The sequence below is a fragment of the Pituophis catenifer genome, unplaced genomic scaffold (assembly GCF_029215685.1).
Source record: "Pituophis catenifer annectens isolate HBS135680 unplaced genomic scaffold, rPitCat1.0.hap2 SCAF_2, whole genome shotgun sequence".
NCBI classification, from domain to species: Eukaryota; Metazoa; Chordata; class Lepidosauria; order Squamata; family Colubridae; genus Pituophis; species Pituophis catenifer.
The window spans coordinates 240,357,213-240,429,301 of NW_027256882.1; the positions used below are offsets into that span (position 1 = coordinate 240,357,213).

Genomic DNA, 72,089 nt, shown 5'->3' on the forward strand with positions numbered 1-72,089 from the left:
ATATACAGTATATCAAAAATAAAAGGAAGAACAAAGTAAAAAGCTCCAAAACCTTGGCTTTTAACTTAAAGTATGTCAAAGTTACAAGCTTATCAATTGGTTTGGTTGGAATAATATAGATTCCTATAATGAAGTCTACATTAGTATCTGAACTTTAGTTTTATAGATGACTATGCTGTTTTATTTAAAAACATTATATCAATTGCATAATTGGATAAGAATGCATGATTTCAAGCACCTAAATTGACCCATTTATTGGGCTAAATATTGCAGACATATTTAAACTCCATTAGGGCTATAACTTATAAATGGGGCTATAACTTATAAATAGGGCTATAAATGACTGCATTAATGACCCACTAAGACCAATGTAATTTTAAAATAATGTCTAACTAAGGTCTAAAGATAGGCAGTTTGGTATAGTTGTTAAGGCACTGGGCTAAAAGCCAGGAGACCATGAGTTCTAGTCCCACCTTAGGTACAAAGCCAGCTGGAAGACCATGGGACAATCTCTCCTAGGAAGTGGGCAAAGCCAAACCACTTCAGAAACTTTGCCAAGAAAACTGCAGGGACAGTCCAGGCAGTTGACAGAAGTCAACAATCACTGAAACACACACACACACACACACACACACACACACACACACACACACACTGATTAATTTCACCTCACTCAACGTGTTACTAACTTGGTTTGAGCCAACTCTATGGAATTAAGATTGTTAAACTTTGATTGTAAAAGTCCTCTGATGTGCTTTATTTGTACCTGGACATGACAGAAAACTTTACCAATGAGGGCTTTGGTGGGAAGAGGTGTACATGCATGCGTGCATACATGATTCTGTGTAAAACAGGAACATATACTTAATTGCAGCTGAGCATGCAGCACAGATTCTATTTGGCAACTCTGGAGGAACATGCCAGAAAGAACTTGATCAAATCAGAATGCTAATTTATTCGCAAAATTAAGTTTATAGAGTCCAAGTTAATGCCACTCTGGATATGTTCAGAGTTTCCTTGTCTGGGTAGGGGGAAAAAAGAAAGAAACTAGAATGTTTCAAATATAAGCATATACAGGCTATAAAGTTTTCCAGACATAGTTGCACAGCAAATTGTATATCCTCATATTGGTTCCCTAAAATACAGTAGAACAGAATGGATTTATGGTAAGTTTAAGCAATATAATAGCAATAGCAATAGCACTTATTGAATAGAATAGAATAACAGAGTTGGAAGGGACCTTGGAGGTCCTCTAATCTAACCCCTTGCCCAGGCAGGAAACCCTACACCACATCAGACAAAAGGTTATCAACATCTTCTTAAAAACTTCCAGTGTTGGAGCATTCACTACTTCTGGATGCAAGTTGTTCCACTGATTAATTGTTCTAACTGTCAGGAAATTTCTTCTTAGTTCTCAGTTGCTTCTCTCCTTGATTAGTTTCCACCCATTGCTTCTTGTCCTATCCTCAGGTGCTTTGGAGAATAGTTTGAATCCCTCTTCTTTATGGCAGCCCCTGAGATATTGGAACACTGCTATCATGTCTCCCCTAGTCCTTCTTTTCCTTAAACTAGACATATCTAGTTCCTGCAACCATTCTTCATATGTTTTAGCCTCCAGTCCCCTAATCATCTTTGTTGCTCTTCTCTGCACTCTTTCTAGAGTCTCGACATCTTTTTTACATCGTGGCAACCAAAACTGAATGTAGTATTCTAAGTGTGGCCTTACCAAGTGGTAAAGTGGTATTAACACTTCATGTGATCTTGATTCTATCCCTCTGTTTATGCAGCCCAGAACTGTGTTGGCTTTTCTGGCACTGCTGCACAATGCTGGCTCATATTTAATGGTTGTCCACTAGGACTCAAAGATTCATTTCACAGTTACTACTATTGAGCCACATATACTTTACCTGTGCATTTTGTTTTTCTTGCATAAATGTAGAACTTAGACCTATATACCGCTTCACAGTACAGCTCTCCCTAAGCGGTTTACAGTGTCAGCATATTGCCCCCAACAATCTGGGTCCTCATTTTACCGACCTCACAAGGATAGAAGGTTGAGTCAAACTTGAGCCAGTCAGGATCATAATAATAAGGCCTGAGATGGATCCTCTCAGTTATTCATCATATACAGTGTAGACAAAGAAATGGATTGTCCTCTGAGAAAACAGGTGCTATTGCACAAGAGTTGTGAATTTGAACTGAACTCAAGTACACATAACTTGATTGGCTAAGCTTGATATTATCTTCAGAGTTGCTTTTCTAGAGAAAAAGTGAGGTGCGAATGAAGTAATCGAAAGGCAACAGGCAGTTCACTTATTGTCTTCAAGTAGCTTCTGTAAATTGCTTTGTATCTTGGAGAAAAAAAAATACAGAACACATTATATAGATAAAACTAGCTGCTACATAAACAAGAGATGAATTGTTCAATAGGCATCATACCTAAAGTGGAATACTTTCTTTCATTCTGGCTCAATCTGGGTAAATTTATAACATCAAGGATTACATTTTTAAAACTATTATGTCTAGCCTATTAATTCTACAGCAGTGATTTAGACCAACAGCCCTTACTCCTTCCTGTCTTGTCTTAGTACAATGTGTGTTTAGAGCAGGGGTCCCCAACCACTGGTCCATGAACTGGCACCGGTCCACATGCCAGAAACTGGGCCATACAAACAAGTGAAGCTCCATTCGCGGGATGCAAGCAGCACATGAAACCATGCCCCCTCTGATCCGCGGAAAAATGTCTCTCCATGGAACCAGTCCCTGGTGCCCAAAAGGTTAGGGGCCGCTGGTCTAAAGAACAAGGTGACTTATTGCAACAATTGGAGAAAAGTGGCTTTCATCATTACAAAAAATGCTATGAATTGAATGATTGGCTTTTCAGGTTGCCCTGTAGGTACTCATATAAGTCTATAGCATAGGAAGAGATATACAAGTAAGACTATATATGAGCTGACCTGAAAAGTATATTAAATGAAGAGGCCTAAATGCTTTAAGTGGATATTTTCAAGTCTGTGAAGAAGAATTACTGTTTCTAGGATCAGAATGTTATTGGTGTTCAGCAGTGATGGCACAACCTTTGGGATTGGCATGTCAAAAAAATCAGAAAATATCTAATTTGATTCTGTTGAAATGTCATCCCCCAAAAAACAAAAGAGAAAAAACAAGGAGGGCATATGCCATTCTTACATGGCTTCATAGCCTCCGAAAACTGAATGAGAACAGGGTTGCTTTCAAGAACAGTTGTTGTTGGATGTTGGGGAATGCTGGAGTGGAGTGTCACCTTTGACCAACATGACATTAGTTCACCATCACTGGTATACAATATGGGAACAGACAAAATTTCAAAGAATTATATTTTGGGGGGTAGATTTTTGCCTAATTGAGACAATGGGGTGGGGGGGAAGAACGTTCTAGGAAATTTTCTTAAATTTTATAGAATTTATCTTAGAAAGTTTTATTAGCATTCTTCATTATGTGGCTTTTTAGGCAAGCTACTCCTATCAAAATATCTTCGACACAGCTATGAAAGTTTTCAACCCTCTGACCTCTTTTGTTCTTATCCAGTTAAGAGACATTTAAGCGTCTTTTCACCCCAATAAATCTCAGTTTCATCTTTATGTTCATGAAGTCTCCCCACTGTTTTTGCTTTCTGTAGTTTAGCGATTCTTTCCAGTTACCTTTTCCAGTTTAATAAGATTAGCTGTTAGCTCTGCATACAGACCGTCAACATTAAATTTTTGGTGATATCCCAAACCACCTTGTATTGGATGTCTGAAATAGAGAATGTGGGTTGAGAAAGTGAGACAGCGTATAATTACAGATGGAATAAATTAAAAATCTAACTAAATAACATAACTGGAACATAGCAGAAAAGACAAGTTTATTCCTTTACATTAAGTATAGCAACTTCATGATACAAGACTCATATCAGCAATGTATGTTCATGTCATTTGGTAAAATAAAGATTATTTTCTCTAAAAAAATAAATAAAATACAGCTCATGCGCTCAGTTAATAAACAGCATTTGTAGAACAAGTGCTTTAAACAACTAGGTATGATTTTTCATTCAACAAATTAGCATAAAAAATAAGCATATTGCTTATGCTATTTGAAATGGCCAAAAATTTACTGCAGGTATCATGCCATTTTTCAATGCCAAAAGGGTCAGTTACATCCTTATTGAATTAATATGTCTATTGTTAAACCCATAACTCAGGTGTTATGTGATGCAGGTATTATTGACTATCTATGAGACTATCCGGTCCAAATTTGTTGCATCTTCAACTGTATCTTTGGTGTGGTCTTTCATACAGAAGTTGCTTTACTGAAGCTGATATAGGCCATAGATTAATGTCTTAGTTTTATGTCTGAAGTTGACTTTCTTTTCACAGGATCTCACTGCCTTGATACTCACTGACACTTTTATATTACCTTGGAAATGTAAAAATGTTCAAAGGACTGGTTATAAGTAAGCAAAGATTGTGCCACCAAAGAACAGTAGGTATTACAAATTGAACAGAGTTTGGTATCAGCCTTACAAAAATTGTTGATGGCAATCTTGACTCTAGTTCTAAGCTAACAAAATACTTTGAGCAGCAAACTCTCTCTTAATATCATAGAATGTTTACATTTACCAACTTAATACTCTTTCTTTACAAGCAGAGGAAGGCAGACTCACAAACATCTTCTATGACAACAGAACCTGCCCTTCTGGCTGAGATGCTGCTGAAATTCTAGCATATGCCCTATTTTATTGTAACTTTTAGAAACATAATTGTAAGAACGTATTATGTCTGGATACCCTGTAAATTCTATGCTTGTTATTTTTTGGATAAGCAAGCCCTAAACATCCAAGTCCACTGCCAAGTTTTTCTATTCTACTTATTACTCTAGGCACCAATTTAAAGAATAGAGTATTAGCGTGGATATTCAAGTTCTTATTAATAGTGGTTTTGTAGTAAATTATGGATCCTATAAAACAACTGTTCCATTGTATTTTGGTCTGTGATTACAATAAAGGTTTAAGGTTATCTTTTTTAGGAATACATTGGGGCTGTTGAGAGTGTAGCTTGAAAATAATTGCTTGAATGTGTCATTTATAAGAATGTCAATATTCATTTATAAGCACATTGAAGCTGTTGCATGGAAATGGCAGCCTGAAAAAATGGAAATTTAACACACATTTACTTTGATTATTATGAGTTGTGGATCTTTTTCTTTTTGCATAGGGTTTGTTAGCATTACCCTAAAGCACTAAAACCAGTGGTGGTATTCAGCCAGTTCTATCTGGTTTAGGCGAATCGGTAACTGCAGCTGCGGGAGGTTCCATCCACCTGCCTGGACATCATCACGTCCTGTTTTTGACATTCTGCACATGCGCAGAAGGTCCTGTGCACGTGCAGAGGTGTCATGCGTGCATGAAGCGAGCACGTGCACACTCACATTTGCGAACCGGTAGCGAAGGTAAGTGAATACCACCCCTGACTAAAACACTGTGTAAAGCATCACACAGTATAAGCATTTGTACAGCTGGGGTACAAGTAGATTCTTTACAGTGGCTAAGACGCTGAGCTTGTTGATCGAAAGGTCGGCAGTTCAGCGGTTCAAATCCCTAGTGTCGCGTAACTGGGTAGGGTCCCAGCTTCTGCCAACCTAGCAGTTCGAAAGCACGCAAAAAATGCAAGTAGAAAAATAGGGACCACCTTTGGTGGGAAGGTAACGGTGTTCTGTGCGCCTTTGGCATTTAGTCATGCCGGCCACATGACCACGGAGACGTCTTGGGACAGCGCTGGCTCTTTGGCTTTGAAACAGAGATAGCACTGCCCCCTAAAGTCGGGAACGACTAGCATATATGTGCGAGGGAAACCTTTACCTTTACTTTACACATATAAAATCTAACTCTGGTGCTATAATTTCAGTAGCAGATATTTTTGCAGAAATTCACTAAAGATTGTCTGTCTTCATGCTAGAAAAGTATCCACCTGCTAATTTTTTACAATACAGTAATCCAATTGCAACGTGGTCGGGCATGAGTCTGAAGGGCCTCCAATTTTAGAAAAGGGAGCAACTGACACATTAGATGTACATGTGCAAATTGCCTTACGGCCATCAGCTATGACCTGCTGTTTGCACAAAAGGACACCGAAGACTCCTCAAAGTCTTGAATGTGGAAGCACAACCCCACTGAGAGTCAACAATGGCATGACTATTAAAACCACTAATGGATGAGTTAAAATAGTTCATGTAAAGACAAAAAAGTCTATCTACAGTGCTGTGTTATATTATAATAGGCAAGATATAATCTGCCAGGCTAGGACATCATCATTTACCAAGGGTCCCACATTGTGTAAGGTCTGTGGGATGAGGGCTAGGGCTTTTCAGTGGTGGACCCTACTCCTTGAAAGACGTTACCCCAGAAATGAGGATGGTCCCATCCTTTTTCACATATTAAACTGTATCATTTCAGTTGGCATGAAGCTTCTAGTTCAAGGGTGTCAAACTCGTATCGTCATGGTGTTGTCATGTGACATATCGTGACTTTCCCCCCTTTCCCCCCTTCGCTAAACTGAACATGGGCATGGCCAGCGGGTGACACATCTGGCCCACGGGCTGCGAGTTTTACAGCCCTGCTCTAGTTAGTTCTGATGCCTCATTTGCATTTAATTTTAATTATGGCTCTAACTGTTGTCTACTGATTGTGAAGCAAACATAACAATCATGAAGTGAACATCAGAAAGTGAACCCATGGTTTATAATGGATGGGGTTTTTTGCCCCAAAATTGGAAGTAAACACTGGTTTCTGTCAAAAAATGTCATAAATTGGGACCAATTTGTCATAAATTAGGATGTTGCAAACGGTCATAAATGTAGGCTGATTGCAAGCACTCAAAATGTGATTGTGTGTGATCATGGGTTGTTGGAACTTCAAATCTGGGTCATAAGTACCTTTTGGGGGGGTCTCTTATAACTTGGAAAGGTCACTAAGCAATTGGTCGTAAGTCACAAACTACTAAATGAAATATGTATATGGAAAAAGACTTATTTAAAAAATGCTGGATAAACACAAAGTCAATTTCTTATTTATTTATTTATTTATTTATTTATTATTTATTTATTTATTTATTTATTTATTTATTTATTTATTTATTTATTTATTTATTTATTTATTTATTGGTTCGATTTATATGCCACCCTTTTCCAGAGACTCAGGGCGGCTTACAATGCATTAAGCAATAGCCGTCATACTTTTGTATATACCTGCTTAGTAGGGCTTTTGCCCTATAATACGTCAGCTTATTGCCCCCACAAACCGGGTCCTCATTTTACCTATCTCGAAAGGATGGAAGGTTGAGTCAACCTTGAGCCTGGTGAGATTTGAACTTGTAGTAATTGCAGGCAGCTGGTGTTACTTAATAATGCTTTAGTCTGCTACGCCACCAAGACTCTTATATAAAGCTCTTACATAAAAGAAGTGTGTATGGTGTAAAAATAGAGTGTATGGTATAAAAACGGACCGGGCAGCATACTTTAGTAGTTTTGCAATTAACAACAAAAATAATAAATGTGCAGAAATAGCAAAAGCAGGAAACTAGCTAGACAGGATATGGACCCCATGTGATATAGCTCAAGTCTTGAATTTGTTAATAATTACGTTTTGATCCTTGGCAGCTGTGTGTTTTTATATTATGTATTTTTAAAAATCTATTTTAGGGTTAGGGTTATAAATATAAATTTATAGAGTTTTAAATGTAAACAAACAAACAAACAAACAAATGTTTAAAAAGGGCAAGCCTGATTAAAGAAGAATAAATCCAAAAAACACCAGAAAAAGTCAGAATGACAGCAACAATGTCGATATGGTTGATCAGTTAGATGTTACATGCTTGGACTTTCAGACTTTTGATAAAGACTCTCCCCAAGGATTTCTCAGAAAACTTACTACTCGGATGACTTATCTCTAGAATCATAAGCAGTCTATTTCTCAAGTTTTCATGTCCTGCTTGTATTTGGCCATTGTGAGAAGTGATATTGGACTAGTCAGATTCTCACCTAGACCATGTCATCTTTCTTGTTTTTATTTGGGGGAAAAAAAAGTGTGGGTAGAATTTCTATAATATGATCACTGACTCCCTGCACCTGAGAAGAATGGTGAAGAATAATCAATAGAAAAGAATACAAAGGACACTGCATTTCAACAAAGAGTATCCTTACTCATTCATATGTGGATCCACAGTAGAAGCCATGGATACAAGTTGCTCTTCCAAATGATGAACTTTATATCGCATATAGAATGTGGAACAAATGAGGATAAAAACACTGCATGAGAGTTGTAGAAGAAAAAAAAAGAACATAAACAGGTGACTGCCCAGGTAAGATAAACTCATTTGTAGTATAGAAAACCTATTACAATATCAAAGCTCCTGTTACACTAAATTAGTAACATTAACCATGCTTTGTCAAATCCTGTGCCGATGTGCTTTAATTTTAGCTTAACTCATCCGTGTAAACAGTTATTCAGAAGGAGGTTGGAGATACTGCTCCTTAAGAGAGCCTGAATAGGGAAAAAGAAAGGTCCTTGTGAGACCAACAAGGAAAGCAAATGTTACTGGGTTGGGCTCTTGTCTGCTCCAGCAGTGAATAGCCTTGCCCTATTCAACAGGTTTCCTCAGAAATTTGCTCTGCTTTATCAATCCCCTTATCTGCTATTTGGATTGCATTGTTGCTACCTGCTCTACTTTGCCCGTAAACCTTGAAAATATCCATCAATCTTCTTTTCTGTTACCTCCAGGAGTCTAGCAAAACGCTTTTGGAAACGACACAAGCTTGTTATCCATATAACACAACTCAGAGTAATTTAGACAGATCACATTTTTCTCCTTCCATTTTCCCCAGTGGAAATGTTTACAGTGGCGCATATTCAGATCTTTATTTGTGTGTGGCAAGTATGAAAAAGAAATTCAGAAACCATTTATTTAGCCGCTGCACGTCCAGCTTTCAAAATATATTCCAGGGAAGATGCTCTCAGCCTTATGTTTAGCTTTGTAATTTGAGGAAATGGTTCTACATACTTACAGAATTGCATAAACAATGAGTATGTGAGTCACTGACAAAAATAATTGAAAATTCATTCTGTCGAAAGATCCGAGGATTCCTGAAGAAACTATGAGATAAAAAGAAAAATTAACCTAGTCTTTGAAAAGGCTATGACTAAACACATACAATACTGGCAGACTAGAAATGCAAAATAACAAGGAGCTTCAAATTGACTGTTCTTTTTCTTCTCACCTATGAAATATATTAAATAAGTATGTTAATGTAAGTTGTAGTTTAGTGTTGCTTAATTAAGGTGAACTAGCTTTGTCTAGTTAACATGAACATGGTAAATCGGGACACTTTTATATCTCAAAAAGCCTTGATTAAAATTTATAGCTTAAGTATATGATTACTGTATCAGCAGATTAGGTTCTCTCACCATATGGGAGTTGCATTCGAAGATGTAAACTGATCTGAATGGAAATATGTTCAGAATAACAAGGCAAAGAAAGGAATTCCAAAAATACTCAAAGCTACAATCTGTGGTTAAGAAATTGATCTGCAAGCATATGCAGACTCCCTGCTATAAATTAAAGGAAATTGGGAGACTACATGGGAAGTCACAGTCCTTTTATGTTGTTCTCACAGCTATAAATTAGGCCTCCTTCCCCCAATGTCTCTCATTCTTGCCTTTCTCCTACTTTTTCCATATAAATCCACATACCTTATCGTTTCATTTCAATCTAGAGAACTGTACTTCAAAACTGATTTAAATAACAACCTGACATAAAACCCCCACCAATAATAAATAAATATTAGGTTGGAAAATAAGATCAGCATGCTAAGATCAAATGCAAGCAGGATAGAACAGATGAAAGAAAGAAAAGAAAAGAAAATGAAGAATAAGACTGCCAAAGTATACCTAATCAAGAAATGTCACCTAGAAACAAGGAAGAGCAAGGAAGGACTGGAAACCATAAAGCAGTAAATAACAGCTACTGCCAAGAAAATAAGCAGATATGAAATTTGAATTGCAGCCTATAGGCAGAATCTCCAATTTCAGTCAAATCAGAAAGGTTTCTACTTATCCATCAATGAAGAGGCTGCAATGAACCAATCAACATCTGACAATGAGGAAACTATACAATTCTGGGCACAGTTATGGGTCAACCCAAAGAAATACAACCAGATTTACTTACTGTTTCCTGAAACATTCCTGATTTGATCATCACGCCTACATTTAGACTGTACATCTTTATAGATATCTTTCGTGTCTGTCTTGGAACTTTTGAAATGGGACTGCTTATCAGTCTCATGGTAATCTGTTGGAGAAGAAGAAACGTATACTAGAAGCAAATGTAGGGCATTTGAATAGTTTTGAGACCAATAAATGCCAACAAAGTACTTTGATAGATCTAAACAATGTTTGCACTACCCATTCTTTGTTGAAGTGTTCCAAATGTCTAGAGCACGGATGTCAAACTCACGGCGTCACATTGCCATTTGTGATGTATTTTCACGGAGTTGGGGTGGGCGTGGTTTGCACATGACGCATTCAACCTGCAGACCGCCAGTTTGACACCCCTGGTCTAGACTAAAAGATTGTGTTTTAAGATAGTCGAGAAACAATTTTTTAATAGCAAACCTTGAAAGTGTTCCAATTCTGGGCTTTGAGAACCGGTGCTGCTGGATTCTTCCATCTCCTGTCTACGTCTCTGTATGATGCCATCCAGTTCAGAGAAATCATGATTGAAATCCTGGAAAGGGTCAATGTATCAGAAATGCAAATTAAATATCAATTTGTTATTTTCCTTTGTACCCACAAAGTTGAAAACAATGACAATAAAAATGTTCTCAGTATAGACCTACTTCCACATATTCGATAAAACATAGTGAGGCTTGCTGATAGTTACATACAGTATATATAATAGGGATACAACAACTTTAGGCTTCAGGACACCATCCGTCCAAACCCCGCTAAAAATACCAACTTGTAATGTTTAATGTTATAAATAAAATGGACATTCGTTTAATTAATATACATTAAATGTAATACATTTAATTACTTGAATTTTAATTACATTTGCTTAGTTCCCACCCCCCATCCCATCTGCTGTTGTGTGTCCTCCAGCCTATCATTCAAAGTTGAAGGTGGTTTTCAGCCTGAAAAATATTCTACAATTGCAGCCAAAGTATATCTTAGCTTAATGGGTAGAACAGTAAGACTGTAGATGGCAGACTAAGCTTCCAGGTGCATAAATGTCACCAATTGATTTTCATCAAGCCATGCCATTTCAAATAATTTAGTTTGCAGATAATATCATTTCTTTTACATCTTTGAAATTGATGGAAAGGAATATTAGACCTTGAAGAGCTGTGCAGATGTTACTTAATCTTATTGTTTCTGTGATGAAATGTAATAGGCTGGATTCCCAGGTGGCAGAGGGTGCATTCCAGAGGAATAAGAGACAACTCAGTCCAGATATTTGGTTTGAGAGAAAGTAGGTGAAAGTAGTCTCTCTCAAATAGTTCTCTGAATGTCTGGTAGATGCTGATAGGAGAGTGCTTAGTCTGACAAGATTCTGTCTGTAGGTATGCAAACAATAAAGAACTCAGCGTGGAAGAATTATCAGGTGTCATTTTTTAATTTGGGGGCCTAACTATAAATTTATATGTGTGAATGTATGTATGCATACAGATGATATGGGGTAAAATTCATGCCTCTGGTAAAGTAGACTTTAGTTCTAGTATGTGTTAGAAGGATCTTTGCAGAATTATGTCACGTACATGAATTGTTCCCTTTTCTGTATGAGGAAGTATTGTACATTATAAGTAGAATCACCTTGGTGAGATGGGCGGCATAGAAATCTAATCAATAAAAAAGAAAAATAATTTATGCTTTCATCACTTCATGGCTGAATATTGTAATATGCCAAGGCTCAACACTTGGCTATCTTTGAAACCACCACCTTCTCAGGTTGAATGTGCCCATGCAATAATAGGCGGGAGAGAAATTTTATTATGGGTCCCTTCAAAGAGTTTTGAAGATATGGATATTCAGGAAATGTTTGGGGACAATGAAAATTAACCTACAAATAAGACATCGACTAGATATCTGTTGACATATTTTGATAGCAATTAAATTGCTATTGCTGATCATAAACCACTCAGAGTCATCAGAAACCATAAAAATTCTAGTACATAAATAAAATTAATAAAATATTTTTTTTTATTTTATAAAAAAGCTATTTCTAATGTAGTTCTCCACTATAAATGTTTTTCTCTTCAAAAATAAACTTACCAGAGGTAATGTTGTAGGACGATCAGCTCTGAAACTACTTTCTAGGGGAGAAGGATTAGGACTGTTGCCAACACTCGCATCCTGAAATGTGCAATTTTAAAAATTACACAGTTGGAGTAGGATTAACTAAGTAATACTAGGAATAGTCACAGGTATACAGGTAGAACTTGCTTAACCACTGCCCTGCTTAGCAACTATTCAGGGTTATGGCATGGTACTGAAAAAGTAATCATCTTTCCTATTACCTACTCCTATTGGTATCTTATGACTATGTAACTTTGTTGCTTGCATGTATACTGAGAGTTTATGCAAATTCCTTGTGTGTCCAATCACACTTGGCCAATAAAGAATGTTCTGTTCTGTTCTGTTCTGTTCTGTTCTGTTCTGTTCTGTTCTGTTCTGTTCTGTTCTGTTCTGTTCCGTTCCGTTCCGTTCCACTCCACCCCACCCCACCCTACCCCACCCCACCCCACTGACTTGTCCTCACATGTATGACTTACAAATCTGAAGAAAGTTTTACTTACCTCTAGATGACTGCAAACCAATTTTAGCAGTTTATAAACAGTGTCTCTGGACAGAAAAGAGACGAACATGTACTGTAAAGAAAATCACCAACAAATATCATTTAAAACCAGGGAATGGTAGAGCTTGCCTTTCCTATTATTCTCCTAAAGAATATCACATTAATTAAGGATCTGAGGCATCTATATACCACGTGCAATCCCATGTACTCAGCTGACTTTTAATCATCTGCCTTTCATAATTGAAATTTATGAGAGGCTCTCTGGATTGTTACTTTATGCCAAGACTTTCATCAAGTTAGCACATTTCTGCCTGAGCAAGATCAGCTTCAACATGATATATTAAGAATGCTTTATCTTTATTTATTATGTAATCACATTCAGCGCCACTTCCTATATTTGGAAATGATATTCGGAAAGAGCGCAGAACATAAGAGAATAACTGTAAAAGAAGAATATATGATTTCTAGTTCATATAGCCCTCAATTTTTATTCCCAATTATACTCCCAGAAACGGGTACAGAAATACAAACAACCAGCATAACAAAATTATGAGGTAAATAAAATGTAAACGTACCCTATCCGAGACTGTAGTAATAATTAGAGCATTTGGCACTAACAGGGCAGTTTTAGTCTTCTTTATTAGTGTTACAGATAACACTGGTATAGTAATCTAAAATGAAAGCATAATAATTGTTACAAGATGAAGATGTCAACTTAACCAGCAAAATGATGGTTATGCAGCAGAACCCATGCAAATAAGTGAATAGTGGTTTTTATAATGTAATTTTTGCTGTGCGGATACCTAGATACTTTCAGATAAAGCCAGGCAGCTATCTTTTTAGATTTAAGCTAATTTGAGTGCCAATTTGATGCCTATGTTACATTATGACAAAAATAATAAAACATGTAAAGTAGATGGATGTTATCTTAAAATTATTATGTTTCCATCTGTGATGAATGTAAGAGGCCTGCAAACTACTTTTGATATGCATTGTGTGTTTTGATATTTATCATTTAAAAATATACAAAAAAATGTTTTTAACACACACAGCTCCACTACATTATGTTCTGACCTCTATTTCACCCAAAAATACAGTTACAACAATGCTAATTATTAGGAAATGGAGGCGGATTGATTAAAAATGTCATAAAAAGGAATGGTTGGCAAAATTCTTTATAATTAAGCAGTTTTCTAATACTGCAAAATATTCAGCTAAATCTCATTTTGATTATATCCAGCTGGGAAGCACTCCATGTATTTGTTTTCTTTCTGACAATGTTAGAACCAAATAAATAGTTCCAAAACTTGCTGTGAAGGAAAGGATTTTTAAAAATGCAATTAGCTGAGCACTTCTCTGAGAATAAAATCATACTGGAGAAACCGTGATTTGCTTACAAGTAATGATACAAATTGCATCTTCACATAATGTTAAGGCAGAATCTAACTATAGTTTGTTATAAAGCAAGAAACACACATTATAGTTGGAAGTTCAGGCTGAACATCTTAAATTGCATCCTGTTCCAGGGTTAGTGAAATTCGATTTATGAATGAAGTTTTAAAGCCTGCTGCTTTCTTACGGTTTTGCCTCTACAAAGTAGGAATTTACCATTGAAATTATTGGTCAAATAGCCAATAGAAACAATTTCATGGTAATCCTTTGAATAGCTCATGTGCTATAAAGGTGTCTTATTTTCTACTTGTATAGTGCATATGACAGATAGCAGTGGTCCCCAACCTTTTCAGCTCAGCAGACCAGCGGAGGTAGCGGCTGGGAAAGAGAGGGGATGGTTTTGCACACGTGTGCACACTGCTTTCATTAATGCAGCTTTGTGTGCGCATGTGTGCACGCTTGTCCACCACTTCCACAGGCCTGGTTTCCAATGTGGCCTGGCACCGGGCCTCAGCCTGGGGTTGGAGACCCCTGCCACATAGCATTAGCATTTGCAACTATCATTTGTGTGCATATTAAATAAAAATTAGGCATGCATAATGGACCTTTAGCACACGATTAAGCTATATTTATTTACGAATAAAGGCAAATATATGTGTCCCAGGATAATGATGCGAGTTCGAATATGGGTTGGTCACCGAAACCAGAGATTAACTCTTCCAAGCTTTCGGACTCATGCTAGAACCCATCTTCAGAGAATTTCTCTCTACTGGAATGCATGCTTTGGGCTGTTCTGCAAGTCATGCTTATGTGATGCCTTCTTATTGGCTGAAAGGTGTGTTGATTGCTGGCGATTGGCTGGCGATTGGCTGTCATTTTTTTGTGCTGCTAAGCACTCGGCTCCTAAGTATTTGATAAACTGGTGGTAATTCAGCCCTCCTATTAACTGACAAGGGGCTAGTTTCCCAGGCTTCAATCAATTCCCTGGCTATCTTTGTACCAGCATGGCCAATATTTAGGTTTTATTTATTTAAATATATTATATTTATTATATTTATTTATATTCGTTTACCTTGATATCCTTGCCAAAGACTTTGGAATGGAAGCAAATCCAGTTTTCTGATACATATAGCTTCCCTTGGTACATAATTTCTTTCTGTAAGGCACAGGTAAAATCTACAAAGATCACATGAGTAATGTTATCTAACTGGGAATATGTACAACCTGGTCAGGCAATGTATCTAACACACACTATATACCTAAGACAATTTTCTTAAAACAAATATTGCAAATTCAAAGGTATTTCTGAGAGGGGAAAACCCTCTGCAAAGATTAAAAAGTTTTGAAAAACTTTCTAATATTTTGAATATTCTGAATATTCTGAAAAATATTCTAGTTGTCTCAGAATCTACATTTTGGATATGAATATTGAGTAGAAAGAGCTATTCAATACTAAATACCAGTAGTCTCATTTAGCAACTACAATTGGGACCAGCAATTTGGACGTTAAGCAAAGCTGTCATTGTGAAACCATGACTGTTTATGCTCTTACTATAATTTTCTTTTGCTTTACAGAGCTGTAAAAGTCATAGATGTGAGGATTTGTCACAATTTTTTTTTCATCACTGTTGTAACAGTGTTGCTAAATGAGGCAGTCACTAAATGAGGAGTACCTGTACTGGGATTTTACATGAGAAAGCAACTCACAATTAGAATGTGCTATGAACCAGAACTGTATTGTGTGTGTATATGTGTCAACAAAAGGAAGCCACTATACCGGGCATAAGCAAAACTCTCCATAACCCTAATATCAAAATGCTGCAAACATTACTGGTTGCTGCCTTCTTATTTAGATAAAGTTCTCTTATACTGTGTCCTGTGCATGATCCATCTTTGTTTTCCCTTTTTGCCATCTGGCAGAATTTGTTTAAACAAGCTATTCTTTATTGAGTTGCTTTTCTCTACAGAAGAGCATGTCCCTAAAAATGCTAAGGTAAGTTAATAAACTCAGATCTGTGACCTTAATTATTGTATTAGAAACCTCCTGCAGATTGGCAACTTCTGCCTGAAACTGACCAGACCTTAATCAGTTTCACACTGAAGGCTTTTTGTTTTCAGTTTCCAGATTGGAAAATGAATTTTTATTATTGTTTATTACTGTTGCATTTGTGAATGGTTGCTATCCAAAGCAATTACCAAACAAGGATTACCTGTAGAAAACATGACTGACAAAAATGCAACATAACAGATAAAAATGGTATTCTGCTTACTTTGTCTCAAGGGTTCATCAATTGGGACATCCAGAAACAGCTTGTGAAAATGAGCATTTGCCTTAAACTAAAGCAAAACAAATAAACAAACCAGATTTTGGTTACTGCTATTTTATTTTAACAGTCCTCACCCTTGATTGCCTAGTTTATTATTAAATCCTGGGAATAGTTTTTTCATCAGCAGATGGAAAGGACTGAAACTGTACTATATTGAGTACACATACTTCTCAAAAACAGAATGAAGAAATCCGTAGGAACATGAGACACATAAAAAAAAAAAAAAGTGAAGGGCTTAGGTGTATTTGCAGTTGCCGTCTTGACTTTTTTGACTTTCTGCCTCCACCAATCAGGATCAAAATCTGATACTCTGGAAAGGTCAGTTTGTTCCTGTTCCAGGCTGAAAACAGAGTTTATACACTCAAAAGAAATTCTCCTCTGTATGTACTAGGTAGAATTATTTTGATCACAATTATTTTCCAGGGTTGGCACAGTGTTTATACATAAAACTTAAAACACACAACAAACTGTGCCTAAGGGCATAAGATGTCTTAGTCTTTCTTATCTGCTAAGAGTACAATAAGGCATACTGCTGTAGTTCCTCAAGTGGTTCATTATTCCAACAGGATCAGAATCAATAAAATTATAATTATTTGATGATTCTGGGCTTACCGTATTTTTTTGAGTATAAGACGTACCCCCCCAAAAGAGGGTGAAAATTTGGATGCATCTTATACACCAAATGTAGCCACGCCCCCCCACCTCCCCCCACTCTTTGGCCTCTGCCTCTCAGCAATTTATCTCCTTGCAGCAAACAGCCTATTTCAGCTTCAGCACAGCCTGATTAGCACAAGCAGTTGATTGTCGGTTGGATCGGCCTCCTGACCCTCAGCTGTTTCAAGCTGCAGGGATTGCCATTGCATATTGCGTGTGGGCCTCCACTGTTTGCTGCAAGGAGGCAAATTGCTGTGAGGCAGAGGCAGATTTTTTTTCTCCTTGTTTTCCTCCCCAAAAAAGGTAGGTGTGTCTTATAGTCCGGAGCATTTTATACTCCGAAAAATATGGTAGTTATATGTGGATACAGTCAACATCAGATGAATTTATTTCAATTTTGGTTAGCATATTGGTAAACCAGTCATTGCGTTTTATCAGCCATGGTAAATCGCTTGCCATATTGAGTAAACCTAGTCAATTGAAGCTTATTCAATGAAGATAAATCCAGATATATCAAAATTAGGCATAATTTTGTTTTGTTTTGATAAATCATGAACAGAGCTTTTACTGTATGCATACTGACATTTTAAGAGTAGTGTAGGATTATTTGATATATGTTTGCATTCATTCCTTCAAGAGCTACGTATAGGTTGCTCCAAACCTCAGGCCCCATAGTTTTATGACATAAGCAGCTCTTTACATTGCAGGTAATACTTGGGGAAAGGTAAATGCTGAATACATTTGTGCCCAACCGTCTTCCTTTCTTGAATTCCTATCACCACCCTCTGACTTTTGCAAGCCATAGTTTAACCTAACAAACCACCCTTGCTTAGGATCACTTATTTAAACAAACAAAAAATGATGGAGTATGAGCTGTAATGGCTGGGTGGCTTCACACAATATGCTAATTCAAAAACATATTTTACTTTAACGATGGGACAGCAGCAGATCTCTTGGCCTGTTCTTGGTTGTAAGCACGTACAACCTGCCTATGGTTGTCTCTTAAACAATTCAGCCGTGTTGACCCAACTTATTCAGACTGCATTATAAGCCACTGTTTGTATTGTGCTCAATGTCCATGTCACAGGTAATTTAGACAGCACTTTAATTATGCAAAGCCATGTAGCACTAATGGCTACCAAAGCTCAAATGTTGATACTAATGCAGCTGTTAATAAGAAATAGAGCCCTGTTTCATCCTAACTTTAATAAGGAGTAAGAGTATGAAAACAGCCTCCATCCTTTGTCACCATTCTTCCAATAGCATCAACGCATAGAGCCAAATATATTGGGATATATTATAATTGCCAATATCGGGTGGCATGGAAAATCTGAACAAGATCCATGTTGGTCTCTATTAAACCAGTGCAAATCCTTGAAATAGCTCTTGTGGAATGCATAGGAACAGGATGAAGAGCCCAGTTGTTCTTCTCTTCCCTTATATAGCACAACCTTTTCCCACATCCAGCCTCTCTGCTCAATACCACCCCATCAAAAGCCAAGTGAGCAGCAGCAGCTGCTGCTGTCTTTCTTTCACCATGGGACAGCTGTCTTGATTTAGCATCACACTGTGTACTATTGCCTGGAATCAAGACAAGTTGGAGAATGCGGGACACAAAGGGAGAATGAGAGAAGAGGAAGGAAGGGTGGGTAAATTTGCATTTAAAAACTGGTCCATGTGAACCAGAGCAAGCAGGTTAGACTTAGCACCCCTGCATAAAACTATTGGTTTAATTGTTGAACTTTAGTTTAATATGTGAACCAATTCAGAGGATAAAGTGCATCTAAGGATCAACTCTTACAGATTCCAAATGTGATCCCTTGTTTATAAATCAGAATTACGGGGTAGATGGGAAAAAGTGGTATTTCAACACTGACGTGCTATCCCAGCCTGATGTTCTGTGCAGTACTTTTGTTGTTCTGCCACAACCAGGGTCTTCAACATTTCAGATATTAAACAGATGAGTATTTCTCAGTACCTGGTTTGAGGTATGCTTCTTCTTTTCAGCCTTTGAGTCATTCTTGCCATCTAACATCAAGAAGTTATTATCCACAATTGTCTTCGACCTAAAGGAAATCCCATTATAGTGCTGTTACATTATTCTCATTTTATAAAGATAGGTTTTTCACATTAACAAGTTTAGCCAAGTTGAATGAATTTCTCAGTAAAGCATGCCCTTAAAGATACTTATGAAACAATGTGAATTTCTTGCTTCTGATTGTGAAGAGAATGACTTTCATGGCTTTGCTACTTCAACGCTCTATAGCCTTCTCTGGCTATATAGGATCAGAAGCCTCTTTCAGCTCTTGCAAATACTGGAGAAAAGGAGGTAAACAAGAAGTAGGCTGCAAGGTGATGTAGTCTGCTTTATTGAGGAAAAATGTGTTGCCTTTTACCTCTAATGAAGAAAACTGCAATAGCTCTGTTGGTTAAGTCTTTCATCAAAACTTCTATTCTTAATTTATGACTGTTCATTTAACAGTAATCCAATGTTATGATGGCCTTGGAAAAAGTGACTTATGACCTGTACTTACATGTCCAACGTGTACCACCTTCTCAGTCAAATGGGGGCTTGGCAATCAGCTCATATTTATGACAGGTTGCAGTGTCACATGGTCACAATTTGTAACATTTTTGGGGGGCCAATTTCTCACAAAAAAACCCACCAAAAAAAAGGGGAAGCTGGATTCATGTAACTATCGCATGATTCTCTTAATGACTGTGGAGATTCGCTTAATGGCCACTGTAAAAATTATTATAAAATTGGGTCCAATTCAACTTACAACCATAACAACTTATGATGGAAATTCTGGTCCCAAATGTGGTTGTAATTGAGGACTATCTAAACCTTAAACTGGATGCTTAGTATTAACAGATCTATCTACTTAGTCATGTATCTCGCACATTATAAAGAATCTATATAATAGTATAATGATCCCTATATTAGCATTTCCCTACCTGAACTTCAGTTCCTTGCATTCCCCTCCAGTTTGGCCATTACTGACAATTCTGGGAGCTAAATATCACATTTCTGGAGGTTAAGAAAATTTGAGTGGTCAAATTTGTCACAATAAAGTACTATGCATTATAGACCAATGCAATTCAACTTGTAAATAGAAGTCATGACACAATTTCCTTTTTGAAGAGTTCTGCATCATCTTCTGGCTACTGGAAGAGCCACAAAAAGGTTGTCAAAGGGACTTTGCAGCAGCAGAAGTGAAGCAACTCCATCTCTTTGCTCTCACAAGTGAGGAGATCCCACTGCTTTGAACGGCTCTGCTTTGAATGAATCTTCAACACAGCAAAGCACTTCTTTGAAACTTTGCACAAACCTAATACTGTAAGTATCTTGAGTAGACTGAACATTTTGACACAGCCAAGAATGTGACCGAAGAGTCCACTCTTCTCACGGGCAACATTCTTCTCATTTCATTTGACTAAATCCTTTCCTGACCTCTAATTAATGAAAATACTCCCTTCTTTTCAAGTTTTTACAATGGCAAAAACTTCAATTCTGCCCCAAAGCACAGTTGGGTACTTCTGTCAAACAGAGAAGAAAAAAATACACACCCCTCTCAAAGGGATAACTATAAGGATATACAGAAACATAGGAAAAAGGAAGGAAATATAAACCGCACTGTGATATACAAGCAAACAAAATATAAGACAAATACTTAGTGGAATGAAACAAATAAAACGTTAAAAAGTTATGATATTTATATAATTACTTACCAAGTACATCTAAATTATATTAAAGTAACCAAAATATCTTTACAGTCCCCAAGGCATGTCACAACTTTTGAGCACCCCTAATGTTTGGAAATTGAAAGTTGAAAAATTTGACATGCCCTAAATTGCATAATATGTTCATATATGCAATAAGGAAAAATGTGGTATGGGTAAATGCTTGTTATTGGATTGGACCAGCATGGAATCTTGGATCAGTTTATGAGAGAACAAAGTGAAGAAATCACACATATCTACTGAAATCTAAATTATGAGTATAAGGGTGGCTATAGATGCCCCTCTTGGCTCTCAACAAGCTCCATATCTCATCTGAATTAAATTTTATGATTGTTTTAAGTTTGAAAAATGCTGCATCATCTTGATGTCCAAAAATGGTCTTGAGATCCATTGTGTACCCAGCGGCATTCTTAGAAAATAAAAAAGGACAGGGAGCTATTGGAGCTCCATTCAGCCATTTTGTGAGCGAGCCTATGTCAAGTTCTCAAAATGTGCTAGTTAGCCTCCAAAACTTGGGAATGGCTCTCTTAATGTAATTTTTCTGAAGAATTATTATTTGGAAAACCGGCAAAATCCCAACATTTGTTTCTAGTTTCAAATGGCATTATTTCATTTTCCAACAGTCATGTTAGTTTTGCTGCTCTAAGAAAGAGAAGAGGAATTCGTGCGCTTATATACAGGACTATTCACAATTCCAAATATATGCCATCCGAAGAATTAAAACCAGATGTTCTAGAAATAAGAAGAGCAAGAACCTGTAAACTATTAGGAGAAATGTGTAATTGCATCCAGATTAATTTACTTCCAGCCCTTCTATACTTTCAAATGCAGTGCTTGGCATCTGCAAATTAGTCAGGCACACACAGAGATGTGATGGTTGGATTTGCACAGATGTCCTTGCTCTCTCCCTATTGGGCTGGGAACTGGGAGAGACTAATATAAAAGGGAAAGCCAGATCTTACAGAAGAGGTTCAAAGTTTATCCTGATCAGAGATACTGTAGAAACTTAACTCAATGAATTCAAAGATCTCCAACATTCACAAAATACGTTGTCATTTTTCTTTAGTAGAGATTTAACCATTTATCTAATCTAAAAGTTTATCTAGTTGGTTCTAGATGAATCTAGTTCATTACCGTGCAAGTGCAACTTTTTTCTGGTCTTCAAAACAATCGGCCTCATTAAATGATATTTGTGGCACCCCAAAGCCTGGTTTTCCTGATTTCTTCTTTTCTTCTGTTCCATTTTCATTTTCTGAACTGTAAGAAAGTAATATAATTTGTTAGGGCTAAAAGATACAAAGCAATAGTTCAAAGCTTCAATTACAGTTGCCAATTCCAACCACATACCTGTATAGCTTATGTTTTGAACGGTGACATTTGAAGAACTAAATTTTTTTTAGATACTTCAATTCATTATGTTAGAGTGAAGAACCAGAAGATCTGACTTTCCTTACATGTATCTAAAAGATCCAAAATGGAGCTAGCGTCTTCCCCCCCCCCAAACTCTTGAGATAGGACCAAATTAACCATCATGAAGTGAAGTGGAAGCAAAGAGCAAATGCAGAAAATACCACTGTAAAGCAACATGGAGTCAGTTGTACTTGCATGCTTACTATATTTATTATCAAGCCAATTTTTTTTCTAGTTTCATTGGTGCCATTCATATTTTTTTTCTTTCATTATTCAAAAAGGGAAATCAAATTATATTCCTAGCTGCTTAGTTCTCATGGTTAAGTCATGGCTTCAACATCCTGGATTATTAGTGAAATGGTCTTAACATACTTCCCATGCATGCTAAAGACCCTGACCCTTTGACTTTTTGGAGTCATTATTTGAGCTATATTAACAACATACCTAAGAAAATCAAAGAAAATAATCTCAGTAAATACACTGCTCATTCAACTAGCTTGTATTGTGAATCTGGCTCCCAGTTTTAGAAAGCACATGGTGATGGGTAGGTTTTCTAAGATGCGTACAAGGATTGATGATCTCCCAGCTGCAAAAATTATGATGCAAAGAAATCCATTTCTGCCAGGTGGTGCATAGGAGAACAAGGTGTACACAATGAAGTAGAAATGAAATGGTTTTTTTTTTTTCAATAAATGTTGAAATGTGACAAAATGGACTTTTTTCACTACTAAATTAAAACTACCTCAAACCAAACTTGTCATCTGGGTGCTTCCAATAGTGTAGATATGTATAACATATCAGTTATGCAGGGGGAAACAAAAAACAATATACAATATACCCTATTCTGAAACTACTCTCTATATCTATCGGTGCTGGAATAGGACTAAAATAACCTAGATTCAAAACCTCACTCAGATAGCTCACTGACTTTGGGTCAGTCTTTGGATTGATGTAGCTCTCATGATTATTGTTCTTAAGGAAAAAAATAGGAAAAACAACCTTAGATTGCATGGACTTATTTAGGAGACAAATATATATTTAAAGGCAACCCCAGTTAGGAGAGAAGAGACAAACACTATATTGACTTATCAGACAACAAACAGAAGATAAATGCAATGCACAGAGGCAAACAAAGCAAGAACTATAAGAGAGAATTTTGAAATAAAATGATTTTGTTGTGCTTGTACTATATTTCTCATTCACAATCTGAGATGAGATGGTTGCCTAATGATCCTATATACTGAGTATATATATCCTATATACTCTGACAATTTGCGGGGAAAGAGAATAGAGATCAAGGATGATAGGGAATCAAGACTGTCAGTTTTTTAAATGAACATTCAAGTGTGAAAGACACTTGAATCCATTCACATGGAAGTTAGCCTTCACTGATTTGAAATAAGCACATTTACGGTGGCCTCTTTCATGGCCGCTGTAAGATGAAGTTTAAATCGTTGTTTAAAATAAGTTTTGCTTGCTTGTACATCTCTGCTGTTCCCAGGGCTTTCACCAGTTAATTGGAATTAATTTCCCTTTAACAGAAATAGCTGAAAATGGAGAATTCTTTCTTCTTATATTCCACACCATAAAAATGTCAAAATAATGCAACATGCCACTTGGATTTTTGACAGTCTGTTTACCTGTTGTTTCTTATATCGCCTGGAAATAAAGCTCAACAGTTTGGAATAAGATGTCTCATCGAAAAAAGTTTCTCCTTCCATGATTTTTCTTTCGGATCCCCTGAGATAGTAAGTCTTTAATACTGACACAGATAAACTGTCTTTTAGCCAAGGGATTCATAATCTAAGTTATGCATGACAGGGGAAAGGGAGGAAAATAGCTAATTATGAAATCTGCCTATTACTACTGCTATCTAAGAATATTATCATCATTGTTTCTGTTAAAATATTTTCTAGGTAGAAAGATTAGTTAATTTTGAATGATTTGACTTGTTTGGAAGAACTGGTCATATAAATGATAACAAAATCTTCAAGCATGGATATCTGCAGAGAGAAAATGACCTGATGGCTCCTGATGCTACAGAAATAAATTACACAATCTTTATTACTTGCATGATGATATTAGAATATGTATGATATAATTGTGGATCCATACCTCACTCTGCTAGTACAGAGCTGCTGCCCTAGCAATATTTTGATTTTTATCAGTTTGCAATAGCATAGGGAGAATTCAAAATCCCAAATCAGGGCTACAGTATATGCAAAATATATTTAAATTGGAATATAAAGATAGGTTGCCTTTGGGAACATATTGAGCTGATTAGTTGATTTCAGAAATGATTAATTTACATAAAATCTGGCTGCAGGGGTACTCCAAACTTTCTGTATTTTAGCAGTTTAAATTTCATAATTGGCAATTTTAGATCATTGGGAAATAAGTCCTTCCACACCTACTGAAAAATCTTTCTATGTGACTTCTTCCAGAATGCAGAATCTGGCATGTATGTATTATAATTGCATAATTACTGTATGTATTGTGGGAAACTCCCCCTGAGAATAAAATATTTTGGGGAATATTAAAAGAGGTAGAATATTATATTTTCCCAAAGGAGAAATGGAGAAAGATGTTCTTAGAGGCAGAAAGCTGCCCTCAGTCTTTCTAAATAGCCTACAGCAGATGCCAATTAAGAAATCCTGGGCCATGTCAGAATTATTAGAGGCGATCCAAAAACAAAAAAATAATAAGACACCAGGCCCTGATGGTCTATCAATAGAATTATATAAAGAAATGCAAGATAGCCTAGGACAAGTCTTACTTGAAGTATATAACACAGAGTTAGAAGAGGCGAAAATATCATCATCGTGGGTGGAGGCAAACATTGCACTGATACCAAAGGAGAACTCTGATAGGATGCTAATTAAAAACTATAGATCAATAATAGCTGGTCGTCTAAAAAAGTTTTTAAATGAGTTTATTCACATTGACCAGAATGGTTTCTTACCAGACAAATGAAAAATAATATAATAATAATACTAAATGTTTTAAAATATTATGAGATACATAGTGGCACACAGGTAGCGCTGCTATTTTTAGATGCTTAAAAAGCATTCGATAACGTCAACTGGGAATTTATGGCACAACAATTAAAGTATATGGAATTTGGCAACAAATTTTTAAATATGTTTTCGGCGATATATTCTAAGCAAGAAGCCAAAGTAATAGTGTAATAGCCTATTCACAATAGTAATAGCCTATTCAAACAAAATACTTTCACCTCCAGTGACGGGATTAAAATTTACAACCTTCTCCACCCAAATTCTAAGAACAGGACTTGACTTTTAAGACATAATAGGATTAACCCACCACCTTTAGAATAGCAAAAGACACAGAGCACAACCCCCAGCAACATTTCAGAAACTGTATAAAAATCCTTGCACTCATCAAGATAATTTGTCAGCTGTCCCAGACCTGCACGCTGTGGTTCTGTTCATCAATAAATGGACCTTCTTTCCTAAGCAGCAGTGTGCACACATTTGCGAACCGGTAGGGAAGGTAAGTGAATTTCACCCCTGGGTTAAACCACAATTTTACTCAAGCATCCTCAAAACAAGATGACATGAACAGAAAGATGTTTTCTTGGTTGAGTAAATTATGCTCAATTTATTGCTTAACAGGTGAAAACCATACTGCTCAATTTGACACATATCTATTCAGAATTAAGCGCCCTTAAGTATGTACAGACCGGATGCAATCATACTGATACTTACCTGGAAAAAAAATCCTATCAGTGAGATTTACTGTTGAATAAATATGTTTAGGTTTGTAGTGCCTGTTGTACGTCGTATTAATCCTAAAGCATGACATTTACTTTGTTTTTGGATTCAGACTTCTCCTACTAAAGACCCCTGAAAATACACATTCAAATGTTTAATAATTATGCCTCCACACCCAATTTGTACACTTTACTATCGGGAAGACTGCCTATTAATTTCCCCTGTACTCATATAGTACAAATACATTATGTTTATTTTGGCCAGCAGAAATAATAGCTTAAGACTTAAGTAATCCTCTCCTTTGCTTCTTCTTTGTTCTAAACTACAGTATACAAAAGAATGTTTTAAAGATGAAAAATACATACCTGAGCTTCAAAATATATATTCATAAGAATATCTGTTTGCCTATAATCATCCTATTGCAGGAGAAAAACTGACAGAAATGCAGGCTAGACCCTTACATGTAAATATGAAGATATAGTGTAAAATAAGCTGAAACCTGAACAATTTTCTGTTAAATACATGAACATAGAATCCAGTTAAATAGAACATTTCCCTCTATTTTATAGCTTCTTCTATTATGGACAGAAATACCATAGGTTTTTTTGTTAGGCTATCCCAGGGGTGAAATGCTCCTGGTTCGGACTGGTTTGGCCGAACTGGTAGTGATGGCAGCTGGTAGTTCAGAGAACCAGTAGCGATAGTGGCGCAAGGCTCCACCCACCCGCCCAGTCGTTGTTAAAACCAGGAAGTAACCTGTTTTTTACCCTCTGCGCATGCGCAGAGGGTCCACGCGGAGCATGCACTTCTGAACCAGTTGGGAAGGTAAGTAGATTTCACCCCTGGGCTATCCTTATTACTTTTGTACGCTGAAATCTTACCTGATACAAAATATGGACAGGCCTTTATTATAGGCCTGTCAAACTGGCGGCCTGCAGGCCAGATACATCACAAGCAGGCCACACCCACCCCGGTTCCACAAAGGCAAAAAACATAATGATACGTCATGATCCTGCCTGTGACACGATTGAGTTTGATACATGTGCCTTAGTATCTAGGTATCTAATAATCTGGTCAATCTTGGTTTAGCTGAAATATAATGAAGATTGTTGTTGTGGCTGCGTCTTGTCACAATCTTGCTTTAGTAATCTGGGAAACGTCAACTAAGTTTACTATTTCACCTTGAACTATTAAATTACAGATACCAGGCTTAGAACAAACTAGGACTTTAACTTTTTAAACCCACTTATTTTACGCTATCAAGGACAACTGAGATAAGGAGGTTGAGTACAAATTTGACAATTGTGATCTCTGTTTTGTATATTTGCCCTGAACAGTCTTTACTAGGCCCTGTATTCCTACATAGCACCTTTAGTGAACTTTAGACTAGTTATTAAATGATAATGATTAATTTTTATCATTTCATCTGTTGAAGGACAAATGTTGTAGGCCTTGGCTGTCCACTGATAATATTTACACTACTTATATTTATTAAGAGCGCAGTTTGGGCCAGAGGTACTTCCAGTTCCAGAAGCACTTGATTTTTTAGAAGTGGTTATCAAATTTCATGAGACTAAAAATCTAACAGTATTTATAAATGCTTGTAGTCCATAAATCAACTCAGTATGCAAACTTTAAAAATTGACTGGAATAAGGAATTCATTTTATCTAAAAACAGGAGATTGTTTTAATGCCTCTAGATCTTTCATCAGACTAAAATACTCCATTTATTTGTTAGAAAAAGAATGAGTACCACACCATGGTTCTGGATATGCAATGAAAATAATGTCTCCTGCAAACATTATGTTTTTTCTGATGACCTAAAATAATTTTTGGGAAAGTCATTACATTAATCTGACGTTGACACAGACTTTAATATTCTCAGATGTCATGTTCTTTTGAATTATATATGTGCTGGGTAAAACATGGATTTACCATATATTCCTAAAAGAGTTGTTCTTCAACATTAGAAAGATAATATGTGGCCTTAATCACTCAATAGACTGAACGCTAATGTTACTTGTGACCTATGAATGAGTTGCTTTCAGAAGCAGACTCTGTATGGTTAATTATAATGAAATATGGTCATCTTTTTGTGTAAGAACAAGAAGCAATAGATGGAAACTAATCAAGGAGAGAAGCAATCTAGAACTAAGGAGATATTTTCTCCTTAATGAACAGAAGTTACATTCTGCATATAGAATGATTTAGCATGATTGGATAATTTAATAATAAACTAAAATTATTATTTATTTTAACCTAGATACAATGTGACTGGTAATGATTTCAAAGTCAAACCAAGCTTCATATTTATAAATTAGGTTTCTTACATTAGGTCTACCAGATACAAAAATTGGGATGAAGCAAAGAGACACAGAAAACTTATCTCCTGGATTGCCATTTAGGGATCATTGCAATTTTTGCACCCCTGATCTGGACAATTATTGTTGTTACGGTAGTTTTTATTTAACCAAATACCGGTAGAAAAAACAAACAAATGGAATATGTCTATCAATGTGAATCAGAATAGAGCTGAAAGGGACCTTGGATCTCTTCTAGTCCAACCCCCTGCTCAAACAGGAGACCCTACACCTTTTCAGACCAGTAGCTGTCCAGTTTTTTCTTAAAAACCTTCAGTGATGAAGCATCTACATCTTCTGAAGACAAGCTTTTCCGCTGGGTTAATTGTCCTCAGGAAGTTTCTCCTTAATTCCAGGTTGCTTCTCTTCTTGATCAGTTTCCACCCATTGTTTCTTGTCCTGCCTTCTGGTGCTTTGGAAAATAAGCTGACCCCCTCTTCTTTGTGGCAGCTCTCAAATACTTGAATACAGCTATCATGTCACTCCTAATCCTTCTTTTCTCTAATTTAATTTAATAATTAATTTAATAGTTAAATCTTTAATCATGTCATATATACAGGCATCTCATATATTTAGATACATATAGGCAGAATAACAGAGTTGGAAGGGATCTTGAAGGTCTTCTAATACAACCCCCTGCTTAGGTAGGAAATTCTATACTAGGGCTGTCAAACTCGTGGCCCGCAGGCCAGATGTGTCATGTGCTGGTCACACCCATGCCCAGTTTAACAAAGGGGGAAAAAGTCCTGATATGTCACGTGGCGCTGCCACGACGACGCAAGTTTGACAGTCCTGCCCTATACCATTTCACACAAATGATTGTCTAGTCTCTTCTTTAAAACTTCCAGTGTTGGAACATTCACAACTCCTGGAGGCAAGTCATACCACTGATTAATTGTTCGAATTGTCAGGAAATCTATAACCTTAGAGAGACAAGATAAAATATAAATACATTTATAACTGCTATAAAGATCGGAAGCCCTTTCTTTATGTGTTTATTATTTTATTATTTCTTTCCTCATCTTTTTCTTTATCATTTTTGGTTTTTTTTTCTTTTTTTTTTTAAAAGTATTGTTTTGTTTTGGCTTTGTAAACCCTAATAAAAATTAATTTAATAAAAGGAGATGTTAGGAATAACTCAATGGCACATAATCAACCAGTCAATAAGGAGCATGTATGCTGAAGTGAAATCCCAGTTATGCTAAAACAGTGGTTCTCAACCTGTGGTCCATGGACCTCTGGGGGGCCAGAAATGTTATGATTTAAATCTTGAGTTAAGTCTTGGAGGGCTGTGGCCACAAAATATATTTAAACGGGGTCCGTGGTAAAGAAAAGATTGAGATCCACTGTCCTACAATATTCCCACTTTCCTTTCATTATCCCTGAATACATCTATGGAGATATTGGCTAAGTGAAAGCATTGTGTATTATTTATTAACCTGTCTGTAACTGCTCTTCAAAGAAAGAACTTTGGCCTTCCCTTATTCAGCAATGAAACAGCTTCACAGATTCTGAGGTAATGTTAACACTTTTGAGAGATGAGAATCTTTCTTTTCTTTTTTTTTTTTTTTGTGAAGCAAATGGAATAATCTGCTGTAGCAAAAAAGAAAGTGCAAGATGCAGCAGGATTGCTGTTGACCTCAGAGAACGTGTGTATGATACATTTTCCGATGTTGAAATCCAGCTATATTGGCTTTATATATTTGTATGCTTGTACTGCAAGGGTCTTCACTTAAACAAAATATATTTTTCATTTATCTAGATAAACATTAATAATGTTCTCAGATTTGATTTATGGGTCCTTGGGGACCAAAAGCCCCAATTGTACCTATTAGGATATAGGTAGAAACAATAATACATGGAATCCCCACTTTTAAAGTTGATGTTAAAGAGTAACATTCTTCTAATGAGCGACAATTAAATTAAGAGCTTTAGAGTATTTACTCTTAATTAAATTAAGAGCTTTAGAGTATTTACTTTAGAGTATTTACTTGTATACCTTACCTCTGAGGCCTGACCATTGATCTATTCCAATAAGTTGTTATTCTAGCAAGATAGCAAACAGAAGTGAAAGGAAGCAAGGTTTTTACATAAGAAAAAGTTAAAATATTTCCTTCAGCTGAGTTTCTTTTCTGGTAATTATGTAAAATTCTTGGCAATAATATAACATTGCCTTATTTTGTGCCCCCCTCTCTTAATTAAGTCCAAAAACTTATTGAAAAAGTCTTACTATTCCAATTTATTTGGAACCTTAATCTGTTTATAACTTTCTAAGATCCAAATCTTATTTTGTGTTTTGCTATTTATTTTCGATTTATATCAGAAGAGCCTCAGTGGCGCAGTGGTTAGAGTGCCTTGATAGTACAGTGGTCTACGCACCCTGTTATTAAGACCAGCTGCCTGCAATTTCTGCTGGTTCGAACCTCTCCAAGGCTCAAGGTTGACTCAGCCTTCCATCCTTTCTAAGGTAGGTGAAATGAGGACCCAGTTTGTGGGGGCAATAAGCTGACTTTGTATAAAATATACAAAAGTATGAAGGCTATTGCTTAACGCATTGTAAGCTGCCCTGAGTCTCTGGAGAAGGGCAGCATATAAATCAAATAAAAATAAAAATAAATAAAAATAAAATAAAAATAGAGTGCAGTACTGCAGGCTACATCTGCTGACTGCTGGCTGCCTGCAATTTGGAAGTTCAAATCTCACCAGGCTCAAGATTGACTCAGCCTTCCATCCTTCCAAGGTGGGTAAAATGAGAACCCAGATTGTTGGGGGCAATATGCTGACTCTGTAAACCGCTTAGAGAGGGCTGTAAAGCACTGTAAAGCGGTATATAAGTCTAAGTGCAATTAAAATATTTTTAAGGTTTCATTTATTCAGCATTTTCAAACTTGTCATTCCAAAGGACTTTAATAGCTTAGAAGTAAAGTTTTATGAACTTAAAAAAGAGCTGAGGTGGCGCAATGGTTAGAGTGCAGTACTGCAGGCTAGTTCAGCTGACTGCTAGCTGCAATTTGGCAGTTCAAATCTCACCGGCTCAAGGTTGACTCAGCCTTCCATCCTTCTGAGATAGGTAAAATGAGGACCCAGATTGTTGGGGGCAATATGCTGACTCTGTAAACCGCTTAGAGAGGGCTGTAAAAGCACTATGAAGTCTAAGTGCGATTGCTATTGCTAACTTAGTGCTTTTGAAAGTCTCTATTGCAGTTGTGAGCAAGATGATCCTATCATTTTCCAGTGGTCAAACTGAAACTGCTGTCCTGCATTCTTGTCACGAGGAACAGCTGTCCAGAATATATGTGGGTCTTGAGGAACAGCTGTCCAGAATATATGTGGGTCTTCTCTTCGTTTAAAGATGTTCCAAGAAATTGGTCTACTTCTTGGTTCCTTGATCTTTATTGCGGTCATTGGCTCTGCTTTTGTAGAGCTGTCTTCAGATCACTATATCTTCCCCAGAAGATTATCATTTTAAGACATCTCCGCTATGAAAAATGATCACAGAGGTGACTTGCTATGTTGACTTTTCAAATGGACTTTCTCCATTGTAGTTTGACACATTGATTTATTTATTTAGAACACTTATATGGCCACTTGAGCCAGTTTGGTGTAGTGGTTAAGGCATCTGGCTAGAAACTGGGAGTCTGAGTCCTAATCCCACCAAAGGCACAAAGCCAGCTGGGTTATCTTAGGTCAGTCAATTTCTCTCAGCTTTAGGAAGCAGGCAATGGCAAACCACTTCTGAAAAACCTTGCCAAGAAAACTGCAGGGCCTTGTCCAGGCAGTCTCTGAGGATCAGATATGATTAAATGAAAGGGGGAAAAAGCCATTTAAATGTTTAGTGTAAATAAGTTTTTAAAAACTATTACAAAGTATTTAAGGGAAGTAACAAAATGACCTTAGATTTTCTGGAATAACTTTGACTCATTTACCAGTAGTGAACTGAAGACACTACTCTTTCCCCATACATTTTTGTCCTACACAAGGATTTCCACAATATCAACTTAGTTCTGCTTTTTTAAAGGCAAATGGACATACCTGAAAACATAATGTTCTGCACTGCACCCGCCACTTCTAATTTGAACTTAATTTTAATTTAGTTTGTGAAAATACCTATGAAGGAAGCCATCATTTGAACATTTAACCAAAATAATACTTAAAAATGGACCATCAACCTCACATAGGACAAAGATACCATGTTACTAATCTTTTGCTGCAACTGAGAATTGGCTTTATACTGCAGAAACATTTTGGGGATTGCAATATTGAATCTGGCAGTTACAGGTTCTTACAAGGAAACAAATCAGTCCAACTGAATTTTATATAGTTTTTTCTTAGGTAAGTATAACATGCAGCCTCAGTATATAGGATTATATTGTTCATTTATTCATTCATTTTACCCATGTCCCACCACAATTTATTGACTCTTAACTGTTACGATTACAGTAGAAATGGCCTGTTGATGTTTTCTTTAAACAGTGTAGTTTCATCCTGAGTTATGTATCAAATGTGTTTCAAAGGACAGGTCTGAACCGAATTTCAGTAGAAACCTGTTGATCAAAATATATACTACTCTAAAAAAGAGCTTCAAAGTGTGCAGGTGTATGCATTTTTCCAAGGTGATATGAAAGCTTAACTGTCTGTTTAGTTCTTCATGCAACCTGTCAGGAAAAATATAAGAGGAAAAACGAAAGGGAGAAAGCACCTGCCACTTCAGATGACATCTGAAATTAAACTGGCAATCTTCAGAACAAAAAAGTATGATTTGCTCTGGAGTACAAAATGTTGCTTTGCTTACTTGAGATAGTAATTTCAACTGGACTAGGTGCAAAACTAGCAATCGAACATGATTGATTAAAATTTTCACAGCAGTGGAGCAAATAATTTAATTTAAAACAACAGGGCAACTAAATGCACAAGAACTGGTGCAGTCTTTTGATGTCCTCATAGATAATTTGACCTTCCTGTTATAGGATTTTACCCAACAAATTAATGCAAACTGACTCCATTAGGCATTCCTCCTCTTTCTCAAACAAGTGATGGCTTTCTGCATAATGAATTTTATCTTAACAAGGCTAAGACGAAATTGGAGAAGTCCACTATGAAAATCCTGACTTGCTGTTGCTGAACACAACAACATCACTACTGTTATCTGTGTGGGTTATTAAAAAAGAATAAAGTAAGAGAGAAAACTGGTAAAATGCCGGATAGAAACTGGTATTTGTGACCCTTTCCCCTTTTAAATTTCTTAAGTCAAAATAAAGAAGCCTTTGACTTCAAAAAGGATATTCAAATGGATAGATCAGCTTTCCTACCATAGGCATACATTCTTAAACACATGGATATCAAAATGATGAAATGTGTGTTTCCTCCTTTTGTACTTGCGTGCCACATCGCAACTATCTAAGAGAAGTTTGTTGCAACATCATATTAAGTATTTCATTTCCTGCCTCTTTAGCAGATGCCTATACCAGCTAATTTTTCTTGATAGCCCTTCTTCATTTTTAGAAAATAATTGACTTGCCCCTACCTCACTTTGGCCAATTTGTCTGTCTGGAAAGCCATTTACTAGACAGTAACAAATAGTATTTTAAAAAAATTACAAACAATTGATAAAGCCACACGACCCCCAAAGTAACTCTGCCCAATGTACAAGGTTTAAAAGCAACAACAATGTAATAATAAAGTCCTTTTTACTGGTCTGCCTTTTTATTTATTGCTTTGCCAGTGAAGTTGAAATGCATTACCACGTCAGTTACTGAAGTATAAAGGAGATAGAGCACTGCTTTTGAAATCTACCTATTGCAATTCATTGGGATTTAGCCTATGTCCTCCCACAAATGGAAATCCATGGTTTCAATTTGGGAATTTGAACTAGATGTTGATGATGTCTATGAGAACTAACAAGTTCTACTTACATAAACTTACTAAATGTAACTAGAGCTTGGTCATGCCAACTATAAAGATATTTATTACTTGACAGTGAGAAGAATTAATCAGTGGATTCACTTGCTTTCAGAAGTTGTGGGTGCTCCTGCAGATTTTAAAGAAGAGATTGGACAGCCATTTGTCCAGAATAGTATAGGGTCTCCTGCTTCAGCAGGAGGTTGGACTAGAAGACCTCCAAGTTCTCTTTCAACTCTGTTATTTATTCTGTCTATGCAAGACCAATGCAAAGAAATAACAGTGGAACACAATGCTGTATACCAAAATGAAAAATGCGAATCCCATCAAAAAAACAAAACAAAAAAACCCACCAAACACCTTCTTCCAGTCTCCTTCTCAAGCACAACAAAATCCAAATGTTTTTCTCAAAGCAGATCTTTTACTCTTGGCCTACCACAGGTTTCTTTTATGTCTTTCTAAAGCTGTGTGTCAGCTACAAGTCTGAGCCATGGAACTGTCCTAGAATGGAAGTGTACAGGCCCTCTAGGTTTTCCTTCACAAGAAAAACAGTAGGTACTGGTTTCTGTGAACAGGCATAAAGCTAGCCTACTTAAAACCAGAGCCCCAAACCAGATATTATTTTCATCATTGGCACCATGCCAAGAAAGGTGAAGTTATCAGATGCTTCCATGCTTTGAATGCTTTTTCTTTCATGGCTGAAAAGAGCTCAAAGAAGCTGATAAGAGGAGGAAGCTAACAAATTGAAAACACATTTTCCAGATGCATTCCTAAATCTTGTCATCCTTCAAATTAAGCCACCTTTCTGTCCTGCATAATTAAATAGAAATATAATCTCATATGAATCCTACAGATAACACAGTTGGCACATTAATTCTTGTGAATTAGAAAACTGTAATAATATCTGGCAGATTCATATAGGACTCTCTTTTCCTACCAGATGATATGAAATCTCAGGAGTGTGTAGAAGAAGTATTGTGAGCTAGCCAGTTTTATCAATCCAATGATAATATTGGGACTAAATCTATTAGAATAAATCAGTTTGGTTTGGGGCTTAAAGCACCTGGCTAGAATCCTGGAGACTGTGCATTCTAGTCCTACCTTAAGGACAAGGCAAGCTGGGTGGCCTTGGGCCAACCACTCTCTCTCACCCCTAAAAAGAAGGCAATGGCAAACCACTTCTGAAATCCTGTAAAACAACAACAAAAATCCTGCAGGCAGTGACCCAAAATCAACATTTACTAAACAAAACCCTCCATCAGAAGACCTGGACAGACTTGCCAACTATAACTTTATCATGCACTGCCATGGAGTCTGAAAAAAAACCTCTATAATGTGATAAACCCTATTAGACTTTTTTTGTGTCTGACTAGGTGGCTCAGTGCCTGACTAGGTGGCTCAGTGGCTAAGATGCTGACCTTGTCGATCAGAAAGGTCAGCGGTTCAAATTCCTACTGCAGGTCTCCTGCGTGAGCAGGGGGTAGGACTAGATGACTTCCAAGGTCCCTTCCAACTCTGTTACTGTTAAGACTCTAGAGTTGAATCCAAGCTTCCGCTCTACAAAGTGAGCAACAAAGCTGACCGTATAATTGGCTCATCATCATTACCTGTTAAGACCTGCCTGGCTCATCCTCACCACAGTTAAGATCTGCCCATAGAAAAGAGACATCCAAAATCAAGTGTATACTTCTCTCACCACCTGAGACTCAATACTTCTGATGCATTCAATGCAATCAAGAAACATCAAGGGAAAAGTTTCTGATTTACCCCTAACACTAGAAGCCAAGTCACACTGAACCCCAGTCAAAGCTTAATTCATCTTCCCAACAACCAAACCGGGGAAATCTGTAGCATTTTATTATGTTTAACGTAAACCATCAAACTATTGTGACCACCCCACCAGTGGTGGGATTCAAAATTTTTTACTGCCGGTTTTGTGGGCGTGGCTTGGTGGGCGTGACAGGGGAAGGATACTACAAAATCCCCATTTCCTCCCTATCAACTGGGACTCGGGAGGCAGAGAATAGATGGGGGTGGGCCAGTCAGAGGTGGTATTTACCGGTTCTCCAAACTACTCAAAATTTCCTCTACTGGTTCTCCAGAACTGGTCAGAACCTGCTGAAACCCATCTCTGGCCCCCACCCAACATAGACAGGCAAGACAGACAGAATATAAACTGACAGCAAACAGCACTCTTTTTACTAGCACTGATGATGTTACCTAGTTAGGGTAATGAAACGTCGGCAAGAAAACAAGCAAGCTCAGAGAGCACCGAGGACCTCTTATTGTGACTTTTTCCGATATTGTAACAGACGGAGAGTAAACACACCGCCCCTCGCTTGTAGCCATTTGAACCCCCACTCCCGAACCCGAGCAATGTTTGATGCGCCAAGAACTGATCCCTTACCCAAGACTCTTAAATTACTCCAGATCCAACAAAATCTCCTCAGTCGCTCTTGACAGGCGGGGCTTTCTTTTTAAAGTTTTAGGCAAAGAAGAAGGAACCTAAGGTTGGAGGAAAACTTCCCACCGTCTTCTGGCATAAAGCAGCGACTTTGTTGCTGGATCACAGGAGCCCCTAAAACTATTCCTTGCAATACACGTCTAGGCAGCTTACTTACTGGATTAAAGCCGCTTTTTCCTTTTTACTGGCCACTCTGACAGGCTTTAGTTCGTCCCCGTCAGGCTGAAGATCAGTCATGAGCACCATCGGGAAGCAAAAGTTCGCCTCTGATCTGTCGTCTCCTCTGGCTCTATTCCCTCCCTTCTCCCTGTTGATAATATTCAAATAGGACTCCCTCCGAGCATTTCCAGCGTTTCCTCCTTCCTATCACATTACACTACTCCGCAAGCTCAAAGCACAAAATGAGACCGAGCGCGGGTTTATTTTTCCCCCCTTTCTTTTTCTCCCTTAGTCCCTTAACTATCCTGAGCGAGCTTGAACTGGTATGGTTGCCCGCCCAGCCTTATAGGCTGATGCACAGAGGGAGGAGAGAAGGAAAGTCCGGGAGGGAGGCAGCCTCCTTCTTCTCGACCCACAAACTCTGGAAGGAAAGAGAAAAACCAGTCCCACCAGCTCGTCGGAGATTCAACCGATTACTCAAGCGCGGAAACGACAGCTCTTTTTACAGCTCAGCGGCTTTGAAAAAGTCGGATGAGAGGGTTTAAAAAAAAAAAAAAATCGAGAGAAGATGGAGATCACGGTGGGACTGAAGGGGCTGAAGCAATGAAATCTGTATTAAAAGTTTGCCCAGTCGAGTGGAGAAAAAAAAAAAGTTGGAAGGTCATTTGGCCTGATCCTAAACTCTTGATAGGACTCCCTTCAAGGCACCTTAGGTGACTCTAAGGCTTATTACAGAGCTTTAAATGATTCACAGCTGGATGTTTCCTGCTCAGCTATTGTCACTCGGTGGCTTATGAATACAAAAGGACCTCCTGAATGTTTCATGTGGGAATAGCAATGAGAGGAGAAGAGAAAAGGCCCTTTGGTCCCTGGTGCCTGATCTCACCTGAGGACTCACCTTGACCGCTTGGCTTGAAACAGTGGCAGTGAGCTGTATGGAGATTGGCAATGGGGACAGGAAATTGCAGATTGGCAAGTTTTCTGCTGATTTGAAGAATAGGCGGGGAGTGATTCAGTTTCCCAGTGTAGAAGGGCTTGAGGCAGGTAACCTACAGGTTCCAAGCATGGAGAACCAGTGGTGAAATCCAATTTTTTTACTACAGTTCTGTGGGTGGCTTGATGGGCATGGCAGGGGAAGGATATTGCAAAATCCCTATTCCCTCCCCACTCCCTGGGGGAAGGATATTGGAAAATCTCAATTCCCACCCTACTCTGGGACCAGCCAGAGGTGGTATTTGCTGGTTCTCCGAACTACTCAAAACTTCTGCTACTGGTTCTCCAGAACCTGCTGGATTTCACCCCTGTGGAGAACCCACTCAGTACTCCCATACTGGTAAGCTAGGAATCTGGCCTTGCTTGGCAGATAGGATGGTATTGGGTAATGGTAAATTGGGCATTCTGAGAGTTTTAGTCCAAACATTTTGAGAGTAGGGAAGGGTGAAAAAAAAAACCCTGGTTTTGAGCTACTATTGTCTTAAGAGTAGTAAGACAACAGATAGCTTGTTATATTAGTCAATGTCAGTGTTTCTCAGTTTTAACAACTTTTAAGATGTATGGACTTCAACTCCCAGAATCTCCTAGCCGCCTGGATGGGGAATTATGGGAATTGAAGTCCATATATCTTAAAGTCACCAAAGTTGAGGTTCTATGTCATCTTTTTCTAACTGCTTGGAGAGCATTTAAAAAAAAATGAGAGGATTTTCTTTGCATTTTTAACCAGAGAGTGCATCATTTGTCCTGCCTTATCGTCTTGAATCTGTTAAAAATGACAAGGCCTCCTAACAATGAAAACTTTGAGTAATCAACACAATTACTTTTTGTGTTTTTCTCTTTAGTGGAGTTACGTGCTCTTTCCCCAGGGGTCACTTAACCTGCAATGACTTTCAAAACATTCAGCCAGATTGCCTAACATAATGACCACATTGATGTTGCTGTACTGAGCTTCACTTCTTTCTTGTGTAACTGTTAGGTGATTTCAAATCTTTTGTATGCTTCCTGTAAGGATTATGTCATTTAGAGTAGCAGTCCCCTTTTCTTACCTCTAGGCCATTTTATGAAAGTATAGCTGAGAAATGCAGTTTAAAAATTGTTAAATGCTACAGGAATTCAGGTTAGCATTCTGATATGATCTGAATCTCCTGGACTTGAGTAGTTAGCCACAACATTTTGCAGTTGATTGTGCTCATGGTTCTCACCAGTGGTGAAATGTAAAATTTATTACTACCGATTCTGTGGGCGTGGCTTGATGGGGGGCAGGTAATGTGACTGGGTGGGCGTGGCCAACTTTTTTTTTAACTTTTAAAAGCATTTTTTCTACAACCTCTTCAGCGAGTAGAATGTAGAAAAAATGCTTTTAAAAGGCTCTGAAAAGGCTGACGATCCCAGCTGAGCTGCGCAATCATTAGAGGCTTTATTTTTTTTACTTTTAAAAGCATTTTTTCGGTGGAAGAAAAAATGCTTTTAAAAGTTAAAAAAAAAGCCTCTGATTATCACGCGGCTCAGCTGGGCATGGGGGGGGGGCAGGGATTTTTGCTACCAGTTCTCCAAACCACCCACCATCATCGCTACCGGATCAGGCGATCCGGTCCGAACCAGAAGCATTTCACCCCTGGTTCTCTCTCATCATACTAAGAAATCCCTGCAATTTTGAGATTCTGAGGGCAGTAGAGACCTCCCTGGGCACATCTCCCCTCTATTGCTAGTTATAACATGGGTTTTCATTTGAAACAGATGAGGAATCCAAACACACTAAATTCATACTGTATATCAGGGCTGTCAAACTTGTGACCTGCAGGCTGGATGTGTCATGTGCTGGCCACACCCCGCCCGATTTAGCGAAGGGGAAAAAAGTCCTGATACGTCACGTGATGCTGCTGTAATGACGCAAGTTTGACACCCCTGCTGTATATGGATTGATCTGATCTGTGTTTCCCAGACTAACATACAGTTTGGAAATCTTGCAGCTCTGTCACTTCTGATTGGCCTGACATTTCCTGCCTTAAAACATATCAAAATAAATTTTAAAATGGGTGAAAGTTCACTTGACATATATTTTACACATTTAAGTATAAATTTTCATGCATAGTAAAAAGATATAGTTCAATGCAGAAAGAGGGTGGAAGGTATTATACCCATTTGTGAAACTCTATTTTCTAAATATAGTAATTCACCAATTTCTAGGATAAATCATTCCCTATGGAAGTATGAAAGATATAGCACAATATTAAAATTGTGATACAAATTGGATGTAACTATTTAAATCATCTTACTCTAGCAAATATAATTACCAATACTTGCAACTGAATCAGAATCACTGGCACTATTTGCATTATATTGTTATCAAATTAATTTACTAAAAAACATTCACAGTCACGTGGCATTAACTAAATTGGATTAGATCAAATTGTATTTTTAAAACAAATTATTTTCATTCAGTATGCAATATTTATTTAAAATAAAGATACAATTTCAAAAAATATTTCAATAGGTAGGCAAAGTAAATTACTGAGGTTATACAACTAGTGCTTGGTATAAGATTAATAAAGCGTATCAAGCAAAGAGCATTAAGTTATTTTTATGATGTGAAAAAGAATATAAATCTTTGAGATCAGTACCAAAATCTCCACCATGTTATTTGTAAATACGAAAAGAAAAAAAATAAGTAAAAAAATAATCTACTAAAAATAGTAAATGTAAGTATTTGGTTTCTGTCTTTCTCCTTCTTTGCACTCTGATTTATAGTGTTTGTAAACATACACTTTAAATATCACACTCTAAAAGTTTATATTTGTCTTGCTGTGTTAGACAGACAGACAGACAGATATAGATATATAGAGTAATGGAAGCTATTCTTGTTTAAATGTAGTTATTCTTCTATTATGTGTGTACACTATTCATTTTGCCATTGCCGCATATTCTCTAAATTTAAGTTCCCAAAGCAATGTTTGTTTTCCGGCCACTGAATACATGGCCAATTTTGTGAAGAATCAGTGTGGTGCGATGATTTTTTTCTCTAACAGTTGCCACTCTACGAGTTAGGTTGGACTGACACACAACGATTGGTCTAAAGTCACACTAGACTTTGGGGGAAAAAATGAAGGAAAATGCAATGAACTCTGCTTTGGCAATAATATAAATCAGTTAACAAAAGGAAGAAATAAAACTATTTTAGTAGTCTCAAAAAATGGCTGCTGTAAGGGGTTGGGCTTATTCATGAAGGGCTCCCCAGTTTTTGTAAATAGTCAGAACATCTATTTATTAAAGGACAAACTATTGAGGATTTTAAGTACCACATCAACTTAAGTTTGTCTTTTTTCCTCAGTAGAAGGGCACCTATTCAGATCAAGCATCAGGCTCCAGCCATTCACCATGTTTATTTTTCTAGGATACTTCCATGATCTGTGTCAGGCCCGGAGGTATTCTTGGAAATAAAGCTGAAAAACTGATGTGTTGTGTGTGACATGCCAGTTTCACATTTAATTTCTTTTAATTAAAAAAAAAATTAAGGCAAAGGGAGCAGGGAGCCTGGCAGAAGCAGATTGCCAGTTTGTCACATTAGTTATTTATGGCGAAAATGTGCTATCCTGATGACTAATACAAATAATTTTCATGCTAGTTTCATCAAATTAATAGAAAAATTATACTCAACAAATGTAAACAATGGATACTTTATGAAATCATTAAAGGAACTAATTTAAAAAAATACGATTGCCAGATAAAATACATGGTTGTGAAAGACAACTTGAGCTATTTAAGTCACTAACATAATTTTACTAAAGGAAAAACTATGTGAACTATAAATCTTAACTTGCATTTTTTGTAGATTGTTCTTCTGTTGTAATTTTCCACCCTCAAAGCTACTTTTGGTATAAACACTTCTGTAGGAAACTTAGTTTCCTCCATATTGCCCAATCTAAACGTATTGAAGATTGATCATTCCACATATATGAAGACTGATCATTCCACATTTTAATCATCCTTGGTTGGACTTGGAACTATCATGCTATCATTTTATCCTTTGTGTGTGTTAAAGTGTTTGCTTTACTTTTTGCTTAGTAAAGAACTGGGAAGCTGGAAAAAAGTACTCAGTTCCCTACTGTCAGTTCAATAAAACAGTCTGAGTGGAGTTATGATTTACTGTGTTCACATGAATTCCATCTAAATATGTATCTTCCCTTAGGAAGTTGAACGTTATGAACAGCAGATTTACAACAATCCTTAAGTTCCTCTCCATGAAGTAAAGAGTGCAGAAAGCCAATGTTTCCTATTGTATAATCGGGAGCTGGCAGAAGTATATAATGTGTGAAAAACCGTAATTTATTTAGTTTACAGTTATCTAGAATCTGCAAATATGAAATTCCTTAAAAAAGTCAAAAATGAATTTAGGCTTTGGAGATGGAAAAGTGTGCATTCTTATTCTGGCTTGAAATAATGTTCACTATATTAATTATGCCTCAGTATAATAGAGGTAGATGTTGTCGAATGTATCACTATCTTTCTGGGAAGACTGGCCCATCGGATCAGGCTGCTTGCCTTTTGCCAGCATGCCGTATCTATTTTTTTGAGTGAATTGACTGTCCTGCTGAGTGGTATCTCACTGACATAATCATGAGTTAAGGCTAAGTGAGTTTTCATTTAACTAAGATTTTAAAAAAGATTTCAGAAGAGGGGCATCCAGTCCCATATCTGTTCCACATCATGTAACCCCATGTAGGTAAGGACTGAATTTACATATTTATTGGTGTTGCTGTGATAACTACAGAATTTATTCCATATTAAAATTGCCAGGCCCAATGAAGTAAAACATTTTCCCGGAGTAGATGTACTGATTTTCTTCAGGATTGACAGGAAAATCACACTTGGTATATATATATACACACCATATATATATGAGAACTACAGTACTCAGCTCCTGGAACTCATTTATATTAAAGTCTTCTAGAAAATCTACTGTGTGTTATGTTACACAGATAAAGAAGGAAGTTCTGTGTAAGGGAGCAACAACTGGTTAACCATTTGTCCAGACTAAGGTGAATGAGTTTTTGGGATTGAGCATCATTCTTTGCTGTGAGTATGTTGATCATTGCATTTTAAACAGTGATTTTGGGCAAGCTAATGATATTATTTAGGAAAATCAAACTAATGATTATATTAACCACTACATTAAATTGACTGTATATAATATAGGATTTCTAGACATCCCTGGGTGATGGAATGTGTGGATGATCTTGGGGAACAGGGGAATAAATGTTGCCTAGGAGACAAGCAGACAAGAGAGTAGTAGCTCCCAGTGACTTAATTGTCTGAAAAGGAAACTTTGGAAGGATCTGTCCTGATGGATAAAGGAGTTAATAATGGTGATGGGAAGTTTGTAATTTTAGCTGTTACTTAGCCTCATAATAAAGTGAAATCCACTCATCTAGTCATGTTTTCTGTGTGTTTACCAGGGGACAGAGACACTGTCATCTGTTGGGTCATCCTTTCAGACATTCTGATGTGGCCAGAATGAATATTAAATTTTAGGCCAACTATATCTTTTTTTCACTCCAGTGCTGGATAGTCCTATATAAACAGAAAACTAATTGTAGTGGCAAGCAAACTTCATTAATAAGTCAATATTTACTTACCTAAACAGATAAACAGAATGACTATGGCTGCAGAACAAAGCAATGGGGGTGATAGTGACTACCAACTTCCTGCCAACTTCCCCATTGAGTTTGCTTGTGGGAAGCTGGCAGTGAGAATTGGAAATTGTGATCATGTGACCAAAAGGATATTGCAATGGCCACAACTTTGTAAATAAAACTGGTCTGAATGCCATGGAAATTTAAATTCCACAGGACTAATGGAAACTACATTTCTTATCCATACATAGCGGATTAGTAGTATATAGATATCTCTTGCCTATAATAATTTCCCCCTTCTCTCACATTAAATGTTTGGTACAGGAGTAGCTTTCTGCTGCCAAACTAATTTTTCCAGTTCAAGCTGATGTATAAATTGTAATTCTCTCTTAAATATATAAAACCAGCATTAACTTCCTCTTATGCAAATCCTAAAAGAAAAAAAATGGGGGGGGGGAGAGAAGTAATGACACAGAAGAATTAATGGAGCTATGAAACATTTTTAAAGAAAAAAATTATCTAGATTTTGAAGTGGTGAACTGCACCAATCCCATTTAATTTCTATTAAAACATTAATGGTTTGATGTGACCTTATGTTTCAAGCTTACAGAATCTTATAAAAGATAAATAGGAAATTGAGCAGTGAATGTGAATGGACAATTTCAAACTGTGAGCTTTTATTCTGTAAAAAGATCCTGTTACGCAAGTATGAGAATCAATAGTAGCTGTATTATTATGTAGTCTTAATAGCCTATGTATTATGGATGCAGTAAAACATATCCCTGAAAAGCAAATGTAACACAGCTATTCATTCCAGCTATCTATACCCCAAAGGCCCATCTAGACGATTAACAAAATTGCATTTTGCTGTTAGTGTGACATTCTAATCCTGATCTACTACCTGAAGTGTTGTCTATAGAGATGAATAAAAGTCACTACTGTAGTTCCAATCCATAGTTGCTCAAGAAACATGACATCAAAGATTTTTTTAAAAGATAGACTAATGAAGAAATTGAATGGAAGAAACTTATGAATGAATATGCACAAATTGAAATGTACTAAGAACAAGTTTATTTTTCCATCCTTAATATTTTAGAATTGCTAGTAGGACCAACATTTAATGTTTGTCCTGCTACTTACCTTTTAAAAAAAGATGATAATCTATGATCATTCTCTAGATTTCTAAGAATATGACTTTTGATTCGATCCAGGTCTCTCCCCCCCCCCGCCCTTTTTGGGTGTAGTGATATGGATATTGGATTGGAAATAGCAATATCACTTAGACCTATATACTGCTTCATAGTGTTTTCCAGCCCCCTTTAAGTGGTTTACAAAATTAGCATACTGCCCCCAACAATCTGTGTCCTCATTTTACTGACCTTGGAAGGATGGAAGGCTGAGTCAACCTTGAGCTGGTCAGGATTGAAATCCTGGCAGTGGGAATTTTCGCAGAGTTAACCTGCAATATTGCATTCTAACCATTTTGCCACCACAGAAATGGGGAAACCAAGATTTAAATCTAGAATCATGGAACACTTAGGATGAGACATTGGATCACAACTTTCTCTCACTGTAACCAATCTCATGGGTGAAGGTAAAGGAGGAAATTTTATAAGCACTTTACAAGAAAAATAGATGATAAATATAAGAAAAGACTCACTCATGTGTCTGCTTTACCTCAATGTTACAATCCAGTTTCACTTACTCTATATCTGCATGAACTTTTTTAGAAGCCTGATTGCCTGGATACAGATACTGTATTTAGTGTGTGTTCACTTATTAGTTAAATGCTTCTTCAGAGGTCTTAGCAATGTGAGGCCCACTCCAGCACCTGGTTGTAGTTTGTCATCAATGCTTAGCCAGTTGCTTATAGAAACATTTACAGCTTCTTGTAACCTTTCTTTCAAGATAGAATTCTTTTAGTTATCAATTATGCAAGCCATTGTGATCTCTTCTTAGCTCACCATATCCCTTCATCTACTTGCATCAATACAAAGTGTTTTTATAGCTAGATGGATTTTTCCCCTATGATTTTCATATTTAAAATGTTTATCCAAATATCTTTATTTATTGCTTGATTAATATTAAAAACATCCTTCAGTGTCCAAGCTTTTGGCCACCTGGTTAGACAAAACATTTTATGCAAATAAACATTTTTTGCAAATAATACACATCCTAGTGAACTCCATTTATTCAAAGAATAATTATGTTTCTTTTTACTGACTTCTCACTGTTTCTGGACTATGCGCTGAAAAAATAGCCAAAAATAATCAAATCAATTTTTAGTCATCTTAGATGTGGCCATCCTTAATAATTTGCTCCTCTTGCAGATATAACAACTATATAGTTTTACCAGCGAAAGCCCATGAAAAAGCAATGAACCTCAGGTTGCTCACCTGAAATTAGCATTCTTTGTATAGTTATCCATAGTCTTACCCACCCTACCCTACTTTTCCATGCCACTTTCTGTTTTTTTTTCTTTGCTTGCATTACATATTCTATGATAATTTTGAAGGCATTGGGTAGGCACCATACTGTCACCTAACAAATTAAACAGAAGAATGTTAACTTTTGGGGCCAGAAAATGCTTCAATATTGTTCCATATTAATATTAATTAACTAATTAATTAATGTATTAATATTAATTAATTAATATTAATACATGCACCTAAAATGTCTTGACAGAAATTCTTAGAAGTACATAAATGCACTGTTCTTCCATTTCAAGCATATATATTTGCAGAAGGGGAAGATTCATAACACTGTTCCCCATCACTACTACAACTGTATCCTCTGAGTGTTCCTAATTCTCAGTTTCTCTGTCTCTCTCTGTCTCTCTCTGTATCTCTGTCTCTCTGTCAATCTCTCTCTCTCTCTCTCTCTCTCTCTCTCTCTCTCTCTCTCTCTCTCTCTCTCTCTCTCTCTCTCTCTCTCTCTCTCTCTCTCTCTGTAAAAAGTTAAAATCTTGGGTGTTTTCCTGCATCATTAAAAGTCTATTAGTTGAAATGCTTAAAATCCTGGCTAAAATCCCAGCTTAAGATCCTCCAAAATCTCAACAAAACACTTTGTAAAGTCTTTTGAAACTCTGGCTAAAATCCCAACCAACACTTTAAAAGTTTTCTTTTTTGGCAATGTTTCGACAAGCTCTCTAACTTGTCATCATCGGGCCCCTACTTTCAGTTTAGAAGCTGTGGGTATGCTGCGAGATCGGAGTTGTCGCTGATGTATGCTGGTTAGCCTGCAACTCTGTGTCCTGATTGGTGGGCAGCAGGTTTTTCTCCTGCTTCATTATCCTAGCTGCAGCCTGACTAGCTAATATAAATAACTTTATTTTAACGTTTTACATATATATATAACTGACACCCACCATGAAGATGTGGCATGACCACAAACGCGAAGCCAAACAACAGCAATGCAGCTCACCAGCTCAAATACCCCAGCAACTCAGACTAACATGAGCACAACCAAGCCCCCACCTAAACAGAACACACCCCCATCCAATCAGAGCACAGCCAAGCTCCCACCCAATCAGTTCATACCCCCACTAGCAGTTAAAAGGAAGAAACAGCTGCGATCTCACATTGCTCCTAGAAGCACGAAGCCAAAAACACCAACCTAAAGATGATGAATGAGACTTCGTCGAAACGTTGCCAAGACACCTCCAATTTTACGTGGGAGAAAACCCAAATAACCAAAGACCTACATACAAACACCTGCGAAAACCTCAGAAAACATACACACACACACACACACACACACACAGATAGATATAGATATAGATATAGATATATAGATAGCATTTTGATCCATTATCTTTAGCAGTGCTTTACATCAAAAATGAGAAAAGATATTTGAATATTTTTTAAATAATAGAAATAATTGCTTGCCAATAATTTTTAAAAATAATAGGAAAAATAATAGTATGTGAATAACTGAATCTACACTTACATATACAACCATTTGGTACATTTTTATGTACCTGGAAATATATGATATATGATTTCATTGGATACCCTGTTTTCCCCAAAATAAGACATCCCTTGAAAATAAGCCAAATTGGGCTTTTGAGCACATGGCAATAAGGCCAAGTGCTTATTTCAGGGTTCCAAAAAATATATGACAGGGTCTTATTTTGGGGGGAAACATGGTATTAAGGGGCAAAACTCTAAAAATAGAATCAGTTTTACTGCCCACATTATAAATGCAGTATTACAATCAATTTTTAGTTGATACTTTGAAAGAATTCATGAAAAAAGTCATAATCGCTTACATTTTTAATGTATGCAGGATTGATATGCATCTTTCCTTAAATTGTCAGGATTTTTTTTTTTTAAATCAGATCAGCAGATCATGGTTTTTTGTCAGGTAAATTTCCTTTGTACAGTATTTTAAATGCAAAAAGACCCTTAATTATTTTTTTTAAAAAATAATAGTTTGTACACCACTTTCATCATATATCTTTTTTTCTAAGGCAGTTTTTGATCACGGAATGACATGAACCATCTGATACGAGAGTTGGTATCACATGAAGTATCGGGAAAACAGATCATTTTGTTTATTGACTGATCAATCTGGATCTCCCAATCAACATAAGGCAATTGTAAATCTGGATCTAAATCAATTTAATACAAATACAAATTGAGAGCCAAATAAATGTCATAATATATAACATAATAAGAAGAGGAACATGTCCAATGTGAAAGGAAATGTGTCATTTCATATGCATATAGAGAGAACTTCTTGTTTAAAGGAATTTGGGGGCAAATATAAAATTCCTCGAATATCATAGGGAGGAGGAACAGGATGAGCAGAATGAAGTAACATGTAAACCTGGGTCTAAGGAACTGAGTTCTAATAACAAATATGAAGTGCCATATGCCCTCTTTATCTGCAAGCTTCACTGTATGTGTCGGATTTCCTACTGCACCTCATAACTTCAACACTTTTGTCTTGTTAAAAGTAAAAAAGTATAGAGGTGGAGAAAATGCCAGTGGCACCTTGGGAACAATGGTCTTCTCAAAACTGGACTATTATCCTTGTGTTTCTTTACTCAGAAATGTCATTGGCCACACTCTGGTTGTTACTGAAAGCTACCAAAATAAGAGATACTACCTGAGAGTAGTCCGACATTGGACCGTTCTGTGACAATCTGCATTTCTGTATGAGCTGCCCCAAATCCACATAACAATTACATGACAGCAAGAAAAAAAATTTCCTTGCTGCCATCTAGTGGCAAATGACTGGAGGTAGGTGATATTTGCAGGTACCACACGCATTTTGGTGAGAAAAAGACATGTTAAGATACGTACTGTTGTACCACCTTTCCAAAACTGCCCCATAATATTTTTTTTATCTAAATATGCTTTTAAGTGAATTTAAGGAGAATATATCATTCTCATCAAATATTTACTGAGATAAGAAACTTCTAAAAAGGATCAATGACATTTTGCAGTGTGACACTCCCTGTGTCTTTTTTCTTCTACTATGTGGGAGTTTCAGCTATATTTTGGTAAGAAACATTTAGCTGCATGTGAAGAAATTCAACAAATGAAACTTTTTCTTGTTATAGGGACAAAATATCAAACAAATTTTGGGAAATAATATCTCTTTGAATCAAACTATAAATTTTGGGGACATTTATATATTTTAAAACCAGTGTAATAAGAGTGTTTTCCTGGTGGAAAACATTTTTTAAAAAGTCTTTCCAACAGGATAAGCCCAATGACATCGTAGCATGTTCATTAAACCATACCATGGCAATATCCATTTTGATAACACATGTAGGTCAGTTGGACATGATCCAGACCAATATTGCTTGTTAAATCACTATAATTTTAGATTGATTCGGTTTAGTTGCCCAAGTTACAAGTACTTCATCATTACAGTGACATGTCAAGGTGTGTACTTGTATAAATGATTGTACCATTGCTAGAAACTTCCTTTGGTGAGGTCAAAGCAGCAGTGTAAAATCTACTGCATTTTGAAGTAAAATATAGTTTGTGAACAAAAGCTGACAGCCTGACAGCCATTTTCTGATGTCAGATACAATATGATCCCCAAAGGTATATTTCAGATGGCAGTGTAAAGACAGGTTTCTAACACTGTCTGGAAAGTTAAGCATGAATAAAACATTTTCTGAAATTTGATCTCTGTTTCTGTTCAGGTATCAGGAGCTGATTCTAGAAAATTGTTTGTTCACGCAAGTTCTGTCATCCTTAGGTTGGTAAAAGGTCATCATTCCCATTGCACTGCTATTCTCACTTTACATATGAAACCAAAGAACATAGGCAGGATAGGAGAAATTCCTGATTCTCATTTTCCTTGTTTCCGTTGAAGGTGGAACAGATGCAGGAAAATTTAAGTTTAATTTCTGGCATCTGTAGACAGGGGTTCAGAAATTTCTGCCCTGAAAAGTTTCTGCCAAACAGTGTTAATACTGCGTTAGAGCAGGAGCCATTAGAGGGAAGAATGAATACTATTATTTTTTTTTTAAAAAAAATAGGATATAAGAGGGAACTAGAGGGAAGTAATTAAGTAGGTAGGTAAGTAAGTAAGTAAGTAAGGTAGGTAGGTAGGTAGGTAGGTAGGTCATCCCTTTGTTTTTCATGAATTTTGGTGGCGGAGCAATTCTGGGAAGTTTTTTTGTGCCTTTGGGTCAATGTTAAATCCTGGTGTCTGCCAGGACAAGTCCCTTAATTGTCTTGGTAAGATTTCAGAAGCATTTTGCCCTTGCTTTCTTCCTCAGGCCAAGAGTGTGAGACTGCCTCTAGGTCACCCAGTTGGTTTCGTGCTTAAGGCAGAACTAGAACACAATCTCCAGGTTTCTAGCCTGGTGCCTTAATCTCCTTACCAAACTGGCTTTCGGAATCACCATAATAGGTATGTGGGCTGAAAGAGACTTGAAGGTTGTAATTTGCTCTTTCCTGTCTGAGGTGTTATTTATTATATTTCCATTCCTGACATCAGCAAGCTTCAACCTCTTCCCCTGATTAACAGACAAATACTAAAGGTGACACTGTTTAATTCACCTTATATTGACATTGTGATGAGGTTTAAATATACTTTGCAGCCAGTGTGGATCCAATTCACTATGATGTCTGGAGCTGTGTTTCAGACTAAGAATTTATGTAATGTTACTGGGCTATACCATAAAGAATAGACAATGCCAAGCCAAAAAAAAATTGGAAGAACTCAAAACAGACTAAATTAATCAAACTCATTGATTAATAATTATTAACTATTAATAATTATTAGTATATAGGGAATAACAACAATCTTACCAATTTGCCCCATTAAAAGTGGTGTCTCCCAAAATGGGGCTCTGGGAACTGTTACAGTAGGCCTAGAGGTTTCTATCTGTCCCTAAAAGTTGATTATTTATACATACATAAACAGATACAGGTGTTACACAATGTGAATATATATAGAATGTAAAACATGTTGGCGTCAACTCCTTATGACTTTACTGACCCATTTATATATTTTAATAGTGCAATATTCAATATGGAAATGCTTTCCCATTGCCTTCTTCAGTGTGATTCTAAAATAAGCAATAATTTAGAAAAATCACTTTCTTATGCAACTTTACTGATATGCTTATTATAGGATATGGAATAACTCATGTAGAAAATTGTACTAAATTTTGCAAATTTAGACCAAAAACAGGAGTCTGATAGCAACTTCTCAGACTATCACATTTTATTAAAGGGCATATGTTTTTGTGAACTATAGCTCACTTAACTGGTGCACGGAGTAGCCAAACTGATCTTAGTTTGAAATTTTAGTTTGGCTACCATAGAGGAATGGTAAATCATAGACAAGTGTTCTTTATACTTGATATACTTGTTTAATTTATTATGGCAACTGTTAGCCTTTGTGTTAACTTAGAATCAGGAGAGATGCAAGATTAAACAAATTGATTTCATGCAGTCTAGTTTTAATTCCTTATTTAAAAATTAAATATGATAAACTATTATTTTGAAATTATAGAAAAGTAGGTTTTTTTCTGCCTTTTTTCTTGATTCATTTTCATTAGGTTTTTTTTAGCATACTTACATAGTTTCACTTTTAAATGAAACTAAGAGTTTTGAATGTAACTATTAATTGGTATTCGTTTAAAAGTAGCAAACAAATACATTTAAAATTTGTTAGTCTGCTTCCTAATGCAGAATCATCATTTCACAAAATCTTCTGTAAAGTAGGCAAGCTATGAGCACTGCTTCCAAGCTACAATGTGATAAGTCCATCATAATAAACTGTCTGGTCAAAATATTCAGAAAAAGGAATAAAAGCAATTTTTCTAAACGTACCTCATGAACACTGATCCAGTGTTGTCAAGAGGGCTAAGGCAACGTACTTCATCACTTGATTTGCAGAAGCTGGGTTGAATCTTGTAATGAAAATCCGAGTCACCAGAAGAATGCTTTCTCCTCACCATTTTAACAAAGTGAGATTGGTGTTGAAAAGAAATGAATTGGTCTGGCTTGCCTTTCCTTTAACAAGCAGCTTCTATAGAACAAGCAGCTGTTGCTATCTGGGTTGGTTTTCTTCTTCTCAATCTAGTTCAAACCAGAGCTTTTAAGTTAATACGTTACTTATATAAATGATGTCACCTGCATGTTACTTTCTCATTGGTAAATTCTTTATTTACCTGTCTTAATAGGCACAGAGTAAATAGTTTTATTTCCTTTAATACTATGATTGATTTTAACATTAAGATATTACTAACTTTAGGACAAAATTTTGCATCCACTTTGTAGTCATCAGATGTAAAGATGTAAAAGATGTAAAATGTAGCCCTTAGCCGCTAAATGATGTCTCAGTTTTATTTTAAGCAATGATAAGTTTTGTTTCAGACTGGACACTGCAAAATTCATTGATTTCAGTGGGATCAAAGCTATATAGCAAGACAGCTATTTCTTACTTATCATGTTAGCCCAGGATTGGAGAAAAAAATTGTTTTGGCTTCAAAAAAAATTCTAGAACTAAAGCACAGAATTGATAAGATAAAGAGATTGGTGGCAGGATTTCCTATTGTTTCAGTATTTTTCTTAATTATAATGATGAAACCCATGATGGTGCCTGGTTAGAGTAGGACAAGACAAGAGGCTACTACACTTGGGGAAAATTACACCTCTGCTCCAGGTTATATCCTGAGACCTCTGACAGATTATAGGGGTAGCACAGCACAGGTTGCTCCAAAAGCACCAGGAAAGAGATTTCCTCCCCTCCTCTACACCTCTACTGAAAGAAGAAGGTGCCCTCTAGTTTTCAACTAGGGAGACTGACTGCTTCCCAACCAATGCATCATAATTAGCAGCAGGAGAGGGTGGTTAGATTTTCCAAACATTGGTAGGGTGATTATATCTGGGCTACAAGTATATGGAAAGGCACTATGTGATATCTGACAGTTTGAGTTTTCTGAAGAACTACCATCTGTATTATCACACCCCAGACATAGTAGCTTGTATCTGCAATGGATCTACAGTGGTAGGGCTCTGTATTTTCCAATAGCTTACCAATGCTACAAATTTAAGCACTCTTTCCAAAGTTGCAATTTGCAAATACTTATTTGTTTTCTCCAGCTGGAATTTACTCACCAGCTTTAGAATAACTGAGGAAGGAGCAGTGGGCTAATTACCTCAATACAATTCTTAAGAGCAAGTGGTATTTTCTCAGAGATTTCCAGAGCATCTGCAAAAAATATTGGATAATTCCCCCTCCCTTTCCAAAATCAGAACTAGCAGAAAAAGTGTCTTCCCACTTGAACTAGCAGAACTGCTCTTATTGGTGGGAAAATAAAATGATCTGGTTTTGATTTTTAACATAGAGGTAGTATGATAAAGGTGAAGGGAAGTTCCATTCCAGGCCAAATTGATAGGGGACTCCAAGGGAAAAAAACTAACTAACAAGATAAGCAAATATTTAATTGCACCAATTAAACAAACTGTATAACCTCAATTGCTGCTGACTATTGTTCATGTCTGAATAATGAATCTCGGCTCTCACTGCCAGAGGAAGGGATCAGGAGATTATAGGTAGAACACATATAGGCAAGTGATCTAAATTCTCACTGCTAGTGGGGCCAAACTGGCTTCTGTATTGTCTTTTTCCCTTTTGGGCAAAGAGTCCCATATAAACTGCTGAATTCTAAATGATCAATAGAGATTTAAAGCAAAAGTGATTTCCAATCAATTGCATCAAGCCTAACAGTGGAAAATAAAGTAGGCTCTTGAATATGCGTTCAAATGAAACTTCTTTTATTAGTCAACTTTTTACTGAGATGGCTGGGCTGAGACCAACTGAAACGTTGGGAAGAGGAATTATATTTTCATAGAACAGGTAACCCTCATCTTTTGCTTTCTGCTGAAGTTATTCCTCAGAATTTTCTTTTCATCTTCTTTAGATAAGATAAATGCCCTAGACAACATAATCATAATCATAAATTTATTTGTCAAGCATATGTAAGATAACAGGTAAAAGTATAAATATAATTTGAATACATGAAAAGAGTAAGTAAAAAGGAATATTAGGACAGAGACGGTAGGCACGCTGGTGCACTTATGCACGCCCCTTACAGACCTCTTAGGAATGGGGTGAGGTCAACAGTAGACAGTTTAAGATTAAAGTTTTGGGGGTTTGAGGAAGAAACCACAGAGTCAGGTAGTGCATTCCAGGCATTGACCACTCTGTTACTGAAGTCATTGAGCAATTGAGTTTGGAATAGTTTACCTTGAGTTTGTATCTATTATTTGCTCGTGTATTGTTGTGGTTGTTGTGGTTGAAGCTGAAGTAGTCATTGACAGGAAGGACATTGTGGCAGATAATTTTATGTACTATGCTTAGGTCAGATTGAAGTTGGTGTAGTTCTAAGTTGTCTAAGCCCAAAATTTGGAGTCTGGTGGCATAAGGTATTTTATTGTGGTTAGAGGAATGGAGGACTCATTTCCAGTACTGTAGAATATCTACATTCATATGATACATACAGTCAACCCAGACAGAACCTCATTGAATGTTTTCATTATATTGAAAAGTTGGGTAATTTGGAAAATAACAATATCCATGAAGTTGGAAGTTTGAGAAGACAGGTGGGATATGCCCTTTTCTTTGGAACAGCATTCCTCCTCAGATAAGGTTGGCTCCCATCCAGTTGGTTTCTGGAGAGCCATTAAAACCTTGCTCTTACAGATAGCTTTGGAAAGGATTGGTAATTGGAAAGGGACAATATTTGCAATCCCAGGGTTCAGTGGTGGTATTCAGCCGGTTCTATCCGGTTCAGGTGAACTGGTAGCGGTTGCGGAAGGCTACGCCCACCTGCCCGGATGTCATCATGTCCCGTTTTTGACACTCTGCACATGCACAGAAGGTCCTGCACATGCGTGGAGGTGGTGTGTGCACTCACATTTGCAAACCGGTAGCGAGGGTAAGTGAATACCACCCCTGCCAGGGTTGCATGTGCCTGTGATGCCCACTACATGTTTTCAGTGGTGGGTTCCAAATTTTTTGCTACCGGTTCTGTGGGTATGGCTTGGTGGGCGTGGCATGGCTTGGTGGGAGTGGTAAGGGATGGATATTGTAAAATCTTCATTCCCTCCCCACTCCAGGGGAAGGTGACTGCAAAATCCCCATTTCCTCCCGATCAGCTGCGAATAGATGGGAGCGGGGCCAGCCAGAATTTTTACTACCGGTTCTCCAAACTACTCAAAATTTTCGCTACCAGTTCTCCAGAACTGGTCAGAATCTGCTGAAACCCACCTCTGCATGTTTTGCATTCTAGGTTCTATCTGTGACTATGAATATGGAAGATGTGTTTCTGTATGAATGAAATGCAATAACTACCTTTAAAAAATTTGTAATGTCATGTATATGTATGTAAATAAATAAAAATGCAAAATACCCTAATTTTTATTCCTGAACTCTGTTTCCAAAAAATGGAAAATTCCATATAAACCCACAAAGGCAATATGCCTTGTTTACATTACATCTCTCACTACCTCTATGGCCTTTTGTCCTACAAATAAGAACTAAGGGAAGTCCCTGGTCATGAAATGATTGCTCAACTCTGGTCTAAATCATGGATAAGGAATCTGTGGCCGTCAGTGGCATTGCAGACTTCCATCACAAAAATCACAATATATATGACAAACAACTTGCTTGTTTTTTGTTGGTCAGCTGATCAGATTGAACAGTTGTGTAGGAGGAAAGCAATTCTAATGAGTGCCGAGCAATCAAAAACATAATCATTGAAATCTGTAATTTTCTCTCCCTTAATTGTGTTTTAGATTATTGGGTTGATAAAAAGAATTATGATCTCTGGATACAGGTATGAAAATTTTGATGATTCAGCTGTTAAAAATACTGCCATAGGATCAACCGAATTAAAACAACATAGTTTTTTTTAAATGTTATTAATTTCCCACTCCAATTGTACTTTTCAAATGGGAATAGGTTGATCTGTTCTATATTTCTATATTGTGATTTCAAGCTACGGTCTCCTGTAAAGATATATACTGTCTCATTAATAATTATGTATTTTTTATAACAAACAGTTGAGCAACATTCTGATAATTTTTCAGGTAATTTAACTACCGATTAAGTAGAAATAATATCATATACCTTCCATGAATTCTAAGGCTCCTTAATTTATAATAATTGTTTTATGAATATTTTAAATTGCTGGAATAGTTATATTAAGAGAATATTCTTAATCTATATGCAGAGATATATGTTTTTTAAAAATCTTACATTAAAATTGGCATAAACGGATGGTTTAAAAGTCTCATTAAATTTTTGAGAAACAGAGTCTTGTAAACATGAATATAGCTTCAAGATTAGTATATTTGTTTAGAGATATGTCATGCCAACACACATGAACACATTATTTTAAACAGATTACTATGATATTACAGAATGATTAACATCTAGATTTCCTTAAACTAAATTATAGCTCTCTTAAAATGGGATTTTTAACTTTCCTAACTTTGTTTTGTCATTGGGCATATATTTTGATTTCAATTTCTGTATGGCATGTGTTATCATAATAACATGCATGATCATGTTAAAAAAAACTTTAGGGGCACAATTAGATCCATGTGAGCCTTTTGACATCAGGCTAGAGATCTGGCCCTATTTTTAGCCATTCTTCCACTGTATTTCCTGGATTAAAAGGTGTAAAGCATGACAGGAAATTGTTGAGACAAAACATAATTTGGTCCTTATTCACATAATGGCATACATTCTGGCACAATTCCAGTCTGAAAAGTGCAGATAAATATATTTCTTTGAAGTCATAGGCAAACACGGATATTAATATCAGTTTATTGCTACCAAATGCCAAAAAAAAAAAACCCCAAAACAAAAAAAAAACCCATTATCTGAAAAATTGTGATTTCTTGGGCAATAAATAACATGTGTTTTAACTTCTCTAACAGGGATTGGAACTTGTTTCCTTTCTATCTGTACAGGTAGTCGTTGATTTACAATAATTCATTTAGTGACTGGTTGAAGTTATAACAGCACTGGAAAAAGTGACATATAATCATTTTTTACACTTATGATCCTTGTGGGATCCCCATGGTCATGCAATCAGAATTCAGACACTTGGCAACTGACTCGTATTTATGATGGTTGAGGTGTCCTGGGATGTCCTGAGGGACCTTGGAGTCTTAGTGGAAGATCACTTAAACATGAGTCAGGGGTGTGCAGCAGCAGCCAAAAAAGCTAATATAATCCTTGGTTGTATAAACAGAGGCATAGAATCAAAATCACGTGAAGTATAAGTACAACTTTATAAGGCCTTCCACATCTGGAATACTGAATCCAGTTTTGGTCACCACTTTACAAAAAAGATGTTGAGACTTTGGAAAAAGTGCAAAGAAGAGCAACTAAGATGATTAAAGGCCTGGAGGCTAAAACATATGAAGGACGGTTGGAGGATGTGGGTTTGGCTAGTCTAGAGAAAAGAAGGACTGGGGGGGAGGGGACATGATAACAGTATTCCAGTATTTGAGAGGCTTCCACAAAGAAGAGGGGATCAACTTATCTTCCGAAGCATCAGAGGGAATAGCAATAGCAATAGCACTTAGACTTATGTATAGCTTCATAGTGCTTTTACAGCCCTCTCTAAGTGGTTTACAGAGTCAGCATATTGCCCCCAACAATCTGGGCTCTCATTTTACCAACCTCGGAAGGATGGAAGGCTGAGTCAACCTTGAGCCAGTGAGATTTGAACTGCCGAACTGCAGCTAGCAGTCAGCTGAAGTAGCCTGCAGTGCTGTACTCTAATCACTGTGCCACCTTGGCTCTCAGAAGGACAAGAAACAATGGATGGAAACTATTGAAGGAGAGAAGCAACCTGGAATTGAGGAGAAACTTCCTAACAGTGAGGACAACTAACCAATGGAACAACTTGCCTTCAGATGTTGTGGGTGCTTCATCACTGGAGGTTTTGAAGAAGAGACTAGACAGTCACTTGTCTGAAATGGTATAAGATCTCCTGCTTGAGCAGGGGGCTGGACTAGAAGACCTCCAAGGTCCCTTCCAGCTCTATTCTGATTCTATTCTGTTTATTTGATAACTTTTTGTGACCTTCTGACAAGTAAAGTCAATGGGAAAACCAGATTCATTTAATAACTGTGTTCAACAGTGGCAAGAAAGGATGTAAAATAGAGTAAAAGACAACAAAAGTCTTGCGTAACAACAGAAATTTTGGACTCAATTGAGGTTGTAAATCGAGGATTACCTGTGCTACTTTTTGTATTTTTTCTTTTCGTGTTTCTCCTTTTCTTTCTCTTGATCTTATTTTTTGTCATTTCATGATTACCTTTTTGCTCATGTGGAATAAAAATGATAAAGAAAATGTCCTGTGTTTTTACTTTAAGAAAGGCTATCAGATTATGGTTTCAATGACCTATATACAGAAAGACAAGATCTTCCAATATGTAGGCATAGCTTGGAAATAAATATTCTAAATTAAGTCCAAAATGCAATGTCTTCTCTTTTTCCCCGAAGAAGAATTCATAGTACTTAAAACCTGTGAAATGTATGTCTCTATTGGAAGTGAGATTGTGACACAGAAAATGTATCAGCACAGTTTCAAGGTCTCCAGGATCAAAGAATGTTTCATAAGGGGGCAAGGTCTCCATTGAACTGCAAAGGAATGTGTGAAGTGAACAGTCTGCCTGCATCAATCTATCAGCCTGGTAACTGAATACTGTTGAAGAGAAGCTGACATAGCACAATATTTATCCATCAAATCTAATGCTTATGTCATACTGAGAGTTATCAAGCACTATTTGGAGAAGGATGTGTCCCAGAAAAATTAATAAAGGGATTTTGCAATGGATCTTGACAAATATTATATAGCTTATATTCATTACACTGTAATACAGCCATTTTGCTATTTGTATAGAGGAAGAAAGATTTTTTTATAAATGTAGTTTCAATTTGCATTGTAGAAAAATTGAATCCAGACTGCTGAATGTCTTAACTCAGTGCCATCTGGCTGGTCAGGTAAACTAGTTTTAGATTGCATTTACATTTTGAACTAAAGTCGTAATTTTCTTAATCATTGATTATTATATAAACCTCAATGGATTTATCTCATGCAATTTTCTAAGCTGTAAATACTGATTTAAGAGCCTAAAAGATCAAGTCCACAGTCTACAGCTAAGTCAAAATCAGACTAACTGCATTATGGCTTAGCAGAATATGTGTACATTGTCTTTGTAGCATTATAGCTAATGCTGTATACCTTTTAATTCTTTCCTTGAAAGTAATGTCTATAATACAGTGGGTTTTTCTTCCTATGAAAGAATTATACCTTTGGAATTAGGTATATGAACATACTCTTTTACATTTGTATCCTGCCTTCCATTTAGGACCTCAAACTGATTTATCTTGCACCTCTGTCTCTTATTCCCCACCCCCCAACAATACTGCCGTAAGACACGTTGGGTGGAGAGAGTGACTGAATCAAAGCCCCCGTTGAGCTTCCATAATTTAGGATGGACTGCTTCAACTCCTAGTCTAGCATATTAATGACTGCACTCTATTGACTTTCATCTCTCCAAAGTTGGTGAATGCTCTACAGAAACCAACCAGAGCCCTTTGGGAGTTGGGCGGCATAGAAATGCGACAAAATAAATCAATAAAATAAATAAGTAAACTCTGGGGGTTATGAGGAGTAACAATGCAGAGGAAAGGAGAAAAAAAACTCATTGTGGATTTCATTTGTTCTGTACATCACTTGCATGTAACATAGCAGTTCAGATCTGTAACTGATTGCTGTCAAGTGCCTAAGTCAGATCCTTAAGGTAAGACATGGCATTAGTATACATGGAAGCTAATACATAAGTAAGTCAGGTCCTCCTTCACTTCCTTCTTTAAGAAAGAAGAATTCTTTAGTTTTGGCATCTGTGGTCCAACTCTAGGTTAAGACCAAGTAGGCACTGGTCTAGGAGGGTAAAATTAGGGAGCATAAATGTTTCACCTTCTTCCAAATAATTCCAAAAATGCAAATCTTCACATCAGTAGGAGGGGGCACCATTATTGATATGATGTAGGGATGCCATATATTCTGAAACCATGGTTATCCAACACAAGTCTTTGATTGACACAGTCTATCACAGGGTGTCAAACTTGATTTCATTGAGGGCTGCATCAGGGCTGTGTTTGACCTCAGGGGCCGGGGTGGGCATGGCCAGCTCAACATCACTTGTGTCGGGGGGTACCTGTGATGGCCTGAGTGCTCTGCCAGCAAAAATGGGCTCCTGAGCTCTGTTTTAGGCTGCAATGGCCTCCTGCAATCCTCTGTCAGTGAAAACGGAGCTCAAGAGGGCTCCATTTTCACTGGCAGAGGCTGGCAGGAGGCCATCACAGCCAAAAATGGAGCTCGGGAGCCTGTTTTTTCTGGCAGAAGCACCGCGGGTCAGTCCTTCGCTATTTCCAGTGCATCCCCGTGGGCCAGATGTAAGTACCCTGCAGGTACTGGTCTGGTCCCTGGGCCTTGAGTTTGACATTCCTGGTCTATCAGATCTAAACTGCAATAATCCAGATTTTTGCACCCTAAGGCTTAGCACTAAAAAGCTCACAACTGAGATGAAAACAGCTTCACCTTCCTTTGAAAATGCAAACATGATTCTACTGTTTCCTGATATTGCTTATGAAGAATGAAACCATATACATAAACATTGATTGAAGTAATATTTTATTTGTTTTACCCAGCTACAAATAAATTATTTATTTATTAAATATAAATAAATATATTTATTTATTAAATAAAAATAACGAAATTGCTATAAATAGTTTCAACTTCTACCCTCAAAATGACGCTATAGGACACTACACATCAGAACAACTAGACTCATGGACAGTCCCCCCCACCCCCAATGCCATCAGTCTGCTAAACAACCAATTCCCACAACACTGTCAAACTATTTAGTAAGGCTGTATTATTTTTATTCTTCTCATCTTTCCTATTACCTATCTCAGGGGTCTCCAATCTTGGCAACTTTGAGACTTGTGGACTTCAACTCCTAGAATTCCTCGGCCAGCAAAGCTTTGCTGGCTGAGGAATTCTGGGAGTTGAAGTCCACAAGTCTCAAAGTTGTCAAGGTTGGAAACCCCTGCCCTATCTCCTCTTCTACTTATGACTATAACTTTGTTGCTTGTATCTTTACAATTTATGTTGTTTTATTTAATTTCCTAGTATGATTTATGTTAATTGCTTATTTAGAATCCTATGACTATCACTAAGTGTTATATTTTAAAGCCTCCTACAAATTTATTGCCTATACAATATATTTCATGACTTTATCCAGTCTCAGCTTCAGCCAGGATTCACCCTTTATCCAGCTTTTCAGCTTCAGTCAGGATTCACCTTGAGACTGCAAATTTTTATATGACTTCAAGTGGCCCAGAACCAAACTGTTCATTTGAACAGTTTATACCATTTTTTTCCTGCTATTTCTTCCTTTTTGCCAATATTTTTTGGCTACTGATGCAATAGCCTAATAATATGCCATGTGGAAGGAAACTTGCATGTTGCACTTTAAAAAGCTGGGTTTTTTTAAAAAAACCCTGGGCTCATGCAGTTGCAAGTGTGCAAACCGAGGAAATGATGCAGTTGACTTAAGGAGTGCAACAAGTGGAGCATATACCTCTCCCTATGCAGGCCGAATTATCTTTTCCCCTTTGAATATGCTGTAGGTGAGATCCGTGTATAGCTCTCCTTGCTGTATTAATTCTTTAGTTTGACTGCCATTAATGAACAATACTGATCCAGCTGATTGTTTCAAATGTTAAACTCTACTTTGATTTTCTGTAGTTTACTGATAGTGAATTTGTCATACCACCAGAGTATCTTCCCACAATTTTGCAGACTGTTCTGATCCCTCATGTCCCTCGCATCTTCCCTGCCATCACAACTGATGAAGTTTTTTGAATGAGAAATGAAACGTTTTGTTCTTCTTCCTCAAGGAAAAAAACAGTCCAGTTACCTTATGAAAAAGTACCTTTGAGACAACTATGACCTGGATGACTGAGAATTCTCACAGAGGTTCTGATCCCTGATTTAAATAATTTAGTTAAAAGTAAAATAATACTATATTGTGTGTTCTCCAGAAATTATTTAACTCTTACTGTTTTTGGCAAGAGAGCTCTACTTATCTTTTCTCCATTAGAATGATGGGAACCCTAAATTGCTTAGCTTTGACTGGACAATGTACATTCTTTTGATTCTAGCTGAAAGCAGGGAGCCATCTGAAACTTCTGTAGCACCACAGGGTAATTATGCCATCTACTGTTCTACTTCAAGAATCACATTTAATTTGGATTGCTACATTTACCAAGTAATCCCATAATTTTACTTAGCATCAATTTAAGAAGAGTCTTTAAACCTCGAACTATAAAAAAATGATGATGTGAATGTAATCATGTAATTATACAAAGAAAGCTAATTCAGTGACAAATAACTGGTTACATGTAAGCTATGAAGTATAGCATTGATCTGCATGACAAGCCATTAAGTGAAAGAGACAAGCAGATTATAGAATTACATGGAAATTTGGGGTCATTTAATCTGATAGATTATTTAATTCCAACCAATTTTGAAAGGTTTTAGATTAATTAGAATAGTTGTGCTTATACTGATGGATACTCCAAATTGTTTTATTTCAGGAACAAGTAGTGTGAGATCCATGGACATTTTCCATGGCATGTTTCTACGCTGTACCACATTTTTTTAAAATAAAAGAGGACATGGAAAGCTGGCACTTTGTCATCTACAACATCAGACCCTAAAATCATCTTTATTTATAAGAATGCTTCTGAGCCTGAGGTAAATCCAGGACCTCCATAAACAATAAAGCAAATGTAGTACAATGGGTTTTTTTTTCTACCCCAAAAAGCTAAATCCTACAAAGATCAGTGGCAAAAATTATGGTTGAGGCAAACCAACAGGTAATCCCTGATTCATGACCGCAATTGACTTGGAATTATGGTTGTAAATTGTGGCAGTCGTCAAATGGGTGACCATGAGATGGTGACTGATTTTATGATCTTTTTGCAGCAGTCATTAAGTGAAGCACCATTCTTGCTAACTGAACCTATTGTTTGCAATGGACAAAAATTATCATAAGTCATTGTCACGGGATCACAGGATACTGCAAATACAAGCTGGTGGACAAGTGCCAAAATTATGGTCATGTGACTATGGTGGGGGGAGGGGGCGGCCATTAGAACTTTGAATCCAGGCAATAAGTAACTCTCGGAAGAAAGTTTTAACAGTCGCTAAGCAACCAATTGTAAGTCAAGGACTACCTGTATTTATCTTGTGGTTATTTATGTGTTATTTTTTGCGTCTGTGTCAGTGCATGTGTGTTTATGCATGAGACAGAGATTGGTTATGACAGCTGGCATTTTCTGAATAGGCGAATTGCCTAATAACACATTTATGATAGATCTACCACAAAATGCTCCAAATAGTCCAGATGTGCCCAACAATCCCCAAATTTGTTTATCCATATTATATACTTTTGCTCCTAAGATGTATGAATTATAACTGGTCACATTTAAGACCTAAAAATGTCTACAAACATAGTCCTAGGATTTAAGAGGTAGTCTAATTTTTGAAGCTTTAATTTGATAATTTAATTACTGAAAATGTTTCACCACAAATCTTAAAAGTTTTGGAATAGTCATTGTGCAACATGTATATTGGTTTACTATATATAAACTGGCAAATCATTTATATGGCATTTGGTACAATCATAGATGGTATGATTTGAGTAATAATCTGATAGGCAAAGGGTCTTTAAAAATGGTGTTGAAGCTCTTTTGTAAGTATCTCTGTGTCTGTACAAGATAAGGACTCATGGACTATCCTCTACTAAGAAAAGTGTACCTGTAATATGTATTAGATAAGAACTGTGGTTGCACAGTGGTTAAAATGTAGTATTGCAGATTAATTCTGACAAGTGCCAGCAGTTTGATCCTCACCGGCTCAAAGTTCTGAGGTTGGTAAAATGAGGACAAGCAGGGGTGAAATGCTCCTGGTTCAGACCAGATCGCCCAATCTGGTAGCGATGGCGGCGGGTGGTTCAGAGAGCTGGTAGCAAAAATTCCTACCCCCCCCCCATGCCCAGCTGAGCCACGCGATCATCAGAGGCTTTTTTTTTTTTACTTTTAAAAGCATTTTTTCTTCGGCCGAAAAAATGCTTTTAAAAGTAAAAAAAAAAAAAAAAGCCGCTGAAGAGGTTGTAGAAAAAATGCTTTTAAAAGTAAAAACAAAAGTTGGCCATGCCCACCCAGTCACATTAACCCCCCCATCAAGCCACGCCCACAGAACCGGTAGTAACAAATTTTACATTTCACCACTGGGACCAAGATTCTTAGGGGCAGTATGCTGACTCTATAAAACTGCTTAGAGAGGGCTGTAAAGCACTGTGAAGCAGTATATAAGTCTAAGTGCTATTGCTATTAGTGAGTCTGATTGTACACTTCTTACAAATGCAAGCAAGTATGGTATTAAATTCCCTTAATATCTTCAAACATCAGTTCTCTTTTTATTTGCTTTTTCCTTTCTTCATATATCATTCTAAATATTCTAGCCAATGACGGTCAAGAATGTTACAGTCAAATTGAAACCTAAATAAATAAATAAATGAATGAATGGAGATGAGATTCTCCTCTTCGAAAGGATGAATATAAACCTATTTATTTAGAATTTTTTTTTTTTTTTAGTATATCGTTGCTCAGTTCAAATGATCACGATCCTGGGCAGCATACATCAATAAAACCAAAGAAAAACAATATTACAATTAAAACCAACAACATCAACAGGAACAAAATCAAAATGACAGTTTCAGCACACCAACTCATTTGTCACCCTGGCCATGTGCCAAAGAGAAAAGCCAAGTTTTCAGAGCCTTGCTGAAGACCCAGAGGGTCTGGGTCGAGTGAATTATTGACTGAATAGAACTTCCAGTGTCTGCAGAGAGTGGCTAAAAAAAGTCATAGTAAAACTAACAATAAAAACTAGGCAGGTAAAATGGCTTAGTTAGTGATTCAGCCTCTTGGATAACCTCTCTGCTATCTATATCAAGCTTGTTGGTATAGACATGTAATTCACCTGTGTATTAATCTTTATAAAACTGTCTGAGCTCTTAAATTGCATAGTCCTTTGGCAAAGAGTATTGCATCTCAGCTTGTTGGGAAAAATGCCAGCGTTAAAAACGAGTACTTCTGATGCCAGAAAGTTAGCAACTAGAGGCCAATGTTTCACTTTTAAATGCTCCCATTTGCCTGCCCTGTAAAAAAAAAGAAATGTAATAGGAAGTGCCTGAAGGCAATCCAACAGAAATAGGAAATTGGGAGAATGAAACTTGGAGAAGGGGTTCAGATGTGAATTGTGGGGGCAGATGAACCTGAAAGACAGAGAAAAGAACATTAGGAAAAATGCAGTAGTGGGATTCAAAATTTTTTACTTCTGGTTCTGTGGGTGTGGCTTGGTGGGCATGGCATGGCTTGATGGGCATGGCTTGGTGGATATGGCAGGGGAAGGATACTGTAAAATGTCCATCCCCACCCTACTCCAGGAGAAGGTTACTGCAAAATCCCCATTTCCTCCGGATCAGCTGGGACTCGGGAGACAGAGAATAGATGGAGGTGGGGCCAGTCAGAGGTGGCATTTATCAGTTCTCTGAACTACTCAAAATTTCCGCTACCGGTTCTCCAGAACTGGTTAGAACCTGCTGAAATCCACTCCTGGAAAAATGTATGTGGTTAACAAAGAGTGATCATGTTTTGCTACGAGTCCAGCTTCTACACATCTCTGCCTTGTAGACAGGCTCTTGGGCAAATCATTTGTCTTATCACTTTGTATTTCTATGAAATGTCTGATCTGACCTACACAGCCATTTTGGATTTATGCATTCTGTTGTGGTTGTGGGTTTTTTTTTTGGGGGGGGGAGGGGGGAGAAACCTGTTGCATTTAAAAAAAAAACACTGACATGTACTTGCCAGCACCCAAAATTTGGAATTATACTTATTCTGAATAAAAACTGCAGGTCTTGTCACTGACATTTTGGAATGTATATATTACATTGTCACTTAATTTTAGAGGACCGCTAGATATTTATAACTGGGTGGACACTCTTAACATTCAGTTCTACCTGCTTACCTTTGCTTTTGGGTACAAACCCCAAGTGTATCAATGTGTTACAAACACACACACACACACACACACACACACACACACACACACCACACTAAAGAAAACCAATACTGATGGTATAAGCTACTGTATACAAACAGAGGGCAAAAACCACTTCCTTCTAGCACTTTTTTATAGTCAATAACAAAATGTCTGCAGGAAAACAACTCAGCTCAGAGAGCACCAAAGCTTCCACAATAAACAAGTTCAGATGCCCCACTGAACATGATGTCACCGTATAAATGTAAATGAATTGGCTATAAAAGTGTTCACTAACTAGAACACAACTGTGTAATAGCAGTAAAAAAAAAAAAAACCACACAAATTTGGGTGTTTTTGACGACTGATTTATTTTTCTCAGCCTCTTTGCTTTTTTCTTATTTTCTCAAATTCTGAGGTTTTATTTTATTTTCACTGCTAATATGGACAGAATGGATGTCAAGCAGACTCTACTGAACATATTCAATAAGCTGTTAATAGCATCAGCAGATGATGCTGCTGAGTTTAGACAAAGAAAACTCAATGGATTTTTCTATTGGGTGGCTCGGGTCAATGTGGAAAACAACCCCCCAAAGAAAATCAGTTACTGAACATCATCTGAAACACAGAAAGTTCATAATTTATTTGGGAAGTTCTTAAACCAAACCATATTTAATTGCATTAATCAGAACAAAATGGATCCCCCCTCTCAAAATGATTATAATCAACTTGGCTAAAAAAACCCAAAAAACAAAACAAAAAAAAACCAACAACGTGCTATTCTTTTCCCACCTCCTTCTACTATCTCTTAGTTTGACAAGGCTTATTCCTTAAACCCCTTCATGGATTACTGCCTTGTTGTGGCAAAGGGGCTTGCGTACCTCAATGAAGCTATGAGCTATGTCATGCAGGGCCACCCAAGATGGACAGGTCATAGCAGAGAGTTCTGACAAAACATGATCCACTGGAGAAAGAAATGGCAACCCACTCCTGTATCTTTGCCATGAAAACCCCATAGACAGTACCAAAGGAAAAAAGATATGATGCTGGAAGATGAGCCCCTCAGGTCAGAAGGTGTCCAATATGCTACTGGGGAAGAGCAGAGGGCTAGTACTAGTAGTGCCAGAAAGAGTGAAGCGACTGGGCCAAAGCCGAAAGGATGCTCAGCTGTGGATGCATCTGGTGGTGAAAGGAAAGTCCGATGCTGTAAAGATTTTCTCTCCATAGGAACCTGGAATGTAAGATCCATAAATCAAGGCAAGCTGGACATGGTCAAACAAGAGATGACAAGACTGAACATCAACATCTTAGGAATCAGCAAACTAAAATGGACAGGAATGGGTGAATTTAATTCAGATGACCATCAGGTATACTACTGCGGGCAAGAATCCCTCAGAAGAAATGGAGTAGCCTTCATAATCAATAAAAGAGTAGGAAAAGCAATACTGGGATACAATCCCCAAAATGACAGAATGATCTCAGTTCGAATCCAAGGCTAACCATTCAGTATCACAGTAATCCAAATCTATGCCCCAACCACTGGTGCTGAAGAGGATGAAATTGACCAGTTCTATGAAGCCTTACAGCACCTTATAGTATTAACACCAAAAAATGATGTCCTTATCATCATGGGGGATTGGAACACTAAAGTAGGAAGCCAAAAGATAACTGGAATAACAGGCAAGTTTGGCCTTGGAGTACAAAATGAAGCAGGGCAAAGGCTATAGAATTTTGTCAAGAGAATATGATGGTCATAGCAAACACTCTTTTCCAACAACCCAAAAGATGACTCTACACATGGACCTCACCAGACGGTCAACACAGAAATCAGATTGACTATGTGCTCTGCAGCCAAAGATAGAGAAGCTCTATACAGTCAGTAAAAACAAGACCAGGAGCTTACTGTGGCTCAGATCATGAGCTTCTCGTTGCAAAATTTAGGCCTAAATTGAAGAAAGTAGGGCCACTCATATCCCTGATGAATATACAGTAGAAGTGACAAATAGATTTAAGGAATTAAATCTGATAGACAGAGTGCCTGAAGAACTATGGAAGGAGGTTCGCAAAATTGTACAAGAAGTAGCAACTAAAACTATCCCAAAGAAAAAGAAATGGAAGAAAGCAAAATGGCTGTCTGAGGAAGCTTTGCAAATAGCCAAGGAAAGAAAGGAAGTGAAAGGCAAGGGAGAAAGAGAAAGATACACCCAATTGAATGCAGAATTCCAGAGAATAGCTAGAAGAGATAAGAATGTCTTTTTAAATGAACAGTGCAAAGAAATAGAAGAAAACAATAGAATAGGGAGGACCAGAGATCTCTTTAAGAAAATTGAAGATATGAAGGGAATGCTTCATGCAAAGATGGGCATGAAAAAGGACCAAAATGGCAGGGACCTAACAGAGGCAGAAGAGATTAAGAAGAGGTGGCAAAATTACACAGAAGAACTATACAAGAACGAGCTTAACATCCCTGATAACCACAATGGGGTGGTCACTGATCTCGAGCCAGATATCCTAGAAAGTGAAGTCAAATGGGCCTTAGAAAGTGAAGTCAAATGGGCCTCAGGAAATCTGAGCAACAACAAAGCTAGTGGAGGTGACAGTATTCCAGCTGAGCTATTCAAAATCTTAAAAGATGATGCAGTAAAAGTGCTACACTCAATTTGCCACCAAATCTGGAAAACTCAACAGTGGCCACAGGATTGGAAAAGGTCAGTTTACATTCCAATTCCAAAGAAAGGCAATGCCAAAGAATGTTCAAACTATTGCATCATTGCACTCATTTCACATGCTAGTAAAGTTATGCTTAAAATCCTACAAGCTCGGCTCCAGCAGTATGTGGATTGAGAACTACCAGAAGTACAGGCAGGATTTTGAAGAGGCAGAGGAACCAGAGATCAAATTCCCAACATACACTGGATCATGGAGAAAGCTAGGGAGTTCCAGAAAAATATTTATTTCTGCTTCATTGACTATGCTAAAGCCTTTGATTGTGTGGATCACAACAAATTGTGTCAAGTTCTTAAAGAGATGGGAATACCAGACCATCTTATTTTTCTCTTGAGAAACCTATATGCGGGTCAAGAAGCAACAGTGAGAACTGGACATGGAACCACTGATTGGTTCAAAATTGGGAAAGGAGTCCGGCAAGGCTATATACTGTCACCCTGCCTATTCAACTTATATGCAGAGCATATCATGAGAAAGGTGGAGCTAGATGAATCAAAAGTTGGAATTAAGATTGCCGGGAGAAATATCAACAACCTCAGATATGCAAATGATACCACTCTAATGGCAGAAAGTGAAAAGGAACTAAAGAGCCTCTTGATGCGGGTGAAGAAGGAGAGGGCCAAAGTTGGCTTGAAACTCAACATTAAGAAAACTAAGATCATGGCATCTGGCCCTCTCAATTCTTGGCAAATAGATGGGGAAGAATTGGAGGTAGTGACAGATTTTATTTTCCTGGGCTCCAAGATCACCACAGATGGGGACTGCAGACAAGAAATTAAAAGATGCTTGCTCCTGGGGAGGAAAGTTATGGCAAATCTAGACAGCATATAAAAAAGCAGAGACATCACCCTGCTAACAAAAGTGCACATAGTCAAGGCTATGGTTTTCCCAGTTGCAATGTATGGCTGTGAAAGTTGGACCATAAGAAAGACTGAGTGCCAAAGAATTGAGGCCTTTGAACTATGGTGCTGGAGAAGAGTCCTGCGAGTCCCTTGGACTGCAAGGCGATCAAACCGGTCAGTCCTAGAGGAGATCAACCCTGACTGCTCTTTAGAAGGCCAGATCCTGAAGATGAAACTCAAATACTGTGGCCATCTAATGAGAAGGAAGGACTCACTGGAGAAGAGCCTAATGCTGGGAAAGATTGAGGGCAAAAGAAAAAGGGGACGACAGAGAATGAGGTGGCTGGATGGAGTCACTGAAGCAGTAGGCATGAGCTTAAATGGACTCCAGAGGATGGTCCAGAGGACAGGAAGGCCTGGAGGAATGGGGTTGCGATGGGTCGGACATTGTTCTGCCCCAGCTATGGACCCCAAAGAATGCAGCACACATGAAGTCTGTACAAATCTTAGTTTTACTAAATTAAATAAGTTTTTTTTCCAAACAAAAGCTGTTAATTAACTTTCTTAACAGCCTACAAGAATCCAAAGAACAAATAATCTTAATCTTACTATGGTTGGCAGAAAGCCCAGAAGCAATTTGCAAAGAACTAAGATCGAGGCACGAAGGAGAGTGAACGAAGTTGTTCCTGCAAATTGCTTCAGTCAACATTCCTCCTTAAATAGGCTAAGGGAGTGGCCAATTAGCCCCAAACCTTACTCTCAAGGAGACCTCCTCCTGAGGAGCCACTCCTGCCTTTTGGCAGCTCTGTGCGCCCATGCATCAAGAAGAGGTTCCTCCTCTTCATCCTCTTCACTTAAGGGAGCTTCTGGAGGTTCTGAAGGTCCTGGCTGAATCCCCGCCTCTGGCACCACATCTTCTCCAGCCTCATTGTCTGACTAGAATGCCATCTGCACAGGCTGCTGGCGCAGCACCAAACCAGCCTCCTCCCTGTCTGAATCAGCCACCAGCCGCACAGGCCACATACGGGCCACAACAGACATGACTTTGCAACTAACAACAACAAATTCCTTATAACTTTCAGTTAACTGATAATCAGAGCTTTTCCCAGTGAATCTACAGCTCTGTGCACTGAAGCACACACCGTGACAGCTGCTTTTACTGGGGTTCATCCTTGCTTATTTAGTCCAGTCAATAATGTTCCCTCCTCTGCTGATTAAGGATATAGTTGCTATGGTCCACTCGGTGTTACAGAAGCCCCAAAGGGAAGGAGAAAGAGATCAAAAGTCCCTTCTTCTGCATTTTAATACCACCCCCTCCCATTTGATTTTTATTCCAAAGCCTACTTTCAAATAGTGATTTTTGGCAGGGGTAGAGAATTGTTTCAGGCAGCTGGAGACAATTAGGTACTGGTGCTGTTAATGTTTACTTTGGACAAATCGAATGCTGCTGGACAAGTCTCACAAATAATTCAACGTTCCTCCCCTTTGCTCTGTGATGTTCTTATTTATGGGATCCTTAATTGATTCTGGGATGCTGAGAGAAGGCTTCGGCAGCCAACAGAGTGATTCCAAGCAGATTGAGTTGTAAATAACCAGATGTTAGTGGAATTTCAGACAGAGGTCACTGTAGGAAAACACAAAAGTGCTTGCCTTTTCACTCTGTCGCGGCACTTCTTGCCGGGTGATGTCAATACCTCGTTCTAATTGACGCACAATACCAAGAGGCTAATTTAATATTGTCTAGTAATCAAACAAAGCAGCAGGGCAGGCAGCTATTGCTGCTTTGTGTGAGAGAAATGGATTGTTTTTCTGCAAGAGTGTTGACTTGCAATCTGCAACGGGGCTGGGAGGAGTGGGCGGGCAGGAAAGTACCAATAATTGACTTGGAAATGGAGTACTGCATAGCATTAATAAGAGGGGAAATAAGAGGGGTCATTTTCAAGACACTTACAAAGTTTAAGAAGCAAAAAAAAAAAAAGGTGATTGCTTAGAAGGGAAATGTGGCAACTCTTTTGAAAGGACAGCCCTTTTCTTCTTTCAAACAGTTCTGTCCATCCAACCAAAACAGTGGTGCTTCTGAGGAATTATCCTTATGCCACTTCATCAGGGGTGGGCTGCTGGGGGTTCGCAGGGGCTCAGGAGAACCTCTAGCTAAGATTCTGTGCAGTTTGGAGAACCCCCAAATCCCACTCCTGGCTGGCCCCG

At 37.4% G+C, this 72,089-nt stretch overlaps 1 protein-coding gene across 1 annotated transcript; it reads right to left on the reverse strand.

The window, feature by feature from the left end:
* Positions 1-2,309: 2,309 nt before the first annotated feature.
* GRAMD2B (GRAM domain containing 2B) lies at positions 2,310-37,390 on the reverse strand. The gene is made up of 14 exons (XM_070935694.1): positions 37,001-37,390; positions 22,112-22,234; positions 19,212-19,299; positions 16,523-16,589; positions 15,325-15,428; positions 13,436-13,531; positions 12,862-12,933; positions 12,338-12,418; positions 10,682-10,793; positions 10,236-10,358; positions 9,076-9,163; positions 8,215-8,319; positions 3,681-3,774; positions 2,310-2,351 (listed from the first exon to the last, which is right to left on the reverse strand). Exons 1-14 carry the CDS (start codon positions 37,087-37,089, stop codon positions 2,310-2,312), a joined length of 1,284 nt encoding a protein of 427 aa, XP_070791795.1. The 5' UTR covers positions 37,090-37,390.
* Positions 37,391-72,089: the final 34,699 nt, after the last annotated feature.

Bases quoted from the DNA above. Each gene is read 5' to 3' on its own strand.
- GRAMD2B (XM_070935694.1), bottom strand. From the start codon at position 37,089: ATGGTGCTCATGACTGATCTTCAGCCTGACGGGGACGAACTAAAGCCT. The intron at 12,419-12,861 runs GTAAGTAAAACT...TGCACATTTCAG, and splicing joins TGGTTTGCAGTCATCTAGAG to GATGCGAGTGTTGGCAACAG. The intron at 10,794-12,337 runs GTAAGTTTATTT...GACCCTTTCCAG, and splicing joins GTCCTACAACATTACCTCTG to GATTTCAATCATGATTTCTC.